Source organism: Gavia stellata, chromosome 8 (genome assembly GCF_030936135.1).
Source record: "Gavia stellata isolate bGavSte3 chromosome 8, bGavSte3.hap2, whole genome shotgun sequence".
In the NCBI taxonomy this organism is placed as follows: Eukaryota; Metazoa; Chordata; class Aves; order Gaviiformes; family Gaviidae; genus Gavia; species Gavia stellata.
Genome location: NC_082601.1, coordinates 43,972,978 through 44,040,747, shown reverse-complemented (window position 1 = coordinate 44,040,747; position 67,770 = coordinate 43,972,978). Strand labels below are relative to the sequence as shown.

At 59.3% G+C, this 67,770-nt stretch overlaps 2 protein-coding genes across 3 annotated transcripts; one reads left to right on the top strand and one right to left on the bottom strand.

The window, feature by feature from the left end:
- Positions 1 to 18,128: 18,128 nt before the first annotated feature.
- COL18A1 (collagen type XVIII alpha 1 chain) lies at positions 18,129 to 60,373 on the top strand. The gene is made up of 43 exons (XM_059820823.1): positions 18,129 to 18,145; positions 18,569 to 18,636; positions 47,469 to 48,013; positions 50,957 to 51,040; positions 51,133 to 51,192; positions 51,375 to 51,513; positions 51,625 to 51,728; positions 51,816 to 51,842; positions 51,934 to 52,104; positions 52,211 to 52,237; positions 52,312 to 52,374; positions 52,481 to 52,567; positions 52,723 to 52,776; positions 52,851 to 53,000; positions 53,150 to 53,212; positions 53,299 to 53,343; positions 54,349 to 54,489; positions 54,562 to 54,633; positions 54,749 to 54,775; positions 54,904 to 54,948; positions 55,094 to 55,156; positions 55,596 to 55,631; positions 55,703 to 55,792; positions 55,921 to 55,950; positions 56,051 to 56,077; positions 56,299 to 56,361; positions 56,514 to 56,588; positions 56,682 to 56,717; positions 56,840 to 56,893; positions 57,117 to 57,191; positions 57,409 to 57,480; positions 57,672 to 57,714; positions 57,860 to 57,922; positions 58,002 to 58,045; positions 58,132 to 58,254; positions 58,349 to 58,493; positions 58,591 to 58,664; positions 58,743 to 58,871; positions 59,063 to 59,098; positions 59,201 to 59,473; positions 59,556 to 59,753; positions 59,947 to 60,062; positions 60,157 to 60,373. The coding sequence occupies exons 1-43, from the start codon at positions 18,135 to 18,137 to the stop codon at positions 60,368 to 60,370; spliced, it is 4,062 nt and encodes a 1,353-aa protein (XP_059676806.1). The 5' UTR covers positions 18,129 to 18,134; the 3' UTR covers positions 60,371 to 60,373.
- Positions 60,374 to 61,821: 1,448 nt separating this feature from the next.
- SLC19A1 (solute carrier family 19 member 1) lies at positions 61,822 to 67,256 on the bottom strand. 2 transcript variants are annotated; one of them, XM_059820824.1, is made up of 6 exons: positions 67,210 to 67,256; positions 64,280 to 64,602; positions 62,759 to 63,506; positions 62,340 to 62,532; positions 62,115 to 62,256; positions 61,822 to 62,017 (listed from the first exon to the last, which is right to left on the bottom strand). In XM_059820824.1, the coding sequence occupies exons 2-6, from the start codon at positions 64,454 to 64,456 to the stop codon at positions 61,829 to 61,831; spliced, it is 1,449 nt and encodes a 482-aa protein (XP_059676807.1). In that variant the 5' UTR covers positions 64,457 to 64,602; positions 67,210 to 67,256; the 3' UTR covers positions 61,822 to 61,828. The 2 variants fall into 2 exon arrangements, with proteins under 2 accessions (XP_059676807.1, XP_059676808.1); XM_059820825.1 differs by having other exon boundaries at positions 64,280 to 64,590.
- Between the last annotated feature and the right edge of the window lie 514 nt (positions 67,257 to 67,770).

Genomic DNA, 67,770 nt, shown 5'->3' with positions numbered 1-67,770 from the left:
TTTGGCTGGCACCTGTGGAGCTCCTTCAGTGCTGTGCCGCTGCGGGGCAGCTTTGCCGGCCTGGGGGAAGACCCTGAGGGGATGGGGCGGTGGGAGGCCCTGAGGGGATGAACTGGTGAAAGACGCTGAGGGGCCAGGGCGTTGGGGTGCCTTCAGGTGTGTCAGGGCAGCTGGAGACCCTGCGAGGATGGGGTGCTGGGGAGGCCCTGAGGCAACAGGGTGGCAGGAGGCCCTGAGGAGACACGGTGGCAGGAAGCCCTGAGGGGATGGGTGGCAGGAGGAGATGAGGGGCAGGGTGGTGGTGGGAGGCCCTGAGGGGATGGGGGTGGTGGTACGTCTTCAGGTGCGTCAGGGCAGCAAAAGGCCCTGAGGAGCTGTGGTGGCGGGAGGCCATCGGAAGACCCCACGCAGCCACCTCCTTCCTTGGCACCCTGCGTCTGTGGTGCTTCCCCGAGGTGGCTCCCATCCCTGTGGCAGGAGCCCTCGAGGCCAGGCCTCAGCAGGCTGGTGAGGATGCCCCCCAACATGCCCAGGCTGGCCTGGCTGGGGGAGAAGGAGGAGAAGGGGGCCTCACGGGGGCACATCCTCTGGGTGCTGCCGACGAGGGACAGTGGGCAGAGGCAGGGCTGGCGACCAGCCTGGGGCCCCGGGCTTGCCCAGGCCACAGCGCTGTGGCCGAGACCCTGATGACACAGCGCTCTGGGCCCACAGAGCTGCCATGACCGTGTGGAGGCTGATGCTCTCCTAGCACGGGACTGCAGAGAAGGTGCTGCCTTCTGCATGTCTTTCCTTTGTGGAAAGAAAACAGTGGAAAACCCGGGCCCTGAAGCATCTGGGACTTGCAGGTGAGAGTGACCAGCCATGCCTGCTTTCCAGCAGCTCATGGCAGTACTGGATATACCCACAGACTGTGGCTCTGGCCTGCGAGAGCAAGAGGAAAGGAGAGGAAAAGCTTTTGCCTCCCGGGCACCCGCTCTGCGGCGCTCACGTCTCATGTGGCAGGGGGTGGATGTGGTATGGCCCTCAGTGCTAGACCATTTCTGTCCCCACGGCCTCTGGTGCACAGGCACTGGAGCTGCAGGATCAGCTGCAAGAGTCTTTGGACACAAGTGCTGAGGTGAACTGAGGGTAGGTCATGATAAAAGGTCCTCCAGTGGGGTAGGTCCCTGTTCTCAAGGTCCTGTCACCTTTGGCGACCCAAGAGGGTCTTTCTCCGTCTGTCCTGCGTCTCAACGCTGCAGAGGAATAGCTGGCAGCAGAAGTTAGGAGAATGACCCTCAGGCCAGCTCTGTTCTCCTTTGAGCACCCTGTGCAACTCTTTTCCCACCTTGCAGGACAGGAGCAGCTCTGCTCCCTGCCGTGGGAACATTTATCCCCCCACTTCCCTCCCTGCATGCTCACGCTCCCTCCATGTCGCTCCATCGTCACGCCCGCCTGACTCCCGCGCACATCTCCCACTGCCCATGGCGCGGCTCCAAGGAGGCATGTGCCAGCCCCGTGAGCCCCAGCACCCCACAAGATCAAAGCTCCTCTGAGCTCCTCAGGCTATCGCTGCCCTGTCCATCCATGGCTGATGCACTCCTCATGGGACTGCTTTCCCCAAAGAAGGGGCAACGTGTGCCTCTCCCACACACGGATGGCAAGCCGGCATAGTGAAGCATCCCCAGCAGCATGGCTGGAGCAGGCGGTGCTGGAAGGGGAAGGTGATGCCACGCAGGGGAGCAGGGCTCCTTGTCCATCCCTCTCAGACGCCGGTGCCGGGGCAGATGGAGGAGCTCAACCCTCACCGGGCAGGCGCCATGTCAGAAACGTTATGCACGACCTCAGGTGCTCAGGTCTGCGCGGCACAGTGGGGTGCACATCCCTGCATGGGGACGCTAGCTCTCAGGCCACGGCTTTCCTGGCTGGCCTCTCCACTCCTGGACAGCTGACCTGAGTGACTGCCGAAGCACTGCAGAAGCCCACAGCCTCACTGCACACCCAACAGGTGATGGTCCTATGGAGCCATTTTGCCCCAGGAGGTCTTGAGAAAACACTTCGCCATACTCAGAAGCTGGCAGAACCCAGACGTGCTGCCCTGCAGCCTGCATGATGCTACTGGGAGAGGTAATGACTCCAACCCAGGGCACTCCCAAAGCCTCCTGCACCTCCTGTGAGGCAGGTTCCCCCCCGGGCAGTCACTCCCAGCCCAGCTACAACACCAGCAGCCCATCTCCTTGGAGGAGCAGGAGAAGCATCTCTGTTGCTGGTCAGGGACTGTTGCTGTTTGCTTCCCTGAGATCAAAGCCATCTGATTTTCCAGCAAAGCAGCAAGCACCCAGGGAAAAGGGGTCCCTGGCTGCGGAGGCCTGCTTTTACACACGTCCGCCCTGCAGAGCGTGCGCAAGAGGGGTGAGCGGCTGAGCATGCATCTCGCTTGCGTGCTTCCAGAATATTTACCCGTCAGGCATCTGTAGAGCTGTAGAGCTTGTCTCCCCTGCATTCATTGCTGCTGCAATGATCAGCAGAGGGCAGGGCAATCCCACCAAAGGGTGACCGAGGACAATTCCCAGGAGCCAGGGCATTCCACTGCAGCGCCACAGAGGATGGCTGCTGATGAAGAGGAGGCCGGGGTGCCCAGCCCACCTCCTCTGCGAGGAGGGTGCATCCAGCCCAGCAGGGTCCCTGCCAGAAAATAGGCAGGGTGCCAAAATGAAATTGCTCTCGGTGGTGCCAGAGATCCAATTCTCGCCTTAAAACCTGCATCCTTTGGGGGCAGGGAATGGAGAACGAGCCCACCCTGGCAAGAATCAGGCAGCTCAGCCGTGCTCTGGCAGCTGGCCTGTCTTGTTTAGGGGCTCCCCAAAGCGAGTGCAGGAGACCCATCACCTCTTGTGCTCCAGCCCTCACCTGCTTTGCAGTAGCTCTCTCCCAACTATCCTATGTCCGGGTAACAGGGTCTGTCACCAGCCACAGCAAGAGGATGGACTGTGACAGAGGTCCAGAAAGGAGCAGCAGGAGAGGCGGCTGGAAGCAGCACTAGGAGGAAGGCTGCACTGCAGACCTGAGGGCTCCATCCAGGAGTTGGGATCAGACACAAAAAGCAACTACCTGCAACGTCTGTCCAAGGGCCATCCAGCAGATTGGCTCAACACTAGCTGCCTACCACACGAGTATGAGGTCCACAGAGGAAACAGCACCTGAGATAAGCTACCTGTTACACAGGTCCAAAGTCCGTCTGAAGAGAGACGCATCAAGAAACATGCTCTCAGAGAGCTCAGGCCAGGACTAGGATGTGTGGATGGGGTTCCCAGGTGATGCTGTTCAGGATCATCAAGACCCATTAGTTCTCTCAGGGGCCCGACACTCAGAGCAACCCAAAGTTTGAGCATGAGGCATGAGGCACCCAGTGCCTCAGGGTTTCAGCTCTGGTTGGGGATACTCCTCAAGATGGGGCTTGAGGGGTGCTGCATGGTGATGGTGCCCATCCCCACATGTGGTGATAGCTGAGTACCCGTGACCTGTTTCACAGAATCACTAAGGTTGGAAAAGACCTGCAAGATCATCAAGTCCAACCATCAACCCAACACCACCATGCCCACTAAACCATGTCCCATAGTGCCATGTCCACAAATTCCTTGAACACCTCCAGGGATGGTGACTCCACCACCTCCCTGGGCAGCCTGTTCCAATGCTTCACCACTCTCTTAGTAAAGACATTTTTTCCTAATATCCAGCCTAAACCTCCCCTGCCGCAACTTGAGGCCATTTCCTCAAGTTGTCACTTGGGAGAAGAGACCAACAACCACCTCTCTGCAACCCCCTCTCAGGTAATTGTAGAGAGCGAGAAGGTCTCCCCTCAGCCTCCTCTTCTCCAGACTCAACAACCCCAGTTCCCTCAGGCGCTCCTCATAAGGCCTGAGCTCCAGACCCCTCACCAGCTTCATTGCCCTTCTCTGGACACTCTCCAGCACCTCAATGTTCTTCTTGTAGTGAGGTGCCCAAAACTGAACACAGGATTCCAGGTGCGGCCTCACCAGCATCGAGTACAGGGGCACAATCACTTCCCTAGTTCCTGCTGGACACACTATTTCTGATACAAGCCAGGATGCCGTTGGCCTTCTTGGCTACCTGGGCACACTGCTGGCTCGTATTCAGCCAGCTGTTGACCAGCACCCCCAGGTCCTTTTCTGCAGGGGAGCTTTCCAGCCATTCTTCCCCAAGCCTGTAGCGTTGCATGGCGTTGTTGTGACCCAAGCGCAGGACCCGGCACTTGGCTTTGTTGAACCTCATACAATTGGCCTCAGCCCATCGATCCAGCCTGTCCAGATCCCTCTGCAGAGCCTTCCGACCCTCGAGCAGATCCACACTCCCGCCCACCTTGGTGTCGTCCGCAAACTTACTGAGGGAGCACTCAATCCCTTCATCTAGATCATCAATAAATATATTAAACAATACCGGCCCCAAACCTGAGCCCTGGGGGACACCGCTTGTGACCGGCCACCAACTGGATTTTGCTCCATTCACCACGACTCTCTGGGCTCAGCCGTCCAGCCAGTTTTTTACTCAGCAAAGGGTGCACCTGTCTAAGCCATGAGCCACCAGCTTCTCCAGGAGAACACTGTGGGAGACAGTATCAAAGGCTTTACTAAAATCCAGGTAGACAACATCCACAGCCTTTCCCTCATCCACTAGGCAGGTCACCTGGTCATAGAAGGAGATCAGGTTGGTCAAGCAGGACCTGCCTTTCATGAACCCGTGCTGGCTGGGCCTCATCCCCTGGTTGTCCTGCACATGACCTGTGAGCACCCTCAAGATGAACCTCTCTATAATCTTCCGCGGCACCGAGGTCAGGCTGACAGGCCTGTAGTTCCCAGGATCCTCCTTCCGACCCTTCTTGTAGATGGGGGTCATGTTGGCAAGCCTCCAGTCGTCCGGGACCTCCCCTGTTAACCTGGACTGTTGATAAATGATGGACAGCGGCTTGGCAAGCTCCTCCGCCAGCTCCCTCAGTACCCTTGGGTGGATGCCATCAGGCCCCATAGACTTGTGAGTGTCCAGGTGGCATAGCAGGTCATTAACTGCTTCCTCCTGGATCATGGGGAGTTGATTTTGCTCTCCATCCTTGTCTTCCAGCTCAGGGAGCTGAATACCCTGAGGATACCTGGTCTGGCTATTAAAGACTGAGGCAAAGAAGGCATTAAGCACCTCAGCCTTTTCCTCATCCTTGGTGACAATGTTCCCTCCCGCATCCAGTAAAGGATGGAGATTCTCATTGGCTTTCTTTTTGTTGTTAATATATTTGTAAAAACATTTCTTGTTATCCCTTACGACCGTGGCCAGATTGAGCTCTAGCCAGGCTTTTGCCTTTCTAATTCCCTCTCTGCATGACCTAACGAGATCTTTGTACTCTTCTTCAGTTGCCTGCCCCTTCTTCCAAAGGTGATAAACTCTCCTTTTTTTTCCTGAGTCCCAGCAAAAGCTCCCCATTCAGCCAGGCCAGTTGTCTTCCCCGCCGGCTCTTCTCATGGCACATGGGGACTGCCTGCTCCTGCACCTTTAAGATTTCCTTCTTGAAGAAGGTCCAGCCTTCCTGGACCCCTTTGCCCTTCAGGACCGTCTCCCAAGGGACCCTCTCAACCAGTGTCCTGAACAAGCCGAAGTCTGCCCTCCGGAAGTCCATGGTAGTGGTTTTGCTGCTCCCCCTCCTTACTTAGCTAAGAACTGAGAATTCAGTCATTTCATGGTCACTAAGCCCAAGACGACCTCTGACCATCAATTCTCCCACCAGTCCTTCTCTGTTTGTAAACAGCAGGTCAAGCAGGGCACCTCCCCTGGTAGGCTCGCTTATCTTCCACACATTCCAGGAACCTCCTAGACTGTTTCCTCTCTGCTGTGTTATATTTCCAGCAGACATCAGGTAAGTTGAAGTCCCCCACAAGAACAAGGGCTTGCGATTGTGAGACTTCTGCCAGATGCTTGTAGAATTCTTCATCTGCCTCTTCATCCTGTTTGGGTGGTCTATAACAGACACCCAGCAGGATATCTGCCTTGTTTGCCTTCCCCCTCATCCTTACCCATAAGCACTTGACCTCGTCATCACAATCATTGAGCTCTATACAGTCAAAACACTCCCTAACATACAGAGCCACCCCACAGCCTCTCCTTCCTTGCCTATCCCTCCTGAAGAGCTTACAGCCATCCATCACAGCACTCCAGTCACGCAAGTCGTCCCACCATGTTTCTGTGATGGCGACTACGTCATAGCTGTCCTGCTGCACAACGGCTTCCAGCTCCTCCTGTTTACTGCCCATGCTGCGTGCATTGGAGTAGATGCACTTGAGCTGGGCTATCGGTTTCGCCTCCAACATCAGCATGCCACCCCTAGGCTCATCTCTGGTGAGCACGGTTTCATCCCCTTCCCCCTTAGAATCTAGTTTAAAGCCCTTTCAATGAGGCCTGCCAACTCATAAGCGAGAATCCTTTTCCCCCTTGGGCATAGATGCTGTCAGCAGACCTGGTGCCGTGTAAACCGCCCCATGGTCAAAAACCCCAAAATTCTGCCAATGGCACCAGCCTCTGAGCCATGTGTTAACCAGGTGTGTTTTCCTGTTCCTTTAGCTGCCACTGACGGGATTGAGGAAAACACTACCTGTGCTCCTGATTCTTCAACCAGTCACTGAAGTCCCTTTTAATCGCTTTTAGACTTCTTTGCGCAACCTTGTCACTGCCAACCTGCATAACCAACAGCGGGTACTGTGGCTAATCAGTGGTTACTGATTACTACCAGACCAGGGAGTTTCCTAGCAACATCTCTCACCCGGGCCCCAGGGAGGCAGCAGACTTCCCTGTGGATTGGGTCTGGTCGGCATATTAGGCCCTCTGTTCCCCTCAGAAGGGAATCACCTACGACAATTACCCTCCTTTCTGTCTTAATAGAGGTAGTCGTAATCTGTGGGGCTGACTAACTCACCCTAGGCTGTTACCGGAAAAGTTGGTCATAAAAGAACTCTCTAACGCTTGTTCATATGTTAGAAAGCAGGCATTCTTTATTGCGGTCGCGCCGGATGCACGGGGTATAATTCCACCTACTACCTAGCATGCATACCTAAACAGTGTTAGTTTGCAGCTTATATTGGCCTATTACATACATATGCATTTGATTTCCTGGAATTGTTATACATATTCATTTTATTTCTGAGAACTTATTAACATACGCTAATGTCCTTCTCGCATGATTGTTGGTGCCTCCAGGTGGTCGTTGGGGGTCTTCAGATGAAGGCTCGTACTCTTCTTCAGTGTATTCACCAACTGACCTCTATTTCTGCGCAAGCTCAGTCCTGGGATCACGTATACCATGTCCTTCAAGGCTGGTTTTGTACTCACCTTCACAGAATCACAGAACCACTAAGGTTGGAAAAGACCTGCAAGATCATCAAGATCTTGCAACTTTCTTATTTTTATGGTTCCGTGCATCTGTTCTTCCAAGGCCGAGCTGTCTAAAGCGAGATTACTCTGGAGCTCCCTATCTTACAACTATTCTAACTATTTCTAAGTAACAAAGATTTCCCTTTTGTTTTGGTTACATCTGTTGAGTAATAGCTCTAACTGCCTGACTGCCTGAATTGGTACAGGTATCAAGGCAACCCCCTGGATGGACCTCCATCCATATCCTCATTAGCCTGGCCCTCAAGTTCCAGAGCCCCATATCTGTTGTGTAAGGGCAGCTGGGAAGGTGAGGGAGGCCGGGAAGGCATTCACCTGCTGCCCCGGGCAGGGGACCTGTTTCCATTCCCCTTCATATCTCAGGTCCCCTTCTTCTGCCCGGCGGCAAGAGGCTAGGGGGATCCTCTGCTTCTCATGGAGCCTCCATCTGCTGCCTTTGCCTCAGGGCTGGTAGGGTGTGGCTCCACCAGTCTATGCCCCTCTTGCACTCCCTGGTACTCCTCAGCCTCTCCACCTCCTCTTCAGCTCTGCCACCAGCACCGCACACAGGTGTTGTCTCTCCCAGCATCCGGCACGAGTGACAGGCTCAGGCACTCCCTGCAGCCAGAGACCTGGACAGCCATGTGCTTGAGTGGGAGCTCCGTCTGGGTCGCCACGTTCCTTCTGGCAATGGCTTTCGGCCGAGTAGAGACCATAGCTGGACCTTTTCTGGGAGGGCAATGACCACTCATCAAGAAAGCCTCTAGAGCCAGGAGGGAGGACTGCGCCCTGCCCACACACCTTCCCTGCACACCCGAACTGCCGCACAAACTGATGCGCCATGCCCTTCTGCTGTGCCACAGGTCGCTCGTGCTCCCTGGGGCTGCTCTTGTACATGAAGGGCTTAGGCCGCCGCTGCTCTTGTCCCTGCCCACGCTGAGTCAGGAGCTCGCTCGGGGGGAGGAGGCTGGGGCACCCTCTCTCTCCCTGCACTTTCACCTTTCACTGGCATGATCCTCCACTCCAGAGCTCTTCACCTCGGTGGCTTCGCTGATTTGGTGGGCACACTGGGTTTTAAACTGCCGCCACCACTCTTGTCCCTGCTCATGCTGAGTCCGAGCTGCTGCTCGTCAGGAGCTTGCTCCGCTGGCTCAGGGCAGGGTGGGGGGCGGGCTGGGGCACCCTCTCTTTCCCTGCGCTTTCGCCTTCATGGTTTGCCGCTTTAGGAAGGGTCCCCCAGCGCGATCCTTCACTCCAGATCTCTTCGCCTCAGTGGCTTTGAGGTTTCCCTGCACCTCTCTTCCAAAAGTGGAGTTTGTGGCTGTTTCCTGGAGGTGATTGCCTGCTCAGGGAAGGAGGAAGGACTGGGTACCATGTTCGTAGAGATGCTCCATCAGAGCCCAGAGTAGCTCCAACACTTGGTTTCTTTGTGCCTGTGAAATCCCAGGTGCATCTGGGTCACCAAGCTTTGGAAATGTCATTGGGTGGCCAAGGCTGACTGGCTCATTTGCTCTCCTAGGTGCTTGGCTTTCAAGGGTCCTTGGCACTCTCCTAGTGAATGCACAGAGGGGTCACATCCACTGGAGATGCTCTTTCGCCTTCCCAGCAGAAGGGCAGGAGAAAAAAGCCAACTTTCCTACCCATGAATTGTAGCCAGAGAAATGAAGCAGATGAGTGCCCAGCTGTGCCGCTGAGGCGATGTGCCGAAAAGCCAACTTCAGGGGCTGGGGGACGGGCAGGTGGGGCTGCACCTTCTCCAGGGGCCTCGGGGAGGCTGGAGGGACTGGAGAGCAGAGGAGTCAACAACCCACAGCACAACACAGATAAGCAGCCTTCTTTCTGCAGCCGGCAGCCATGCTCATAAATAGCAGGAGGTTTCAGATACCTGGATAAGCAATTTCAACTGCAGTTGGTTTTGCCACAGGCAGGGTCTGGTTCGGTATCCATGCCTGGAGGGCATGCTGCTTCTCCAGCTTGCCAAGCGCATCTGTCCTTCACGGGGCCAAGGTGTGCTCACCATGCTGCCTCGCCGGCAACAGCTCTGCAGGACCTGCTGAGGGAGGGCAGGTGCAAAGCATGTCTGTGAGGACACATCTGCAAGTGTCTCTCCGTGCCGGGAGGGCTGGGGATGGGCTTTCATGGGAAAGCCTAGTGTCTCGCCTGAGCATGTGAACCTAACAGCTGGAGCTTTGTGAAGCAATTTGAGATTAAGAACAGAATAAATCACAGGAGGCAACGGTACCAGCAAGTGCCCAAAGATCCCCCAACCCCATGCAGCCTACACATCAGGAGCATCCTCTTGCCCGCTACCCACCGCCGAGCGGTGCCAGTCACTGCTTGAGGGTGGAGAGGAGAGCACGGAGAGCTGCAAACGCACACCTGTGTCTTCTAGCTGCTGCATTTGGGGAGAGCTGTGACACCTAAAGGTCTCTCTGGGAGAAACGGGGCAGGACCAGTCCTTTCCCTGGTGCAGTCAACCCAGGCATGGGAGGGGATTGGAGAGGGCCCCTTCTTCCCCAGCTCCAGCGGACACAAGGGCAGAAGTGGAAGTACACAGCAAGCCTTCAGGGTCCAAATTTGCACCTTGTTTCTCTGCCGGGGGCTGGGGAGTGGGAATTTGGCAGCTCGCCCTCTTTGGAAAGGGTCCAGCTGCCTTAGGAGAAATTCCTCACATAGCTTTGCTGTGAAGAAAGTGCTGACCTGTTTGGGGGCGTTTGCTGAGCAAGTGAAGACGAGCCAAAGGCAGCTCCTAAGTGCTGGGAGAAAATGGCCCGTTTTCTCATCACCAGGGTTAGGCAGCGGGTCAGGCTCTTTGGGGAAAGTGGTGCATGGTGGCAGTTACTTTGTATGCCGTAAGCAACTCCACCAGGATGCCCTGATGCTCGCTGCCTTCACACGCTGCTGGGCTGTAATAAGGGGACACTTCAACTACCCACTTGCGGACTGGATCAAAGTCTCAGGGACAAAGTGTAAGGATAAAACCTTTGAATGCAGTACATGGTGCCATCCCCCCAGAAGTGGTCTGAGAACCACCAGGAGAAGATGCTTTTCTGGATCTGCTCTTGCACAGCACATGGGGCTTAGCCAGCTGTCTAGGCCAGCTGTGATACCACTTGGTTTTAATTTTATGGCAAGGAAGAGCAGGCTGAACAAATCCAGCACATGGTTATTCGATTTCAAGACAAGAGACTGTGTAAAAATGAGGAAATGTGTCAAAAAATAAAAAAAGAGGCCAATCCCAAACCTCTCTTCCGGTGGAAAGCCAGAAGCGTCCAAACTACCTGGAGGCTGTAGAAAAATACCGTATTAAGAGCCTCAGTAAAACATGGAGCAAAGAGCAAATAGGGCAATCCTGTAAAGTCCCCACACAGCTGATGGGAAAGAATGGGGAGCACAGGAAAAAAGTGGATGCTGAAGAGCAGAAGGTCCTCCAAAAGAACAGGAAAGCTGAAAAACGCAGAAAGTCGGATACAAACGGGGAAGCAAGAGGGCTAGGAGCAGACCTGAGGACTGTCCTGCCAAATGTGCTCAAACCAGTGGTGAACAGCTCAGCAAATCTACTGCAGGGACCAGGAGGTGAGCAGGGTGCACAGGGATGGGATGACCACAGTGGACAGGCCTTTGCCCTGGGGCCTTTCCCACCCCCACCCATCCCAGCTCATTTTTCTTCCCAGACAGGTGGGAAGAGCTCCTAAATTGGAATACAAATCCTGGCGGGGTTATCCTGGAGAGACAAGCTAAATGTCAGTCAGTCCTGGACAGCTGGGAGGTGGCCAGAACCCGCTGGGCCAGAAAGGGATGGGGCACATGGATTGTCAGCAGGCGCATGGTCAGGTCCGAGCGCTACCCTATGCACGGTGGGTATGAGGGATCCCCCTGAGTGCCGGGATCCGCACAGGAGCAATCCTTCCCAGGGGCCAAACCCCCTCCCAGGCTGTGGGAAGTCTGGCAGTTCAGTGCATCCTGGCATGGGGAACCAGGGCAGAAACTCAGGGCATCGAGCAGCTTGGGGCTGTCTGGTCCTGCAGAGCCAGCCAGCACGAGATCCTCCATGGGGAGCTGGGAATTTCCTCTTCCCAGGGAGGAAACAGCTCCTATTTTGAGTCTTGCTGGAGCAAAGGACTTTGATTTCTTTTTTTTTTCTTTTTCCCCAGCTGAGTCAAAGTTGACTGTTCCTCTCCAGGGGGGATGCCGAGTGCAGTCTGGGAGAGAGGAGGTGACAACCTCAGAGCTGCTGGGAGACTTCCCAGGGAAGCAGCACTGCCACATGCCAGGACCTTCAGTTTTGGAGCTGTTTGCTCTCAGCTTTACCTCCACACAGGGAAAACGCAGGCATGCTTCACCACCGGCACAGCATCGCCAGGGCCCCGCTGGTCCCTCCTCCAGCCACCACCCTGCACTGCAACCTGTGTCCTGCTGCCCACGTCCCGCTCCCCATGCCTGAGCCACAGCCAGTCATGACATATAGCTCATCAGTGTTGCGCCTGGCAAGCCGATGGTGATGCTTACAGGGCTTTCCCCCAAAGGGCAGCCTGGGCTCAGCCCCATTACTGTACCGGACCCGTCTCTCTCCTGGAGACCTCATCTTGCCTGGCCCAATTCCAAGGCTCTCCCTTGAGCAAGCACCTGTCTGTCAGTGCAGGAAGGAGGAGGAACATGCTCTTTTTCTCATGTTAAAAATAAACTGCTTTTCAAGAGGTATCTCTGAAAGGACTGGGGAAGGGAAGCAGGAATCCGAATGAGTTTGCTTGCTCTGTGACTGCCAGCTCCGGCTCACACCAAGCAGGGCAAGCGATCATTGATTTGAATTGAACTGCAGTTTCTGGGGGAAAATGGGGAGGGGGGGGGGGTATGTGAGCAGAGCTTGCTGGGGCACACTGCCCATGGGCAGGCCGTGCGAAGGGAGGTGACCCCTCCCAGCCAGGAGCTGGAGGCTGCGGGTGGCCCCCACCAGCCGTAGGAAGAACACGGAGGGGCTGGAGCTGGCAGCCAGGGTGTCCCAGTGTGGGAGGACTCCTCCCTTGCATGAGCAATTCAGGCATCACAGCTGATCAGGGCGTTTGGGGGAAGGCTTCGGGAGCTCTCCCAGCCTTGCTGGGTTTGGCAGAGCCGGGAACAGCCGGTGTTCCCAGCGAGCCACAGCCCTGCAGAGGGATGGGTGCTATGGGCAGGGTGTGCGGAGGGAAGGGGCAGAGGGAGACCCGGTGTCCTCCCCTGGGTGGGTGATGGGGGGCACAGGCTGGCACATGTCTCCAGAGGCAGCAAGAAGAGATGCTGCTGGGGGATGCCATGAGCCTGGCCGCTCTCCATGGGCTGCTCCCCTCATACTCCTGTAGTGTCTTTAGTCATCTCCTCAGGGATATTGGTGGGGATGTGCCTGTCCAGGCTCTTTAGGACCTGTTCACAACCATTAATTTCTCTCCTCCCTTTCTAGCTGGTCCTATCCACCTCCCCATCCTACCCTGGCAGCAAGTGCTGTGGCTAGGGACAGAAACACCTGCTGGGATCTGCTCTCAGCCTCTCTCTGCTGAGCCTCAGCAAGTGCCCCCGGTGCTGGCATTGCAGACTGTGGTAAGTAACAGCGCCGCATCCGCCTCTCCCACCAGCAATGTGAGTGCGTAGCCCCTCATTGTCCCCCCCTTCCACCCCTCCTCCCCTCTCAGAGCCCCCGCTGGGTGGTCTCGCCCCTCAGGCAGCTGCTTCATCCCCTCCATCGTTGCAGATGCTCCTCACCCCAGCTCCACCTGGTCCCTCTGAAGCTATGGGAGACCAGACCTGTACCTCATACCTGGGATGCGGATACACCAAGGTTTCAAGCAGCTCCAGAGCTCTACACTTCTTATCTTCCACTGGTGGTGTACGAGCATGACTGCGCAGCGGGAAGGGAGATAAGTGCCATTTCCCACAGCCAGCCAAGAGGCAGAGACCCAAGGGCGAGCTGCCGCAATGAGGCATGCGAGAAGCATCCGCCTCATCCCCTTTCCCATGAAATGCTTTTCTCGGTCCTTCGTCTGATGTGTGCTGAAGTATTGATTTTCCCCTGGAGTGGGTGAGTCACGGAGAAACTGGGAGGGAGCGGGGGCTGCCGGGACACCCCAGGTGCCCGTGTTTGGCAGGGAGGCTGTGCTGGAGGAAGCAGACACTGCCCAGGGGTGCAGGCAGGGAGCAGGAGGGATGCACACAGTCCGGAAGTTTGGTGCTGGCTGTCTCCCTGCTGACGCTGCACAGGGCTCCCCAGCCCTGCGATAGGAAGGGGGATCCCTGCTCTGATTCCCCTCCTCCTTCCCTGGGGAGGAGGTGACTGTGTGCAGGGGGGTGAGCTCTCAGCTGTGCCTCTGCTGAATTAGCGGCTGTGTATCTGCTGGCTCCGGAGCAAATGCTCTCGCTTGCCCTTCTCTCTCATGTGGTGCTCAGCTCTTTCATTGCCGATATCCAGCTTGGGAACGGGCCAGGCCATCTCCATCACGTCACGACTCTGCCAGACGAGAGCTCTCCACAGCACGTGGCCCAGGGAGAGAGGCAGCGGCTCCGGGACGTGGCCTGGGCTGAGGTCCCCTGCCCGTACAGCTCTGTGTGCGGGGCTCCAGGCTCTGTGGTGGTGGGGGGCTGTGCCACATGATGTGGGGGGCTGCAGACAGGAGTCTGTCCTGTCCCTGCCAAGGCAGCAGGTGATGGCGCAGTGGTCCCCTGGCCCCAGCTCACCTCCCTGCCGAGCCGCAGGAATCCACACTGTCCCATCCTCCTCGCATCCTCGGGAGGGATGCAGGTGGGCTCCAGATCCTGGAGCATTTCTGCTGCCGGCTAGGCCTCCGGCCATCCCCTTAACAACTCCTTCTGCCCTCTGCAGCCCCTCACTAATGCGTCTGCCAGATCCGGCTGCTGGGGCCAGGTGCGGTGCTGCTACGCTCCCAGCCTCCCGACATCCCAACCTGGTTTAGCTCATCCCCCGCCTACATGGGCGGGTAACATGCTCCCCACTCGGCCAAGCTCTTGTGCTTGCCAGCTTTCCTCATTGGGGGAATATCTGGATTTCCAATTATTCCCATTCCCTGCCTGAGCTCCTTGGGTCCTTCCCAAACGCCCACCTTTGTGGCTGTGCGTGCTTCACCTCCAGAAAGGGGGGATGGCTTTTGCAGACCAAGATGCTGTCGTGTCATCCCTTGCCAGATCCTCGCTCAAGATGTCAGCTGAAGGGAGGGCATGGTGCTGCCCTTTGCAGCAGACATCCCTCCTGGACCAGCTCCTCCACTGCTGTCCTGGCAGGTCTGGGCCATCAGCGGACACGGGCTTCTGAGCCAGGGCAATGGATGGGGCAGAGAGATGCAAAACTGTCTGGTGCCAGTGGTCCTGAGTGCTCACACCCACGGGCTGCAGCCGGGAGAAGATGGCTTTAACGCAGACAAATGGCACATCGAAGTGGCAGGACGGGCCACGGCCACTGCCTGAGGATTGGTGCAGATGGGACAGCCCTGCCCGTTGGTGGTTTTCTGCTCCCCGTGCTTGCTGCAGCCTTTGTTTTTCTGCACAGACGCTTGCCAAATATTGTCCTTTGCCTTCTTGTCCCTTATTGCCCCCTTGGCCCCAGTCCTATGGCTCCCGCTGCTCCCCAGACTTCTCAGTAAGGCCCCCATGGAAAAGCACGGTGGCAGCAGGACTAAGCCCCCTGCCCGCATCCCAGCTGCAAGTCACAGGAGCATCTCAAGGCAACTGTGTACAAACAACTGTTTTTTAGCAGTGGAGACAGTTCACAGTGTCCGCTGGCACCCGTGCTGCTCCCACGGCACATGGATCATGGCTCCTTGGGCCTCCTGGCAGCCTGGGGACATGCTGTCCTTCACAGCACAGGGGCAGCCGTCGCGCCGACGCGTCTTCAGGAAGCAGACATGGACGCAGACCATGTGTGCCAGCCCCAGAGCCACTGCCAGGGAAGCAACTCGGCCGCGGTGGCTGGCGTTTCCAACCCCTCCCCTCTGCCCAAAGGAGGGAAAAACAGGCCAGTCATCCCACAGGGTTTCCAGGGTGACATTTTTTTGGCTGCCTCGCTGTCCCAGCCACTGAGCTGACAGGGGCTGTGTGCTGGGAGCTGGGGCAGCCCCTCTGTCCCTGCACCGGGGTGCCCCTGCCCAGGGGCCACCCAGCAGCACAGGGCCACCAGCTACGGGATGCAGCCGGAAGGGAACGGGTGGGAGCCAGGTGCAGGGGTGGGGGGGTGGGGGGACCCTGAAGGAACCATGCAGAAAAGAAATATGCCAAAGCTTTGCTGGAGCTTGAAGCCTGCGGGGCAGGAGGGCCTTTTTGGCTGGGGTTTGGGAAGTCGTGGCTGCGAGCGGCCGAGCCACCATCGTAGCACCGCTGGTTTCCATTTGGTCTGCTTTCGAAAAAGCTGCCTCCCTGGCAGCATGTCCACCCCCCCCCAACCCCCCCCCCCCCCACCCCCCCCCATAGCAGGCAGTGTTTGTTTGCTTGGGAAAAGATGAACCTCATTATCTGTCCTCCGTGGGTCTCGAACTTTAAAGCGCAGCGGGAGGAAATTTTACGATGGGAAACTGCCCTAGTGTCAGCCAGGCGCTGTGCACGGAGGACTGCTGGGGGGAGATGGAGGTCTGCTGGGGGGAGATGGAGGTCTGCTGGGGGGAGACGGCCCCGCGGCGGCAGGGCCAGCACTGGGGCAGAGACCCACTGGCAGGCACAGGAAAGGCGGGAGGTGATGCCCTTGAACCTGCCCCGTGTCTCTCCCCAGCGAACAAGCACAGCTGGTGCTGGGGGAGCACAGCCAGGCCAGGCAGAGCCCGGAGGTGCAGCGAGGAGGAAGTCGGGGCTGTAAAGCAGCTCCACATTCAGCGCTTGCAGCACCCAGCGATAACATCTCTGCTCTCGGTGAAGTGCCGTCCATGTCAGTGTGTGGGAAGGTCCGGGCAGGCGGTCAGGGTAGTGCCGACCAGGTTTGCACCTCCTGGCCCATGCGGTGCTGATAACGAAAGGAAGGGCCAGTGCCGCATCTCCCTGCTGAGCTAGAGCAATGCCTGGAGCCGGCTCCCTAGAGCTGCCCACCCACGGCCTCCCCCACCCTGCAGGAGCATTTACCCACCAGTTCCCATCAAGCCCATTAAAAGCCGTCTTGCTTTGAAGAGACCACAGCTATCAGGGAGGATCATTTTCTGTTTTCAAGGAGATTTTTCCAAGGACCATCCTTGCCCCAGGACTCTCCTCCCACTTGCTCCCCGCTCTCCAGGCCCAGCGCCATCGCAACTCCTCCTGCAGCCCATCCAGCTCTCCAAAAACCCTGCACGAAATGGCAGCTCGGTGACTCAGGGCTGCCACGTGTTGCCTTTTGTGCAGCTCAGGTACTCCAGCAACGCACATCAGCATCTACCTGGAGGAAAGGAATCCAGCTGTAGGAGAAGAAAGGGGCGGTAAATCACTCAGCACCCAGCCAGGAAAGCATACGTTTAACAGTCCCGACCACCACGTGAAATCATTCTGCACCCAAACAAAAGGCAGCTTCGGTGTCTATTCATCACCCCCAGACTGGGGTTGTGCGGGGGGGCTGCCTGCCTTTGGCTCTGTGGTGCAAGGTGCAGTTAGAAGATTTATAGCTAAAAAACGAATAGTGATAGCATGCACCTCTGCAAGCATGGAGCGAGGCAGCTGGATGTCATGGTTTATTCTGCTAGATCCAAACCGTGGCTTAGACTAAACACCGCCTCTGCCATTACTGAATCACTTCTAGATCCCCTGGAAGTTTCCAGGGCTTGGATTTCAGAAGCTTGCTGCCGCGGGGCACTAAAATGCTGCGGAAGACAAAGCAAGGTGTGGCAGGTTTCATGGGAATTATCCTGCCCTCCACGGGGCTGGGGCTGGGGCTGGAGGGAGATGAAAGCTGGGGTAAGGGGAGGAGGTGGAAGTGGGCGGCAGCACCAGCTTTAACTCCTTTCCCTGCACGGGAAAGGTGAGGTGAGGTGCGCTGCCGCCTGGGCTCTGGCACTCCAGCCCCCCAGCAAGGGCTGTCCCGGGAGGGTGCCCACGGACACCCAGGCCCCCCGTCCTGCCAGGCTGGGCCAGGTTCATCGCATCAACAGCCAGAGTGGCAAGGGAGGTTTGTGGACATCCCAAGCCCCCCACACGCAGTCGGGAAGAGCAAGGGGCTGCTGGGGTAGAGAAGGGCTGGGAGAGGAGGGCATGGGGTGCCTGGATGGGAGCACCCTTCCCTGCCTGGTGCCCCCCGGGCTTGGGTAGGGGAGAGGAGGGGGAATGAGCTCATCTCGCTGATTCACTCCCTCCTTCAAGACCAGGCCTGGCCTGCGAGCAGAAACCCATGGGCTTTGTGGAGCAGGCGATGCCGGAGCAGGTCCGGGCTGGCGGTGCCCTTTGGGGGCGAGGGCGCTCGCCGGTGCCCCGCGGAGAGGATGCTCGGCGGGGAGGGATGCTCGGCGGGGAGCCGGGCAGTGCCCCCCGCACACCGGCTGCGCTGGGGCTGGCGCAGAGTCCGGACGCCCCGGGGGGGTGTCCCGGCCCCCCTCCCGGCTGCAGGAGCCCAGCGGCCCTGCAAGCCCCGGGACGGGGGCGGGGGGGGGGGGGGGCCCGGCGCGCCCGCTCCGCCGCCAGCCCGGGTCGGGCCGCCCCTCCCCGCCCCGTCCCTCCCCTCCCCGCCCCCCGGGCCGTGCCGAGCCGCGCCGAGCCGAGCCGAGCCGCGCCACGCCGAGCCGAGCCGCCGGCACCGAGCGGGCACCATGCGCCCAGGGTGAGCGCCGGGGCCGGGGGGCTGCGGGGAGCCGGGACCCCAGAGCCGCCGGGGCTGGGTACTGTGGGGGGAACCTGGGGACACCGGTACCGTGGGGACACGGGAGCTGGCGGGGCTGGGGGGCACCGGTATGTCGTGGGGACCCCGGGAGCACCGGCACCGGTACTGCGGGGATCCCGGAGCCACCGGGGCTGGCGTTCACCGGGACTCCGGTGCAACGGTGCCGCCGAGGCTGGGGGGGCACCGATAGACTGTGGGGGGACCCCGAGTGTACCAGTACCCTGGGGACCCCCGAGCTGCCGGGGCGCCCCGGGACTGCGGGAGTGGGGGGCGCACCGGTCCGGCCGGGGGCTGCCGGGCGGGGGCACCCCGGAGCCGGCGGGAGGGTGGGTAACCCCTTGCTCTCTCCTTCCCTTCCCGCAGGTGCCTCCCGCGGCGGCTGCTGCTCGGGCTCTTTGTCCTGCTGGTCCCCGCCGCTTCCCAGGAACCGGGTAACGTGCGCGGGATGCTGCGGGACATGGGGGGGGGGGGCTTGTCCCAGTCGCCGTGCCCGGGGTCCCAGATCCCCTCCCCATCCTGAACCGCCCTGTCCCCTGGGATGCGCTGCCAACGCAGCCCTGCTCCCCAGCAGGCATGGGATTGTGGCTCCCCTCGGGCCAAATGCTGCGGCCAGTCCGCGGTCCCCAAAGAGAAGGGAGATGGGGGGAGTTTCCCCCCACGCACCCCTTCAACAGCCACATCCCTCGTGGCCGCTGAGGGTGGCAGGGCTGGGGTCCCGTGAGCCCCATCTCATCAATGGGGCACGGGGAAGGATGCTGGGGAAGCGCTGTGCCGGGCAACACTTGAGAGAGATGCCTGGCTGCCGTGCGCGCGGAGGCTTTACTGGGGTGAGAATGGTTTGTCTGGTCCACTCTGGCTGTGGGACAGATGGCGTGGCGTTGCCCCAAAGTGGCCGTGCTCCATGTGTTAGCGGTTTCTGCCGCGCCTGCAGAAGTCCTCCCCGTGACTGCGTGTCCTTGGAACCGTTGCAAGTGGTAGGAAGCCTTGAGTGTGTGCCCCGGGGATGCAACACCTCCCACGCCGCTCGCTGGCTTTCCCCTGGCTTTGGGGCTCGGCAAAAAAACCCTCTCAGCTCATCTTGCTCAGCTCATCTTGCTCTCAAGCTGCTTGTGCCCTGGGAGAGGGGAATCCTCTCTACAGTTACCTGAAAGGAGGTTGTGGTGAGGTGGGTGTTTGTCTCTTCTTCCAAGTGACAAGTGATAGGACAAGAGGAAATGGCCTCAAGTTGCGCCAGGGGAGGTTCAGGCTGGATATTAGGACAAATTTCTTTACTGAGAGAGTGCTGAAGCATTGGAAGAGGCTGCCCAGGGAGGTGGTGGAGTCACCATCCCTGGAGGTGTTCAAGGAACGTGTAGACGTGGCATTTTGGGACATGGTTTAGTGGGCATGGTGGTGTTGGGTTGATGGTTGGACTTGATGATCTTGCAGGTCTTTTCCAACCTTAATGATTCTGTGATTCGGCACTGACTCAGCTTTCCAGCCCTTCTTTCCCCATGGGGCACGTGAGCCGGTTCTCCCACTGCCTGAGTGCATGAGCTGCCTATTTTCCTGGTGAACTTTACCTCCCTGCCGGGGAAGCTTCCTCCCGGCTGCCAGGCCGGTTGAAAGCCCTCCTCCCCTTGCAGCCGGTCTCTGGATGCGTGCCCAGTGCGAGGCAGCAGAGCGAACCACAGCTGACACAGGGAGTCCCCGACCCCGCTTGCAGCCCAGGAACCCCATTTGCAAAAGTAGCTGAGCTGCAAGTGGTGATCCAAAACCAGGCAAGGGTGGCTTTTCTCCAGGGTGATGTTCTGGTTGTCTTCTGCTTGTGCTGAGCATTGTCAGCTTGCCAACACATTATGAGCCATGGCTTGTGCCCCTCTCTGTCATCGTAGGCTGGACAAAACGTGGTAAGTGGCTGCCCCAGGTACAAGCGAGCTGGAAGTCAGACGGGCACTGAGCCGTGAAATCAGTGGATTATTTACTGGAGCAAGGCTTCGTGTCATCTAGGAACAGCTCAGGCATGGCTACACGGAGTCTGGCTCCGCTGGCGGCTGGGTCACCTCGTGGAGAGGAAGAGAGCAGCCTGAGCAGCTCCCAGAGCTTGTCTGGGAGCACTTGGAGAAGTTCTTGAAGTGCCTCAGGCTGGGTTTGTGAGGTTGCTTTCCATGTCGTGGGTGCCTCCCCAGGGACTGCGAGAACAAAGCTCCCCTTGGAGGTCTTCAGAGATGGGAACATCATTCCCATGTGAAATCCTGAATTGACTATTTTAGGTCCCTGGAGACCGTCCAGCACGACGGAGCTGAGCTGGAGGGCCGGGAGCTGGTTTAACAGCGGTTACTCAGAGCTATTCGTGCCCTTCCCACCCCCTCTCTGCTGGCGTCCCAGCTCCTGGCTCGGCATTGGGCATGCGGGGCTGGCCGGGACCCTTTGCCAAGCTGAAGCTGCATCCCCCCACCTTTGAGCAGCCACACAGGGGGACCCCAAGGAGATTTCACGTGGTGCGCAGAGGGGTTAAACACCAGGGGAGCACCCCCGGCGCCCAGTCACTGCTGGCAGGGAGGTGCCCGTTTCACCCAGCTGACTTGGCCGTCTCCCAAAGGCAGGCTGCGAATCGGGTTTTAAAAGAATTTGCAAGAGGGTTGGTGTGGCTTTTTTTCTTTCTTTCTTTTTTTTTTTTCCTTCTCTTGGTTCAATGTCCAAGGACTCCAGGGCCTGTTCTGCCAGCCCTCCTTTGTGATGGCTTCTGGGGAATGTTTGCTCTGAAGGCCGTCCTGGCATGGAGATAACCTTTCTGTTTATCTGCCTGCTTTGCAAATTTGGGGGCTTAGCTGCCCAGAGCTCGTCTTGCCTCTTATCGCTGGATCTCTGGGATTCCTCAGCAAGAGCACGTAGCTGTACAGGGGATGGGGATGCTGCAGAGATGCTGTGGTGGGACCTGTCCTGAGAGCATGGGGGAATCGGGGCATGTGTAGGGCTGTGGTGTCCCCTGTGCACAGGGCAGCAGCCCAGGCTGTGTCGGATGCTGGGGAAATCCCCGTTCCAGGACGGGGGGCAACCCTGGGACCCCCACCATTGGGGGTTTACAAAGCTGGCCAGGGTCGCCCTGATCTGGTCTGACTTCATTCATCTTCTCTCATGCTGAGTTTCTCTGCATCAGTTTGGGGCTGGGATGGGCTGGTACATCAAGGTCTTGGCTGGTGATGAGGAGGATGCAGGCAGCACCTGAGAAGCTGAGCTGCCTCCTCCTCCTGTTAAATATAGCAGGTGCTGGAGCTGCTTGCTGCCAGCATAGAGGCTCCTGCGTGATTTTATTTCCATCTTCAATGGCTCGTCGGTCTCCGTGGCTGGGATTCCTTGCAAGCACGTGCCTTCAAAGATGAAACAGGTGCCGTGCAAAGTGATTTACAGCCTGTGACATAACTGCTTTGGCATCGACGCCTGGGGATTTTTGACAGGTGGATTGGAGCTTTCGCAAACATTATTTTCAGAATTTCTCCTGATGCTTAGGAGAAGGACTGTGGGGAATCAGCCACGGGCAGCACACACCGGCATGGGTTTGGCTTGGGGCGAGTTGGCACCTCTCAGCTCCGACAGCATCGCTTGGCTGCTGAGGCCCCTGGGATGGGCTGGAGTAACTGGGGAGGATGCTGTGCTCGGGACGCTCCGCAAGCTCTTCATCTCCTTATCAGCTGGCAGGACTTCTGTTTGCAAAGCCTTATCTGGGCCGCCGCTCTCTGCTGTGGGAGCTGGTGGGGAGGGAGAGCCACCTCGGGCTGCCGGCAGCTTGAAGGAGCCAAGCCTGTGAAAATCTCCCTGCAGCACTGCTGGATGCTCCTGGGGCTCCCAATCCACCCCCTGGCAGATGGATCCCGTCCCTCCTGCCCGGCCTGGGAAGGAGGCGGCAGAGATGAAGCGGCCCTACTCAGATGGCACTTTGGGTCTGGAAACTCAGTTTAAAAAGAGACCGAGCAGTCCTGCAGAGCAGCTGCAGTCCTAGGCAGGAGTTTTCTTCGCTTCCCTTGACGAAAGCACCTTTTTCAAGCCCTGCTCCTAATTTTCTCAGTGGTTTTGCAGCTCCGTACCTGGACGCGGTCCATCCACAGCATCCTTTGCCCAGAGCTCTGACTCGATTTCGGGTTTCCACGTGGGGAAAGGGAGCTCAGCCTGGGTCTCTCCTGGCCCTGTGTGGCCATGGGTGCCTGGGAGCTCCCTGCTGACGTGTGTCCCATGGGAGGACGGAGAGCCAAGCTGCTTTTCCCTGTGGCTGCTGGAAGATCCTGCACACGAACTACCAAATACTGGAGAAGTGGGGTTTCTGCTTTCGATAGGAGGCTCGTTGTGGCATTGTTTCTTATTTATTTTGGCCTGCAGCTGGAATAACCTCTTCTTACAGTGTTTATGTTGATACAGTTTGGGTGCTGTTAAATACCAAACCTTGAGCACTTGGAGAAGACAGAGGAACACGTTTTGCAATCCCGTTTCAAGCGTTACTGCATGGCTTAAAAAATCCCCAAGCAGATAACTGTGCTGCTGGGAAAGAGTCTTTTCTTTAGTGGGGGGATGTCACCGCTTCTTTTTAAGGAGGCAGGAGCGTGTGGAGCAGGGAGAGAGCACGGAGGGGGAGGACTGATCCAAAGCCGCATCCTCCTGTGAGTGTGGAGCCTGCAGAAGATGCTGAGGACCCGGGTTTGCAGGTGACACAGCCGCCCCTGTTTGCAAACCAGCCTCCTGGGCAGCCCAAGGGGTGTCTGAGGTCTGTCCTCAGTCCTTCGGGATAGTGAGGGAGGGCTGTTATCACCCCAGCTTGTGCCATGGGATGCCACTGTTGTGTCCTCTGGCACATCTGGGGCTTGTTGCATCAGCTCTGGGAGGAAGCTCCCAGGCATGTGGAATGACTTGCTCTTCTACGCAAGCCTGAGGCGTCTCACCCTTTTGCATCTGCAGTCTTACTAATTTACCCGCTCTTGCTTTATCATAGAATAACAGAATGGTTTGGATTGGAAGTGACCTTTGAAGAACACCTAGTCCAACCCCCCTGCCGTGGGCAGGGACACCTTTCACTAGGTCAGGTTGCTCAAAGCCCCGTCCAACCTGGCCTTGAACACTTTCAGTGATGGGGCATCCACAGCTTCTCTGGGCAAACTGCTCCTGTGTCTCACCACCCTCATTGTAAAAAAATTTCTTCCTTGGGTTCAATTTAAACCTACCACCTTTGTTTAAAACCATTGCCCCTTGTCCTGTCACTAGCGGCCTTGCTAAAAAGTCTCTCTCCGTCTTTCTTATAAGCTCCCTTTACATATTGAAAGGCCACAGTAAGGTCTCCCTGGAGCCTTCTCTTCTCCAGGCTGAACAACCCCAACTCGCTCAGCCTTTCTTCACAGGAGAGGTGTTCCAGCCCTCAGATCATTTTTGTGGCCTCCTCTGGACCCGCTCCAACAGGTCCATGTCTTTCTTGTGCTGGGGACCCCAGAGCAGTGCTCCAGGTGGGGTCTCAGGAGAGCGGAGCAGAGGGGGAGAATCACCTCCCTTGACCTGCTGGCCATGCTTTCTACCTGCTCCCACTCTGGTTTGCAGTCTTGGTTTAGGTTACCCTGCTGTGGACATACCCCCTTCCTTCTGAGCACTGTCTAGAGGATGGGGATTTGGGGTTCTCATTGCCCAGCTGTGTGGGAAGCCTCATGGTCCATGCTGGTGTGCGACTCAACAGCGCGTCCTTCCTGAGCTGCAGTCCTCATGTTTCTCATCTGGGCTCCCTTCCGCTGCCTGGGGGCTCACTGGTCTCCCATGGCTGTGACGGACCAGCATCCAACATAACCAGCTCAGTAGGGCCCAAGCAACTCTCCAGTTCAGTAAGGCCCATGCAGAGCCCTGTTCAGCCAAGAGAGATGTACCAGGGAGGTGGGTTCAAGGAGGGTTACTTGCCCCATGTCCAGAGAACAGATGAAGAAGATCCTCCATCTGCAGGCAACCTTCCCATGTTACTCCAGCTAATGCTCCCCTGGGGCTGCTTTGCAGATGGCAACATCTCTGGGAGGATGCGTGGAGAGAGGGAGCTGGAGGAGCTGGAGGCGGGATGGAGCTGTGAGAGCTGCTTACGTCGGGCTGGCAGGGGCTGCCGCGCAGCTTTGCTAGCAAGGGCTTGTCTGCACCTCGCTGCTCCTGCTGTAGTCGGACGCCCACGGTGCCGGCTTCTCTCTTGCATGGGTCTGGTCTGGGGCAACTGTTAGGGATGATGCTCTAAGCCCTGAAATAACAATCCCAGCAAGTGCACTGTGTCTCTTCCAAACTCTGATAGTTTACCAAGAAAAGAATTAATTCTGGCATTTCAGTAGAGAGTTCAAAGCACTGAAGGAGACATCTGGGATTAAGTATCGGATGTATATCAGCAGCCCAGAGGTATGGGATTAATAAAGCATTTTAACGCTCTTCTAGCTTATCTGATGACATTTCAGAAAGTGCTGGAGATGAGTCCTTTCCAAGAGTGTCCTGCGCGTCTCTCTGGCTGGGTGTGCAGCCTGGAGCCAGCATCTTCTGAGATGGGTGGGGGGCCGGTGCTGGGTTCCACCTCACCCCATCGCTCCACCTCTTCTCTGCTCTCTGTGGGGTGCTCTCACTGTCTCTCCTGCCCTCTAGCCTCATTCCTCATCCCTTGGGTACCAATGTGTGTGGAGCAGCGGTGCTGCTGCCCTTGGGGAAGATGTGCCCCATCTTGCTGAGAGCCAGTGACCAGAGGAGCACTGATGGGTAGGAGGTGGTGGAGAGGAAACCTGCAATGATTTTGGCTGGTACTAAATCCCCTTGAATATCGGGGAGTGGGAGAAAGTCCCTGACTTTGTGGATGGAGGAAAGTATGTGGTAGCAGCATGTGTATGCATTTTGGCTTTAATGTAGGACTTGATTAGCCTAGAGAGCTTGTTGCCAAAGATATAATTGAAGCAAGGAGCTGAACGGGATTAGAAAATGGTTTGGACATTTGTACAGCTAACTGGGGCTTCCGGCATTGCCTTAATGTGGATTTGGAGTCACTGGGGGAAGCGTGAGAGCGGAGGCTGTGGGTGTGAGGAGAGCTGGAGCAGGCTCGAGGGCAAAAATGGGTCATGTTGGGTGGGAGCGAGCAAAGAGCAGAGAGGGAAGGGTGCATTTGGGGGGGAACCAGCAGAACCTGGGAAACTCATGGCTGATGCAGTCTGGGTGCCGTTCGTCTGGATTTGGGCTAATACAGAGCTGCTCAGACATTTGCAAGGCCATGTCCTGCGCTTGGAAAGCTTGGCTCCTCTATTAACAAGCGAGAAGCCTTTGTTAAAGAGAAAGCCATTGGGTATCTTGCTGCAGTGTTGCAGCCTGATGTCTCTCATCCCTCTTGGTCACCGGGAGCAGGGTTGCCTGTGGGGTGGGTGGCAGGCTCAGTGGCACAGCCGGTCGGTTGCCTCAGCGGTGCTGAACGCGTTTGCCAGTTCTACCGGCGTAATTGCACATCTCGGCGTCGTTCAGCATGTTCTCTGTTTCTCTGCTCAATTCCCTTCCCTGCCGGCGTGTGCGAGAGCAGACCTTGGGCCAAAAAACCTCAACAGCCTTGAGGCATGAGCACAGTTACTAAACCCTTGGGGGGTGAAGGGATGGTTCCCGCAAGCCAAAGATGGGGTGGCTTTTGCCTCCCAGCAAGTGTGGGGGGTTGGAAGGGAGCAGGAACCCCCCCTGGGGCTGGGGGATGGGGCTGCTCCGGGGACAAGGCTCCAGAGACTTGCTGTGCTCCTGGCTCTCACCTGCAGCACTGTTTGGCAGGAGCATCCCTGGTGCTGGGGGCTTTCTCAGTGAGCAACATCTGGTCCGGAACATCCCGTGTCTGCTGGTTTTCAGTTGAAAAGGTTGCTTTTGTGGAATTTTTATTGCCTTTTTTGGCATCGTCTCCCAACCCTTTTCTAAGATGGAAATTGGTCATTAGTGGATTTTATTGTATTTTTGTTTTATTCCCAAGCTTGATCTGCTGGTTTCCTCCTCCTGGGGGACTGGAAGATCTGGCTGTTCCTCTGACACTGTCCCCAGGTTGTGGGAGGCTGTTCGAACAGCCTGGGGTGGGAACAGCAGCCAGGGCACTTGGATTCTGCAGCTCACCAGCCCAGCATCACCATCCCCATGCTCTTCCCACCATCACTGCTGGTATAAATTTCTGTCAGCCCGACAGCCCTTGAAGCTATCTCTGATTTTATAATTCATAAGTAAGCCACCTGCCTCCCCTCCGGTAAACGCTGTAGTCAAACAAATTATTTTTTTTCCATCCTCTTCATTAGTCTGTAACTTAATTGAGTCAGGGATTGTTGACTTTTGGGTAAATGGCACCTTTTCGATAACCCCAGATAAGCCAGCTGCGCACGTGCCGTGGATGGTGGCCTGGATCCCGTCCGCTTTTCCCTCCAGCCCGGCGACATTCCCAGCCAAGGCAGCACTGCGCCGGGGTACATCTCCCGGGGAGGCAGGTCATGGAGGTCCACGTTTGATGGGTGCACAAGGCTTTGGCCATCGTTCCTGCTGGCGGGTCCCAGGCTTCTGCTGCCGGGTCAGGGGCTCCGTGTTTGTCCTGGTTTACAATGGGCTGTAATTTGTTAAATGGGCAGCGATGCAGGATGGGGGAAGGCAAGGGGTTGCTGAAAGCCAGGGGCTTCCCCCTCCGATGCCAATGTGGGACCTGTGCCTCTGATGAGATGGGTGGTGCTGGGATGTTGCATGTTCTGCTGTGCCTGCCAGCAATGGGATTAGCAGAGTCCCCAGGGAAGGGGTGACGTGGACCCCTCTCCTAAGCACCTATGGTCCAGGTTTGGGGGGGTGATGCATGCAAGTCAGGGTAGCACGGAACCCACCAGTGTGTTAGGGTGAAGGTAAAACGATGTCTTGTCTTGCTCCAAACCAGCTCCCCAGGGTGGAAAGGCATCTTTTTGGCTCGGTCCTTCCCCTCTGGCCCTGAACTGCTCTCCGGAGGGGCCAGGACCCTCGTCCTGGGGAAACCTCAGCAGGGGCTGGGTGCGGATGGAGACCCTGGGCTCAGCGTCAGTGGTGAGTGCTTACATGGCCAGCCTGGTCTGGGGACGGCAGCCATTCCTGAGGTTCCTCGGCAAGCCCCAGCATGGGGTCGTCTCCCTGCTCCCTCCTGGGGAGCCCCTCTAGGACACCCGACCACTCTCAACATCATCCCTAGGAATGGGGTACCTATAGCCTCTGTCCCTCCCTTCTTTCAGACAAGGGGCTGTGCTGCGGCAAGGGGAGTGGGCTTGCCCACTCATGGGACCCACGGGTGACAGGACACTTCACGTTACAGGACACTTCGTGTTACCCTCTCCCTGACGCCAGCATCTCCCCAGCCAGGTCCTGAAACAGGCTAAGGGCTTTTAGTGGCTACTCTCCCACGTGCCAGGACTGTAAGCCTTCAATCCAGCATTCTTTAGCACGTGCTTGTGATTAATAACCGCTTGCCTCACTAAATGAATTTGCAATCCGCTATTGAGTGCCGGGTCATTTACCCTGGGGAGGGGATGGGCGCTCTCGGAGCCAGGAGTCACCGTGTTTTGTAAGATTACCTCCCGGTGCGTCATGAGTGGAGTTTCCCTCCCCAGAGCCCTGGTGTGGAGTGCACAGCATGGCATCACCCTCCCGGGAGATGCCAGCACCAGCAAGCCTGCTGGAGAGGCCCGATCCGGTGCAGGCATGGACCCTATGGCTCAGCTCCCCACAGTCTTATTGAGGGAGATGGGCCCTTTCCAAGAGCATCCTGTGCATCTCTCTGTACGCAGCCTGCAGGCAGCATCTTCTGTGATGAATGGGGGGCTGGTGCTGGGCTCTGCTTCACCCCATCACTCCATCTGTTCTCTGCCCTCTGTGGGGTGCTCTCAACGGCTCTCCTGTCCTCCAGCCACGTTCCCCGTCCCCTGGGTACCAACGTGCATGGGGCAACAGTGCAGCTACCCTCCAGGAAGATGTGCCTCGTCTTGCTGAGAACTGATGCTCAAAGGGGGCACTGATGCATGGGAGAGGGCATGGAAGAGATCTGCAATGATTTTGGCTGGTACTAAATCCCCTTGGATATTGGGGAGTGGGAGAAAGTCCCTGACGTTGTGGATGGAGGAGGGTGTGTGGCAGCAGCACGTGTCGGTTTTTGGCTTTTAACATAGGACTTGATTAACCAGTTGTAATTTCTGCATCTGCTTCCGGGGCGTCTGTGGCTGAAGCTTGCTGTTAAATCTCTGTGCAGGGACAAGGCCAACACTCCAGCCCCCCAGAGCATCCTTGGGGTGCAGGGAAGCCGGGGCTGGCTCCTCAGGAGTGCGTGAGCCTGGAAAGCGATGGTCACAGGGCCACTCCTGGTAGACGGGCAAGCTGTCCCTGCATGTCCCCATCCTGTGAGTGCACTCAGGCTGGCATCTTGCCTGCCAAAGCCGCTGGAGGCCAGGTTGGGGATTTGCTCTCCGGATGGCTTTTTGCAGGGACAACTTGCATCAGGTGATGCCCCTGGGGTAGGGGACAGTGGCATGGTTAGGCGGAGCTGCTCTCTTCTGGGTGACCCGTCCTGGATTTCCTCATGGTGGGTGGCAAAAGGGAAAGCTGTGGGGTTTTTGGCATCAGGAAAAGATGCCCAGAGGGAGGTTTTTAACCTCTTCCCACCAGGTAACCAGGGTGCCATCTGATTAAAAACCTGTGTTTTTTTATTTTAACAAGCTATTTGCATCTTTTTGGTGGAGAGATGGAGACATCAGGCCGTGAAGGTGGAGGGTGTGGGGGTGTCCCGGCATCCCCCCTGGTGCGTGGTACCCAGTGGGCTGGGATGGGCTCTCCGTTCCATTACTTAGCAAGGCAGGAGGTCGAAGAGGTTCGGTACGTGGCATACCCTGTGGCCACTTGATGGCTTGAGCAAGAATGCCGCTTGCCGATGTCAGCATCTGATCTTGCAGGGACTCTCACAGGGCTGGGCTGGAGATAGTGTGGTTTCCCCCCAGTCAGGACGCAGGAGGGAGGTGGTCCTGGTTCCCTCTGTGTCCGATCCAGCATTGGAGCTCAGGGGCAGAGATATTGCTCGCTGCCAGCCTGCCCCAACAGCACCGAAGGGGACAGGTCTCCTCGTGGCACCCTGCAAGGCTGGGATGCCACCCTGGGTCCAGCCGGCCACTGGCTGCTGCTGACATTGGTGGCTCCTTCCCCACCCTCTCCTCCTTGGGCTCAGTCGAAAGAGTTAACAAAACCATGTGAGAGGGGCCCCCAGAGGCAACTGCTGGAGGTAATAATCTTCTTTCGGCTCTTTTTTCTTTTCCCCTGCTAATTGCGGAGTTGACATCGTCCTCTCTCATGAAAGGCTCTTTTGTCAGCTGGGCTGCTGGGCAAAGCCCAGGCTTGGCAGCAGGTTGCAAGACCCGGGTCTGTCTCCTGCACATCCCTCTCCGGCGGCAGGTAGTGAAGAAATGGCTCTTTCAGTGACAGTGGTGTCCCTCCCTCCCTGGCTCCCATCTGAAGAAAAAAACACCTCCTTTTAGCCAACGGTGCCCGATTTTCGCCCCAGTTCCACCTCGCGAGCAGAGGGAAAGGTCAACCAGTCTAGACGCTAATCCGTCAAGTGTTGTATTTCTTCACCCGCGGGTGTCCTAGCAACAGGATTAATGCAGCGGTGTAAGGCAGACATTGGCTGGGTCCTGCTCCATCCTGGGCCGGTGGTCCGGATGCGTGCCGCTCCGCATGGCTGGGCAGGAGGGAGAGGTGGGATGGGCTCTGGGGGCAGCCCCGACACCACTCCCTGCGCCTGCCCCAGGCTCTGCTGGCAGCTCCCGCTGGCTAGCTTTGGTCCAGCAGCAGGGAAATTTGGGAGATGGGTGATAAAACAGGCTTATGGATGTTTTGACTTGCCCACATCCATCCAGGGATGGGTGTGTCGGTGGTGAAGCATCTGTGCCCCCAGACCGACATGAAGCCTGCTTTGGGGAGCACACTGGAGTGGGATGCTCCATGGCCAAGTACAGCCCACCTGGTTGCACCAGCTCCACTGTGACCGCTCTGGGACCTGGGATGGCCCGTGTCACTGTAAATCTGACTCTCTCAGCGGAAATGGGTCTCCCAGTACATCCCCTGCATCCCAACGCTCGGGTCTCCTGGTACACCCCCAATGCTCTGGCCGTGCGAACAGTCGCTGTGCAAGGGTTGCTGTTAAGCTGCCGGCATCCCTCTGGCCTTGGGGTGCTGTTGATGTGGTTTGGACTGATGAACTGCAGTTGTGCAAACACCAGTAAAAACAAGTTTGCTTGGGTAGGGAGTAAAAATGTTCCCTATTTCTTTTGTTTTGCTGTTTAATCTTTTATCGCACTGTTGCTCTTCAATCTCTTGATGACCCCAGTTTGCTTCCGAGTGTTGCTGGCGATGCTTCACCGCCCGTGTCTGGGTTCAGGGGTGCAGCCGGTGCCAGCGTTTGGCAGCCGAACATCTGATGGGTGGTACCCCAGTGGGTACCACAGGGTGTTGGTGGGCGCCACACAGTCAGAGCCGGCAGTCGGACCCCCCCGCCTATGCGGCACAGGGCAGCTGCCCACTGATAACATTGTCCCATTTTAATCTTTTAAGCCTTTCCTCTGCTTTCCCTGTGGCCCCTTCCGGGCTTTCTCCTGCCCTCCCTTCCTTGCAGAGGGGCCGGTGAGCATTTCCCCCATGAGCCGTGCAAGCCTTCGTCCCTTCCTTGCTACTCCCCCCATCCCGTTGTGCTCCAATATCCCCGAAAAGGAGGGTACAAAGCAACCTCCTCTGGCCAAAAGCGGTTTAAAGAGCAAAATCTGGGTTTAATCTTTGCTCTGCAGCCCTGTCGCCGCTCCAGCCAAGCGAGCGATGGAGAGGAGCCGGGGCCGGCTGGTTCCCGGTGCAACCCTGGGAGCTCCTCCAGGCTTCAGCATCATTAAAAGCGGGGTGCTGATCCGGTGGCGGGGCTCACCCCCAGAGGTGCTGCAGCCTCCATGCTCCAGCTGCCAGCTTTCCGCCCTGCAAGCGGCCACACGCTTTAATTAGGTGAGGGGCTGGCGGGGCTCCAGGGTTGGGAGAAGGGGGGTGTCATTCGCCGCAGAGCCCGACTGGGTGCTGCGGAGACAGGCTAAAGCTTGCCCGGAGTCCCATAGCGTAGTTCCTCCTGCCTACGTGGGGTTTTTTTCTGCAGCTGGGATAGGTTAAGTGGGGTTTTAGGAGCGGTTTCTTTTCTCTTGGGTGCTTAAAACAACAACAAATAAAAACCCACCCCAGTGAAACAGGCCAGTGACGCTGCAAGGAAGGAAAGATGTTGCGCTGCTGATTTATAGGACTTTTTTTATCTTTACAGGTCACTGCTAGCATTTGTGGAATTGGCCTTGCTGCAGGAAAAACTGGTTTCCAGCTTTCCCTTTAGGAAGAAACTTCTGCGATCGTGTAATTAAAACGCAGAAGAAAAAAAAAAAAAACAATAAATCCCAGAGCAGCTGGTTGTGGTGCTCGTAGCCGGGTCCTTTGGTGGCTGTGTGTGTCCTCTGCCTTGCTCTGTCCTTGGCTGTGCTGCCTGCAGCCTGTGGCAGAAAAAAAAACGCATTTTTTTTGCCCTTTTTCTGGTCTTTCTGCCTCAGGCACCACCCTGTAAAAGCAGAAAAAAAATCCACATTTTGACCGTGGGAGTGTTTCAGTCCATCTTGAGGCAGTTTCCAGCGTTTTTTATCACCTTAACTGAGCTGGTGCCATCACTGGGCTGGAATTCTGGTGGGCTGGGGAGATTGGGACCGGGACTCCCCCATCCCGTACATGAGAAGTGATGGCTCCGACTCATCCCCATTACAGCCCCCTTGCAGCGGGCAGCAGGGCAGCAGCTGCCTGCAGGGGCTCATCCCAGGGGTCCAGGGTCCCCGGGGATGCCTGAGCTTTTTAGGAGGGAAGGAAAACCGTGCCTCCATGGGATTATTTCTTTTTCTGCAGTTTCCTCTTTGCTGCCAGGCTGAGAAAGGATGCGCCGCGTTGACTTGGATATGTGGGAGGTGAATATTTTGACATCCATGGTGGTGATGGGTACTGCTCACTCTGGATGGGGGAAAAGACCCCCTGTTGTTTGGGGCACCTTGAACCCCAAGCATGGCCGTCAGCAAAACCATCCTTAAAAGCATTGCTTTTTATGGATGACTAAAAGGAGGTCCCCGAATGACGTACCCGGTGCAGCTCGCCCAGCCTTTCCAGCCTACCCCCCGCTTTGAACCCTGTGGTATGTGAATTTTTGCTGGTGTCAGAGGGTCGGCGGCAGCAAAATCCCTCCTGGTTAAAGGGTGGGAATACCAGTGTGTGCGGCTTGGGATAATTACTAGTTGTCAGCAAAACAATAGTGGCATTGTAGGGCAGGAGGGAAGCAAAAGGGCCCTGTCTTGAGCATAATGTTACTTTTCTATTTACGTTGCCATAGTCTTTGCTGAGAAATGGCCCTATTCTTTCTAATCCTCCTCTTCAGGCATGCCTGCTGGCTTTTTTGTGTGGTTTGGGGTTTTTTTTTTTTAACCCTTAGCATCCTGGAAAACAGCTTGCATCGACCCATCTCCATGGCACTGTGCTGCGTGGCTGTCCTTGGCCAGTGGCAGCGTGCCCGTGGGCTGGCCGGCTTTGCTTTGGGATGCTGATGCCAGGGACAGTGCCCCCCCATGGCACCGTCTCCCTGCTCAGGAAGGGGCAAACCTGCTCCTGAATCCCCATCGGCATGCAAGCAGGAACCCAATTTACCCCTATGCTTCTTCTTGACATCTGTCATATTGTATGCGGTCAACTCCAGGGAATTAAAGATATTTATTGATGTCATATTTTATCTTTAAAACCAAGTGATTTGCTGAAGAAGGGAATAATTGGTCAACCGATGGCTTTTGGTCCCCATCTCCTGCTTATACCGAGGACTAGTAGATCTCTCACCCGGCATGTTTGGTTGTTGGCTAGAAAGGGATGACATGCTTTCGGGCCTCATCCAGGTCCTGTTGCCTTTTCCCAGCGCCAAAGAAAGCTGAGATACCTGCTCTCCACTTGCATGGAGCAGCAAAAGTAGGCACGGACAACATCGACCTGTTTGACCCCTTTAATGTCCGTCGCCAGTGGTGCTTGGACTTTCTCAAAAGATCTAAATTTTGCTGCTTAAATACTTTCTGTGCCAGTGGAGACACAGCCTGTCATCCTGGTAGGGAGCAGGGGATTTCAGCCTTGGCTGACATCAAGCTGTCATCGCTCAACTTAATTTCAAGGTGTTCAACTGATTTGTTTTTTCTTTAGCGCTGGGACATGTGCAGCTGGGTAGGTTCAAGGGCCGGACAACACTTTCCCTGTTTAACTGGCCCCTCATCCAGGCTGCTGACGAAGGCATTAAATAGCTTTGATCCACCCCCAAAAGGGTCTGCTGGACATCTCACCCCCACGTATTCCGCCACCTTGGGTGGCAGAAAGCCATGGCGAGGTCTGGCATGAAGCACAGTGCCCAGCAGACAACCCTGGGATGGGATGGGGTGCCAAAGCAGGATAGCCAAGCTCGGCTGCCTGGTGCAGAGGAAACTTTGGAAAGAGCAGGGAAATGATGCCAAAGTCAGCAGCACAGGTGAACTATTGTCTAAGGAGTGCAGAGAGGTGGAAGGACCACAGAGTGGACAAGGAGTCTTATTACAAGCACAGCCGGGGGCTTTGAGAGGCTCCAACCTAAACAAAGTCCCCTGCGCTGCAGGGGGGTAGCGTTGACAAGACTGAGGCTGGTTGGATGAGCGGGAGGTTGCAGCTGAAGTCCAAAACCAAAAACCCCTCCCAGATCCCTCTTTTCTTTTCCATTCCCTAGCAAAATAGTGGTGCTCACCACCTGGCCCCGCAGCAACTGCATGAGCTTGGATTTTTGTTTGCTGCAAGCTGCACTGAGGATGAGGTTAATGAACTGCTGGGTGGGTTTCCCTCACCGTAAAGCTGCGGAGAGGCTCCATAAAGCACCCACAAGCTGCGGCAGTTGCGTCTTGCAGCAGCACGGAGCAGCTAGCACCCGGCATCCCCAGCTTGCGGCGGATGCAGGACGGATGCTGTACCGCGGGATGGATGCTGTATTGCTCCATCATAGCTTCAGGTACTACTTTGTTTGGCAGCTCTTCTGTGTTTTGTATGGTGAATTGGGTTTTTTTTTAATCTGTGCTGGTATTTTCCTCTGCACTAAAGTCCTGAAAAACAGCTGGGAATGGGCAACTCCCAGCTTTTGTCATGCAGCCTTCAAAGCTGGTGCAGGGTTACTCTCCGGCAGCGCTCCTTGACATCGGTGGCAACATCCTGGCATGGTGCAGCGTGCAAGCAGGGTTGAGGGGTGGGCAGGGTGTCCCGTGGGCCCTTTCCCAGTCCCTCTTGGTGCCCAGCCCTCTCTATGGCTGGGAATATGCTTGTGGGAGTCGTGTCCTGACGTTTTGGGCTTCGTTGGCTTCTCTGCTGTGTGATGCTGGAAGACTTCCTTTGTGCTCCAGGGAAGCGTACCCTGCCTGGGTAGCTTGTCCTCCTCTTCTCCGCTTTGCTTTGTGCAAATGAGCAGGTTGCAATGGCATTGAGTCAGCTCGCAAACCCTCCATCCCAGCCCTGATCTTCCCTCATCCTGTGGTACAGCATCCATCCCATAGGACAGCATCCATCCGTGAGCCGGGATGCCGGGTGCATTGGTCTCCCTGTATTTCTAGATAAATAGGTGCCTACGAATAGGGATGAGCTCCCCAGCATGGACCCGCTCAGTCCCTCACAGAGATGGGGACCGACCCCCCTCTCCGATAACCGGAATAGCCTCCCTGTGCCTGCCCGAATGGTGGTCGCGGGTGCTGATGGAGCCCCCTCGGTGCGGAGCCCCCTCGGCTGCGTGCTGGGGCAGGAATGCCAGGAATGCGATTGAAATTTGTAGGGCAGGAATGCCAGGAACGCGATTGAAATTCGGGGCTTCCTGGGAGTGTGGCTCCCAGGCTGAACCGGGACCTTGGTGGGGGTGAGACGGGGAGTGCGTCTTCCCCCTCCAAGGAGCAATTAGTCTGCAAGGTGATTTATTAACACCAAGGAGCGTGAGTGAGGGGGTCGCATTCCATCCCTCGCCTCCCCTCGCTTTATCTCCGGGCTGTCGGTCAGCACCGGAGGGAGACGAGTGATAGGAAGCAGAGCCGGTGGCCCCTGCGGAGGGAGGGCTTGGGGGGACACACCGGTGGTGGGGCTGGGGGCTACAGGTCACACCAAGCTCACCTTGCATTTTAAAGACCTTCTTGCATTTTTGAAGACCTCCCTTGGGTTCGGCTGTGCCTGGAGGTTGATGGCCACTCTCTACCATCTGGGGTGGCCAGAACACCTCACAGGGTGTCCAAAGTCATCCCAGCCCCAATTCCTTGCCCCCGCTGCCTTGTCCTCCTGCCCATGTGGATGGGGAAAAGGGGGACACCAGCATCTCTTGGCCATGCTTTCTCTGGCTTGCGGCTCCTGGTCTTCGCTGGAGGGTAACGAGTTACAAGGCAAACTCAAGATGCCTTCGGTGAGACCTGCCCCTTGGCGCACTGTTCCCCGGGGGCTTGACCCCCATGGGTATTTTTAGCCACACTTGGAAGGAAGGCTGTTTGCTTTGCTCGCCCTGCCCGCTGCCTTTGCCCACATCATTTCCCATGAGGGCTGACAAAAATACTCCTTAGATGAGTAGGATGGACGCCCCAGCACAGCGGGTGCCTCCGTCTCTGCTCAGTTTGAGAGTGGGAGAAGGATGCAGGTGACGGCGGGGGTCTGGGTATGGCTGCCCTTCTTCCCCCCTGGGGTTGTTTGATGGCTCCCTGAGGCAGTCGTGACATTTTCACGGTTTATCTTATCAAGGAATTTGCTGGGAGGATGTTTCTGGCTCTCCATGAGTAAACGTTTAGGAATGCTGTGGTCCCAGGGGCTCGGCGGTGTTGCGCAGCCAGAGGCAGGGGGGAAACACTGGCCCACAGGCAGGTCTCGGCAAACTGGCACCTGAATCATTTTTGGGGCTGTGACGGGTGCCATCACTAATGCTGGCTCGGCCCCTGTGCATCCTCATCCCCAGCCACTGCCTTCCCGTCTCCCTGGCTGAGCTCCCGTCCATGGGCTGGGTCCCACTGTCTCTTCCCGGGGGCTGTCTCCGCATGGGAGGTCAGCAGCTCGAAATGTGGCAATATCCTCTGCGTGTGTCTCGATGAGGGTTTTTTAACTGTTGTTTGGGCTTTTAGATGAAGAATGGATTAAAACCCCAAACATCGATAGCATTTACAGATACCATCTGCCGCTGACAGTTGCTGAATTTTTCTGCTCAGTGCATGAGTACTCCCGCCTCCAGCATTTTGGCTGTGCCAGTGTCAAAGTTTTCTTCCTTCCCCAGCGGCATCCATGGAAGGGGAGATGTATGGATGGGGAATCAGCGGCGGTCCCAAACGCTTGCTCTCCTGCGGTTTTGTGCCCTTTGGAGGTGGATGCTTTCTGGAGCACTCAATGGCAATGTTGCCATTGCTGGTGGTAACCTGGCAAGCTTTCGGCCAGCTGCTGAAGTGCCGGTGGGCTCTGGAAAGATTGTGGGGCTGTAGTGTGTTTGCATTCTGGGACTGATCCCAGACATCCTTCCTGCTGGTCTTTGGGGGGGCATTTCATGGAGCACCCCCCCAACACAATGCTGTGCGTGGGTCAGCGCAGCTGCTCCGAAGGGACTGGGGGCATTTGTAGTGGTGCCTAAAAACAAAAGGCAATTTGCAGCCATCCTGCCTGCGGGCTGGCGGGGAGTCGGGACTGGACTCAGGCAAACAGAAAATGGATAAAAATAGCCCAGTAATGGGCAAATTTGTTAATTAAAGCCCCTGATTTCTAAGGAAGGCTCCTTGGGAGCTCTGCCATGGGATGCTGTGAGCTCCATCACTCCCCAGCTCCAGGGGCACATGGCTGAGTGGGGGGTGCCCTGGGGGGGCTCTTTCCCTCTGTGACTCAATCTCTTGGCAGCGGGATCCGCTGTCAGCATTAAAGCCCTTCCTGCAGCCGCGCTTAAGCTTTTTGAGCTCAAGGCTTCTCACTCGGGACATCTCGGACCTGGGGTCCCCCACCGGTTTGCAGAGACCTTCCCTCAAGATGCGAGCAGGGGGAGGAAAGAAGCCGCAGGTCACAGCTCCTGGCCTGCACTCTGTCCGACTGCACCCTGCAAAACCCGCTGCCGGTTCCTGCCCGGACCTGGGTGACCTCTGGGCTCGTGGCCGAGATAGACCACCAGGATGGGTCGTCACCCCTGATGGGGTGCAAGAAAATGGGTGTCCTGAGGATGCTCCCGCGCTCTGCTCGGCTTGAGGCTCCCTCTGCTGTCCATCTGCCTGTCCGTCTGTCCCTCCATCTCTGCCTGTCCATCTGTCCCTCCATCTCTGCCTGTCCGTCTGTCCCTCCATCTCTGCCTGTCCATCTGTCCCTCCATCTCTGCCTGTCCGTCTGTCCCTCCATCTCTGCCTGTCCATCTGTCCCTCCATTTCTGCCTGTCCGTCTGTCCCTCCATCTCTGCCTGTCTGTCTGTCCCTCCATTTCTGCCTGCCCAGCTCTTGCTGGGGCATCCGGCCTTGTTCTATGGAGGGGGGGGGTTTGCTGAGCTGGGCTGGGGCAGGGTCCCTGTCCCCTCCTAAAATGTTGTGGGGAGAGCAACCCAGCGCTGCCCCGGCGAGAGCTCCAGACGCGGGTTGGGGACGCAGCCGAGCCCGGTGTGTTCGTGGCCAGGTTTGCCCTCCCCGGCCACCGCCACGGGCTGCTCCACCGGCACGGGGTCACGCGTGGCCGGGTCGCTTGAAAACTGCTCACTCGACCCCAGTTTGACCCCTAAAGAATAACATCGTTATTCTTTAACCACTGATGGGATGCTGCAGGTCTGAAACCTGCGTGACAGGCTCTTTTTCCCATCTTTTTCCCTCTTTCTTTTTCCCTCTTTCTTTTTCCCTCTTTCTTTTTCCCTCTTTCTTTTTCCCCTCTTTTTCCCCTCTTTTTCTTTTTTCCCTCTCTTTTTTCCCCTTCCCTCCCCTTTTCCCCCCTTTTTCTCCCATTCCCTCCCTTTTTCCTCCCCTTCCCCCCTTCCCCCCTTCCCCCTTTCCCCCCCTTTCCCCCCCTTTCCCCCCCTTTCCCCCCCTTTCCCCTCCCTTTCCCTCCCCTTCCCCCCCTTCCCCCCCTTTCCCCCCCTTCCACCCCCTCTTCCCCCCCTTTTCCCTCCTCTCCCCCCCTTCCCCCCCCTTCCCCCCCTTCCTCCCCCCTTCCTCCCCCCTTCCTCCCCTCTTCCCCCCTCTTCCCCCCTCTTCCCCCCCTCTTCCCCCCCTCTTTCCCTTCCCCCCCTTCCCCCCCCTTTCCCCCCCCCTTCCCCCCCCTTTCCCCCCCCCTTTCCCCCCCCTCTTTCCCCCCCCTCTTTCCCCCCCCTCTTTCCCCCCCTCTTTCCCCCCCCTCTTTCCCCCCCCTCTTTCCCCCCCCTCTTTCCCCCCCTCTTCCCCCCCCCTTTCCCCCCCCCTCTTTCCCCCCCTCTTTCCCCCCCTCTTTCCCCCCCCCTTCCCCCCTCTTTTCCCCCCCTCTTTTCCCCCCCTCTTTTCCCCCCCTCTTTTCCCCCCCTCTTTTCCCCCCCTTCTTTTCCCCCCCTTCTTTTCCCCCCCTTCCCCCCTTCCCCCCCTTCCCCCCCTTCCCCCCCCTTCCCCCCCCTTTCCCCCCCTCCCCCCCTTCCCCCCCCTTCCCCCCCTTTTCCCCCCTTCCCCCCCTTCCCCCCCCTTCCCCCCTTCCCCCGCCTTCCCCCCTTCCCCCGCCTTCCCCCCCTTCCCCCCTTCCCCCCCCTCTTCCCCCCTTCCCCCCCTTCCCCCCCTCTTCCCCTCCCCTTCCCCCCCTCTTCCCCTCCCCCCCTCTTTCCCCCCTCTTTCCCCCCTCTTTCCCCCCTCTTTCCCCCCTCTTTCCCCCCCTCTTTCCCCCCTCTTTCCCCCCTCTTTCCCCCCCCTTCCCCCCCTTCCCCCCCCTCTTCCCCCCCCCTCTTCCCCCCCCTTCCCCCCCCTTCCCCCCCTCTTCCCCCCCCTCTTCCCCCCCCTCTTCCCCCCCCTTCCCCCCCCCTTCCCCCCCCCTTTCCCCCCCCCCTTTCCCCCCCCCTCTTCCCCCCCCCTCTTTCCCCCCCCTTCCCCCCCTTCCCCCCCCCTCTTCCCCCCCCCCTTCCCCCCCCCTCTTTCCCCCCCCCTCTTTCCCCCCCCTCTTTCCCCCCCTCTTTCCCCCCCCTCTTTTCCCCCCCCTCTTCCCCCCTCCCCCTTTCTCCCTGCCTCCCCCTTTTTTTCCCTCTCTCTTCTCCTTCCCCCCCCTCTTTTTCCCCTCTCTTTTCTTCTCTTTCCTTCTGGGAGAGGACTGAGCCCGCAGTGAGCAGGACAGCTTCATCCCCATTTTCCAGAGGGACCAGGCTGTACTGGCGGATGCTGGACAGCAGTGGGACGATGCAGCCAGCCTGTTCAGGAGGGAATTGGGACCAGACTGGGTCCAATTTTGCTTTTAAAGAAGTGGAAGGTCATAATGAGCTTCCGGCAGCATCCCCTGGAGCGTGCAAAGTGCTTTTTGGGAACCTTTAGCCTAGAGGAGGCTAGCACAAGGGGTTTCCTCTGCTCTGCCAGCAAGCCAGCTGCTGGGGCTTCCCTTTGGGTTAATACTTCTCCAAAATATTGCACCGGCTGGTACGTTCCCTGTCCCTGCCTGGCCGCTTGGTAAGTGGCAGAGCTGAGCACGCTGGGTTGGGATGCTCTAGTACCACCCGTGCCACCAGGCCACCCTCCGAGCCCTTATTTTGGAAATCCCAGGTCCCTTATTTTGGGATGCCCCAGCCCTGGCTCCTTCCCCCGGAGCTGCCGGTGTGGAGGTGTGCAGTGAAATGAAGATCATTGACTTAACGAGGGCTGGCGGTGGCAGCCCCACACGTGGGGAGGTCCCAGGGGATTGCTGCTTTGCTCTGCTCCACTATCATGAGCTGCCTAATCCCAGCAGAAGGGAGAAATGGGATTTTTTCCAGCTGGGCATGTGTCTGCACATGCTTGGGGCACCCCAGCATGGTGCCACCACCGAAACCCTCCCAGCTGAGAGAAGGCGGCTCATCGGGGCTCGTGATGCTCCCCGCTGGCTCTGGGAGCTGCCTTAGGGATGCTGCGCAGCTCTGGGGGGCTTGTATCGCATCCCCGCTGCAGGCTGGCATCCACCCCACTTATCTCCCCCAAATTTGGGGGAGAGGCTGTGGGAACACCAAGCTTGTCCTTCCCACTGGTGGGAGAGGAGCAGCAGGCACCGGCATCCCTCTCAGATGCACCAAGGACGCAGGAGCGTCCCGCACCCTGCCGGGACGCCGCACCCTCGCCCCAGGGGAGCAGAGCCGGGCGCAGCGGGGTCCCGTCCAAACACGCCGGGGCGGGTTGGCAGGCTGGCTCCTTTCATCAGGTTGATGGGAGCACATGAGCTTTGGGCGGGCCGTATGGAAACTCTGATATACGGACAAAAATGCGTCCCGCGCTCGATTAGTCGTGGGCTGTTCCGCAACACGCGCCCCTAACAGCATCAGTCGTGGGGCAAGCCTATTAGCAACAGCTACAGCATCCTTGCCATGCCAGCTGCCATTTTTAAGGGGAAAACTGACCCGATTCACTTAAAAAGTAGCATGGGAAATGTTGCGCAGACTGCAGCTTTCCCAGCTGCACAGCATCCGGCTAGGGGGAGCCAAAATTGTCACCTCACCTCCAATGTCCCTTCTTGGGGACATTTTTTGAGCCACAAAGGTGACTCGCCCCACGTCATGGCAAGAGCAGCATGGCAGTGTGGTCCATGGGTGTGCTGCATCCTGGCAGGGGACCGGGGACTTGGTGGTCCTCAGGGATGAGGGCTCATTGTCTCCAGAGCTGGGCATTGTTGAGGTGAGGAAACAGGCCAGATAAGTGGATTTTTGGTGATTTTTTAAGCTGGGGTGAAGAGCAACTGAATTTTTTGGGCGTGGGAGAGCGCCAGCGTTCCCCAGGGGAGGTTTTCATCCAGGCTTCAGGAAAACTCGAGTGTTCGAGGCTGTGGTGGCTCAGAGCTCCTGGCTTCCAGGCACCACTGGTACATGATGCTCATGGCAGGGGGGGGGTCGCAAACACTCCCCTCGCTGTCCTGCAGCAGCATCTGGGGAGGTCCTGGCCCTGGAACTGAGCTGGGAAAGCGGCTCAAAAGCACTTGACTTTTGGGACTTGTTGTGTTTCCGGACAGTGGAAATCTTGGAAATGTTTTCTGGGATTTTTTTTCCTTCCTCATTCGGTTTTGCTCTGAGGTTATAACCTTTCCCAAGACCTGGAGGGGGTGAACCACGCATCCGCTGAAGCTGGGCATCCGTGGGGACTGTGTCCAAGTGTGATCCCTCCGCATACAGCTCTCCATGACAGTAATTTAACCAGAGCCACTGAGCAGGGAGAGAGGATTTGGGATTTTCTGGGCAGGAAGGAGTTAAAAAGCTGGCAGCAGCAGCTGGGACAGGGAACAGGGTGCGTCTGAAGGCTGGCTCGGCTCCCAGAGGTTTTGGGGGGCTCAGGTGGGTTTCCCAGCCAGGCAGCAGGGTCCCTGGGGGGCCGTGCCGGGTGCGGGGAGGCTGGCGCTCGGGAGAGGAGGGTTTGGCAGGGCCGGCGGCGCGGCCACTCCTCCCGCTCTGCTCTGGTTTGAAGGGTCGTGCGCCGGAGCCGGGGAGAAGAGAGCGATGTGAGCGCTCTGTGAGTCTGGACGGGGCAAAAGTCCTGCCTCTTCCCTCCTTTTCCTCCTCTGGCCTCTTGGTTTCATCCTCCGAATCAACTGGGCTCGTTTTCCCTTCCTAATGGCCCCAGCCCCACCTTTCTTGGGGTTTCTGCTCCTCTTGGCTTGCTGCTTCTCCTCCTCTGAAACGCAGCTCCTGGACGGGATTTGGGGCAGCACGAAGACCACAGGAAGCCCAGCAGCACCCGGCGAGGGAACTGCGACGCTGGAGCCACTCACCTCTGAAGCAGCTCCCACCCCCAGCACGTCCCTGGGGACGTGGGGTGGCCAGGCGGTGGGGGACGTCACCACCCCACAGTGCCAGGAGCAGGATCCCGGCACAGCAGCACCTGCGAGCGAGGGGCCCGCGACCGAAAACACCGAGCAGTGGGACGGGAATGCCACGGGGCTAGTGGAGAGCACGGCATGGCCAAACATCACTCCTTCCCACAGCACGTCACCTTCCCCTGGCCAGGATACGGCCAGCAGCTCCACTGAGGACCCACAGCTCCTGGGGACAGGGACCACCAAGGAGGACCTGCAGCTCCTGGGGATGGGGATCACCGAGGACGTGCAGCTGCTGGAGACGGGGACCACCAAGGACCCGCAGCTCCTGGGGACGGGGACCACCGAGGATGTGCAGCTCCTGGGGACGGGGACCACTGAGGACCCACAGCTGCTGGAGACGGGGACCACCGAGGATGCGCAGCTCCTGGGGACAGGGACCACTGAGGACCCACAGCTGCTGGAGACGGGGACCACCGAGGACCTGCAGCTCCTGGGGACAGGGACCACCGAGGACCTGCAGCTCCTCAGGATGGGGACCACTGAGGACCCGCAGCTCCTCGGGATGGGGACCACTGAGGACCCGCAGCTCCTGGGGACGGGGACCACTGAGGACCCACAGCTCCTTGGGACGGGGATGCCCGCAGCGATGGGAACACAGGTGTTCTTGCAGAGACCGGCAGGTCCCCGGCCAGGTAGTGCCCCTTTCCCTTTCTCACCAGGTGATGGTACCCATGAGCAGGCGGTGCTCCCCCAAGACCCCACAGCACAACTGCCCCGACACCGCCACGGAGCATCGCTTGCCCCACCGAACCTGCGGCACAGCACTGGCTACTGGGGGCTGGCGCTGGCCGGCACAAATGGGAGCCAGAGTCCTCCTTTGCCTAACAGGAGGGTGGCTAATGGTGTGGATCCTCCTCTTGTCAATAACTCCGGTCCTCTCAAGTTTGATTTACTAACCGCCGCTACTCAACTCTACAGTAGTAGTGGCACAGGGCTCGCATCCTTCTTACCCAGACTGATGCCGCCAGCTGGCCATTGCCTGCCCGTCCCGACCCGCCTGCCCTTCTGCAGCGTGCTGGGCACCGACCATTTCAGATTACCGAATTACCTCCGCCACGGCAGCGAGGCGGAAATTCGGGCGGCTTTGCATGAGTGGGAGGGGCTGCTTGAATCGCGGTGCCATCGCTACGTGGAGTGGTTTCTCTGCTTGCTCCTGCTCCCCGGGTGTAGTGCCTCAGTCCCCATAACCCCCCCGCCGTGCCAGGGCTTCTGCGAGGCTGTCAGAGACCTGTGTTGGATGCACTTGGCCGGTGGGCGTCTGCCTCTGCCTTGTGATTCTCTCCCCGAGGAGGACGAAGGGTATTCTTGTGTCTTTATTAATGCTTCTGCAGGTAATGTGGCTGGGTGATGTCCACGTGTTTGTGTGTGTGTCTCCCCTCCCCAGACTCCTCCAGGTTTTTATGTGTGGAGGGATGCTTCTGCCTTGTCCCCATGGGATGCTGCTGAGTCCAAGATCACTTTCCATCCGGCCTCAGCTTCTTCAAACAGGGACTGCCAGCGGGTTTTAGCTCTCTCCGCAAGGCTGAGCATCACCATCCCATCCTCGAGCCATTTCACCCCCAGTGAAATACAGTGGCCAGGTTAAAAGACAACGTCCTGGTGGCCAGGACAAGAGATGCTCCCCAAGTGCATCGTGCTGGCATTGGGGGCTGGTTTGCAGGTGCCATAGCGCACAGCGAAGGGCTTTGAGGTGTCTATCCTGGGAGCGGGGCTCTTGCAGAGCTGGCAGCTCCCCGCAAGGACAGGGGAAGGACCAGGACCCTGTGACCACCCAACCGCAGCAGCATCTGGGGCCATGGCAGTGAGGAGGCTTCAAGGTGACCCGTGGCCGTGCCTGCACGCTCCCCTCTCCCAGAGCGGCCCTTTGCCTTGGGGTCAATGATTTACCCAACGGCTAATGTTTGATCCCCCCCGCTTGGCAGGCGGGAGAGGTTACTTCACCTCCAGCTTCATCATTAGGTGGCTGTGACCCTTCTGTATGTCAGCCAGGGACTGAGACATGCCTTTTCGGCAGCGGGGTGAAAGAAAGGGAGTGGGGGGGGACTGGCGCTCGGAGAAATGCACATCAGGGTGTAAGAGCAAGAACACAGTTTGGGATGAAAGCAGGAGCGGGACCTCGCCACTTCCCCCGCTGAGCTCTCTGAATGGGGCTGTGTTCCCACGCGGCTCCCCCGTGCCCTCGGGTGATGGCCTGGGGCTGCCGACCAGGAGCAGCGAGACACCCGCTGTCATCAGAGGGGTGATTTAGCTGGGGGCCAGCAGACAAGGGTCGCACATGTGGTCCCCTCAGCGTCAAAGCAGCTCTGTTCTCCGGCTGACCCCGGGGGGATGCGGCGGGATCATGGGGATGCTGGGGGGGGACGGGGGGAGGCCTGTGCACTCCTGGATGGGCAGCCTTGGGAAGGGGTGGGGGACGTGGGGACTGTGGTGCACCCCATGGAGTGACTTGAGATGCTCCTGCATGCTGGGGGTCCCCTGCACCCCAGCCAGGATGGGATGCACGGGGCCACACTTGCAGCCCCGGCTCGGGTCAGCCAGGAAAGTCATGGCAGAGCGGGAAGGTGGCTTGGAGCACCCCTGGGTCCTGTCCAATGGCAACAGGAGCAAATGGCTGGGTCGCTAGAGACATCCCCACAGCCATCCCGTGCCAGCACCCATCCCGAAACCGCTGCAGCGTCAGCTGTCTCTGGCTATCCGTGCTCTGGGGTGGGTGGTGCCGGTTTGCCGCAGGGAGGAGGGGGTGTGATTTTTGGGCTCTGGGTGCCCTTTGGAAAAAGCAGGTATGGCCTGAAAGGTTTTGGATTGAGAAGGGATACTTGACTTTTGCAGGGGAGCAGCCATTTGAAGGGGTCTCCCCTTACCCCCCTTCCCCGCTCCCCAGCCTCGCAGCCCTGGCCTCTGCCTGCTTTGCGTGTTGGGCAGGGGAAAGATGTGTCCCCGTTTGCTTTGGGAAGCGCCAGCACCCAGCTCCCACCCCGGGCTCGGGGGCGAGTGGCATGTTTGGAGAGGAGGGAGGATCCCAGAGCCGGCTGAAACGCCAAGGGGAGCATGGCTGAAAATTTCATTGCTAACAAAAGCCTCTTTCAGCCTGTCCCCCATCATCCCAAGCCCCGGGTGCAGAGGATGGCTTGTCTGGCTGCAGAAATTGCAGCGCTGGGTCTTACACCCATGTGGACCCCCGGGAGGAAGCTCTGGTTTCCTCTTCCCTTAAAGCTGCTGTGAATTTGGCTTCCTCCAGCCCAAGATAGGCTCCATCCCCGCATCCTGGTGTTTGCGATCGGCTTGGCCGCAGCCGCCTGCTGCAGGGTGGCTGATGCGGCTGGGGACGGCACAGCTGGGGACGGGTCAGTGGGAGCGAGCTTGTGGGGTGCCTGAGCATGGGGTGCCTGAGCATGGGGTGTCTCAAGGGTGGGTGCCAGGCTGGGGCTCGCTGCGGGCCTGGGGGAGCCTCACTCACTCGCCCCATCATTTTTGGTGTAGGGCTGCGCACATTTGGGGATGAAAGGATGCTGGGCTCCAAAGGATGCTGGGATCCAGGATCCAGAGGTCCTTGCAGCTGGCGAGGCAGAGGGCCTGCGCTGAGCCCTTCCCCTCCGAGCGAGCTGGAGATGCCCCATGGGGAAGCCCGATCCCAGTGGTGGCAAATGAGGGGGTTAGGGCTGGTGCAAGAATGTGAGGGAGATTTCCTCCCAGTTGGGGGCTTAGTTTTGGGGTGCCAATCTTGGGAGGGACTGGGAGCTTGGGGGAGCAGCGTGGGCACAGAGTAGTTTCAGAGCAGCAGGCTGAGGAGAGGATCAGTGGGTCTGGGGTCTGGCAGAGAGAAAACTTGCCCCCACCTCTAATCGGTGGCATTTCTAACGTCTCTGCTGCCTGGGTCCCGGTCACGGGGCTGGTGCTGGCATTGCAGCTCAGCAGCGAGGGGAGGCTGGGCATGCTCTGTGTGCGCAGGTACCCCCAGGCTTTGGAAGAAGCACCCAGATTTTCATCTCCTCCCACCATCCCAAGAGACATGTTTTCCTTCCAGGCTGGGCAAGGCTGGGCTGATTTCTTCTTTATTTTTTTTTTTTCCCCCTCTTTTTATTTTTTTTTAAGAGCTCTGGAGGGCAATGCCTGGCTCCGGAGGGTGGAGGTTCCTCGCTGGTCCTCCTGGGCTCAGCACACCTCTGATACCCCCCCATTGCTCACGTGAAACGCCAGGGATAGAGTTGGGGACGTTGAATTGTCTCAGCTCCTGCTCCTGACTCAGGATGGGGCCAAAATCGGCACTGAACATCCGTTCCTAGTATGGAGCCCTCAGCCGTTTTAGAGCCGAGGTGGTTGGGTTTCCTCGCTCCCGGGAAACGCGGAGTTAAAAAGCACACGGCATGCTCGCTCCCATCGAGTTGGCACCCACCCCGAGCAGTTGACATAGGAGAGGAGGAATCCAGCGCCCGGTGTGTGGGCGATGAGGATGTGCCTGCTGCCAAAACACAAAACAACAGGAGCTGGCGTACAGAGGGCCGGCTCACCCCGGCCAGATGTTCAGCTGCGTCGGGTAGGAGAGACCGTCCCGAGCAGAACTTCCCTAAGCGCCTTGAGAAACAGGAGTCGGGAAAGGAGGCGAGCTCCAAATTGAGATCATCTGGGAAGCTGACGGGGCGCGCCGGCTCGAGCCCCGTTCCCAGGGTGTTGCAAGGGGATGGCTCTGATTTATTTCCAGCTGGGGTGACCCTGTGAGCTTGTCCTGGGATGACGTGGTGGGGGTCACCGTGACCCCGGAGCGGGTACGGATGCAACACACTTCCTCATGGCTCCATGGTTGTTCAGCATCCTGGTTCTCCAGCAGCATCCCCCACTGCCTGCATGTGCATGTTGCTACTATGGGCAAAACCCCTTTGGTTTTATCCCATCTCAGGAATGTTCTGGCTGTGGTTGGAGGGCCAGCAGCAGGGAATGGGCATGGGAACGGGTGGCATTTTAGGAGCCGCACCCCACATGTGCAGTGGGAGCAGCTCAAGAAGCGTTGCTGCCTTAGCCAACCTGCGGCCTGAAGGAAAATCCCAGGCCCTGGGGAGAGCGAGCAGAGGGAGCTGCTGAAGAGTGGCATTTGGGGGAGGGATGGCTAGTGGTGTCCCCCCAGGGTGCCTTGCTGGGGGTGACCATCCTCGCCAGGCCGGTTGTGATCGTCCCCTTTCCCTTCCTCTTGCAGAGAACCTGAGCGCTGAGGTCAGCCTCCTGGCGCTGATCGGAGACCCCCCGCCGGAGGAGATCCTCAAAATTTATGGTCCCGACAACAACCCCGGCTACGTCTTCGGCCCCAATGCCAACACAGGCCAGGTGGCCCGGTACCACCTGCCAAGCCCGTTCTACCGGGACTTTTCCCTCCTATTCCACATCCAGCCCACCACCCCCCGGGCCGGTGTGCTCTTTGCTGTCACGGACTCCTCACAGAGCATCATCTATGTGGGCGTCAAGCTCTCGGAGCTGCGGGCGGGCAAGCAGCAGATCATCTTCTACTACACAGAGCCGGGCTCACCAAGCTCATATGCAGCAGCGACCTTCACTGTGCCCACCTTGCTCAACCAGTGGACGCGTTTCGCCATCAGCGTGGAGGAGGACGAAGTTGTTCTCTACCTGGACTGTGAGGAGCACGAGCGGGTCCGCTTTGAGCGTTCCCCGGATGAAATGGAGCTGGAAGATGGCTCCGGGCTCTTTGTTGCTCAGGCTGGAGGAGCTGACCCAGATAAATACCAGGTAAGGCCTTGGGTCACTCTAAGGAGCATCTCCAAGGAGAAGCCTGGGTGAGGCTGGAGGAACGTGACACCAGCCTGTGCCTGTTGCACCAACCTCTTTGCCCAGAAGACAGACCAGCAGCCATGCTCCACATGTGTCCTTGGGGAAGGAGACGCTTGAGATGGGGGGAGAGGTGACTGGAGACACCACCAACTTTATTGTCTTGGGTCACATCAAGACAAAGCTCTCAAGGTGGGCTGGCAGGAGGAGATGGGGCTGCGCTACAGCAGCCACCGTTGCCCATACCTTTTCCAGCAAATGCATGGAGCCTCTTCAAATCTCCTCATTGCTAAAAATACCCAACTCCTTTGGTGGAGGAGCTGGTTTGGCTGGTAAAATGTCTCTCTTAGCTGGAAAAAATGCTTGGGCCAGAGCATATCTTTGTTGGCTGACATCGGGCAGTATCTGCAGGAAGACTTTGGAGAGCAAGGAGAGAAGGTGATAGCTCAGCCTGTGATTTGAGCATGACTTATGTTCTAGATAAGGTTTATGGGAAGTGTGGGGAAAATGCCCAGCTGACGTGGAAATCCTCCACAGTGCTTGAGGAGAGGAAAGTTCAGGATTGCACCGCCGGGTTTCTCCTGGCTTGAGCATGGTTTTCCCAGTCACTGAGGCTCTGCTGAGTGGAGCGATGCTTTTTCTGGGGAGCTTTGCAAAGCCCATTTCTGAGCTTAAACATCATCTTGACTAACGAGTGGCACTGCCACAGTCCCAGTTAAATGACTTTGGGCAGGGAAAGCTCCCCCAGGAAGGAGTTAATGATTGATGGGCTAGAGCCTGGTTTGCACTGGGATTCGGGTTGGTCCTTTGAGGTCTCAAGAGCAACTTTTTGCTCTTGAAGAGCAGTTTTTTGCTCTTGAACATGCTGGGAGGGCCAGGTCATGGCCGTGGAGGAACGCCTCTCCCCAGATAGAGAGGGTTTGGTACCATTTGGAAGGCAAAGCAACAGCCCGAAGCAGAGCGAAGCGCTCCTGCCTTTCTAGCAGGTGATGTTCCCGAGCTTGCCAAACACCCGATCCCACTGCCCGCCCCCGATTTTCCCGCGGGGAATAGCTGGCCATTGAGGGAAGGAGGCTGACTGCCTTGGCTGGCCGAGAAGGCAGCGGGGAGCGCGGGCTTGGATGTCTCCTTGGCATCTGACTGCCTCGTGGTATTTCCATAGCTGACTAGCCCCAACTCGTGTTATCTGGAACTAACGGGGCATCAAGCTGATTAAAACCTGGCCCTCGGTCAAGCCACAAGATGAGCTGCTCGTGGGCAGCTGGAGGGCTGCTGGTGGGGTCTCAGCTGGCATCTGTGCTTCTTCCCGAGTTGCCTTTGTGCCAATGGCATGAAACCTGGAGGGACAAAGCCTGCGGGTAGTGCAGAAGCCCCTGGGACAGCAGATATCAAGGGGGTTACCGTAAATGGGGTCTCAGCTGGTGTCTGGTGGGAGGGTTTGTTTGCAGCTGTATGCATGGTAAGATCTACAGTGCTGCTGCCCCCTTTATTGGGGCAAAGAGGCTGCAAAGGGTCTTTATAGCCATCCCTTATGGGGATGCCTCGGTTCAGGGCTGGAAGCGTATTGTTTCCAATGCCCCTGGCAAGCCCCAGGACCGGGAAGGCCACACTGGAGTGTTGCATTTATCAAAGCCTGGGCTTGCTGCTGGTGCTCAGTGGGGAGGAGAGGGATGGATTAGAGCTGGCTGTCACTAGGTCAAGCAGCTGGAGGAAGTCACAACCCACCTGGGGGGCATTTGCTTGTGGGAGGGATTTATATATACATTTTTATTATCCATCTATATATATAAATGTAATACATTTATGATCTATTGTAATTATTATATATATTTATGATATATTATAATTATTATATATCTATAATATATTTATAATATATTCATATTATAATGTCATAGCCAGCCTGGCTGAACTGCAGCTGCCCCTAATTCTTGTTTTCTTAAACCCATCATGTTTCCTGAGCACAGCTCTCTTTCCCGGACATGGTGTGCTGTGCTTTCAAGTGAGCCCAAATATTATTTTAGGTGTCTCGCACGGAGAAGAGTCACTGAGCGGGAGGTGTCTGCCCTGTCCGAGCTTGCTTCCCAGCGTGGTCCCCAGCACCTCCCTGCTGGGATCAGAGGGATGGGCAGCACCCCGTCCCGGCAGCATCCCTGTGTCCTGTCCCAGCAGCAAGGACCTGGGCTGGGCTATGAGATGTGCTGGGTGACCCCTATTACCATGGGAGCCGCAGGGTTCAGGCTGGTACCCACACACCCTCCCTGGCTGATATGGGGATGCTGCCCTCCTAGGTAGCGCATATAGCTCTGCTATGGGGCTTCTTCTGGAGGCAGCATCCTGAGGAAGGAATTTGTGGTGGTTTCTTGTACAAACAAGCGGCTTGGGTGTGTGCGGTGCTTGCAAAACCCAAATAAATGGTAAGGAAGTGCAGATTAACCTAAGAAACACAAAACCAGGACTGCGGTGGAGGGACCAGCCAGCGGCCCTTGCTTGGGGTGGAGAGGCCATCTGTGGCTGGGGAGCCCTCGGGAGAGGGGGGATGAGGAGCATGGCCAAAATGTTGCTGTCTGGCTGGATGGATCCTGGCCACCACCTCCACTCGGCCCACCCAGTGCTGCAGCCAGCACAGGGCTTTTTCCCATGGCTCACCGAGCCATGCCAGCAGCTGCAAGGTTGAAACCTCGCTGTGCCGGGACACAGATGCTCAGATGGAGAGTGCTCTCCACACCAGGCAAATAAGCCTGATATACGTGGGGCACCTGGGGACATGGTGGCTGGGTGGTCATGTCATGCCATGGGGTGGCTTGCGGCACAGGTCTGCCCGTGGCACATGTCCATCCATGACACATATCTGCCCGTGGCATGCGTTTGTCCGTGGCGGCCCTCAGCATGTTTTCCTTCCAGGGGGTGATTGCTGACTTGAAGCTGCAAGGGGACCCACGGGCAGCCGAGCGCCAGTGTGAGGAAGAGGAGGACGACACTGAAGGGGTGAGTGCTGGCAGCACGGCTGGGGCAGGCTGCAGGGCTGCCACACCGTGCTCCCGGCTGACCCCTCGCCCCTTCTTCCCCGGCAAACACAGGTCTCTGGTGATTTTGGCAGCGGGGCAGAAGGTGGACACCAACCCTCAGGGAAAGACAGGGTGAGTTGGTGCCTGCGGGTGTTGCAGTCAGTAACAGGACCTCAAGATTTTAGGGACGAGGAGGGCTGGGTGCCCTCCATGGTCGAGGTCCTGGGGTGCTCGATGGGGTCCCGGTGCCTGTCCCTTTGGAGAGGGCACTGGGAGATGAATGGCACTGTGGTGTCCCCTTATTGTTGGCACAGGGTGTCCCGGGGCTGGTGGATGCTGTCCCTGTCACCTCTCCCCCGGTGGCAGCGGGCAGCGGGCCGAGGAGCAGCGGGGGCTCCTCGCAGCACGCTGAGAGGACCAGAGCAGAGGAGACACTGCGGCTCTCTGCCGGAGGTAATGCCACCGGCAGCTTTCCTTTTCCCGGCCGGCCCCTGGGCACACCAGCGGGGACATGGTGGGGTGGCCGTCCCTGAGCACGACCAGGTCCCTTTTCCCTTCCCACAGGCACTGGCCCCAAAGGTGAAAAAGGGGAAAAGGGCGAACGGGGCCTGAAAGGGGACTCGGGGACCGGCAGCATCATGGGGACGGGCAGTGTCAAGGGTGAAAAGGTAGGTGAGAGCATGGGGACCAGGGGGCTCAAGGATGCCAGTAACGTGTCTGTTTGATACCTGCTCCTCTTTGTTTGTGTCCCACAGGGGGAGAAAGGAGAACTGGGCGTTAAGGTGAGCATTGCTGGGGGAGCCAGGGCAAAGCCATGCCTGCTTGGGCTGCCACCCCTGCGGACGTGCCACCCATCCCTGTTTCCCTCCCCAGGGCAGTGCCGGATTTGGCTACCCCGGCTCCAAGGGCCAGAAAGGGGAACCCGGCGACCCCGGTCCTCCTGGGACCCTCTCACGGCACGCTGATGGTTCGGTGGTGGAGCAGGTTACTGGTCCCCCGGGGCTGCCGGGGAAGGATGGACCCCCTGGCAGGGACGGCGAGCCCGTGAGTTGAGCCCCCTACCCCTTGGGTATCCCCTCTCCCCCCACCCCTGCCTGCTCGCCTGCCTGCCTGCCTGCACACTGACCTCTCCTCTCTCTGCCGTCCCTAGGGAGATCCTGGCGAGGACGGCAAACCTGTAAGTGGGGTGGGGGGGTGCCTGCCACCCCCTTGCCTCGCTGCCCACTGACCCCTCACCGCTCCCCTTCGCAGGGCGATATGGGGCCCCAAGGGTTCCCTGGGATGCCGGGGGAGCCTGGTCTGAAGGGGGAGAAGGTGAGTGCTGGTGCCGGTGTGGGGGGACAGCACACACCGCTGCTTCCCCTTCCTCTCGCTGGCAGCTGGGCTACGCTCGCAAACCGCGCTCTCTCCTCTATGCCAGGGTGACCCAGGCATGGGGCCGAGGGGACCTCCTGGACCACCCGGTCCCCCGGGACCACCAGGACCCTCCTCCAGGCATGACAAACTGGTGGGTGCCCCTCGGGATACAAGAATTTTGCGGGGGGGGACGGGGCCATGTAGGAGCAGGATGCTGCCACCAGCCCCTGGGCAGCATCCCTGCACCGCTGGGCACCCCAGCCCTGGCCGTCAGTGCCTGACATCACCCTTGTGCTTCTCCCCCAGACCTTCATCGACATGGAGGGCTCCGGCTTTGGTGGTGACTTAGAGAGCCTGCGGGTGAGTGCGGGTCCCCTTGTGCCGGCAGGCAGCGGGGGGACACGCTCAGCCATCGTCCCCTCCCTCTCTTCTAGGGTCCGCGAGGGCCACCTGGTCCCCCAGGGCCACCCGGCGTGCCCGGTTTGCCAGGGGAGCCGGGACGGTTTGGGATGAACCGCACGGACCTGCCAGGACCGCCGGGGCTGCCGGGCAGAGATGGGACCCCCGGGCCCCCAGGGCCAGCGGTAGGTGTATGGGGTGGCCGAGGGGACCCATCCTAGGGCCACCCAGTGGCGGTGGGGCTGTAACTGCCCCCTGTGGTGGTGGGGGGCTCAGTGCCCCCCAGCCCCACGGGGTTTCCCCGCACTGGAGCCAGCTCTTGGGCATCTTGCAGGGTCCTCAGGGTCCTCCTGGAAGTGACGGGGCAGCTGGGCAGCCGGGGCCCAAAGGAGAGCAGGTGAGTGTCCCCTGGGCTGGGGAGCATCAAACTGCTCCTGGAGCAAGGCAGCTTCTTCACATCCTGTTCTCCCTCCTCCTCTCCAGGGTGACGTGGGTGACCTCGGCCTTCCCGGCGCACCAGGACCCAAGGTATGATACCTGGGGCAGGTTTCTTGGGTGAGGGGAGAGGGGTTCCATTTGCAATGCAGCCTGGAGGCAGGGATGCTGCTTGGGGGTCTGCCTTATGCTGGAGCTGGGAGGGGGGATGCTGGCATTTGGGTTCCTCCTGGAGTAGAGCTGTGCAGCTGCTTAAGGGTGCATGGAGCTGCCAGCCACCCCTGGGATGCTCACCAGGCTCCCGCCACCCTCACTTGGCTTTCCTCCAGGCGCTGCCACCTTGGAATGCAGGCAGGCAAGCCGAGTGGGGTGTTTCAAGGCACAGAAAAGGGTTTGCTTGGGGGGTTTTGGGTGCCCACACCTCGCTGGGCAACACCCCGTCTTCTGTGCACCACTCTCCGCCCTGCCTTCTCAAGCTTCTTTCCACCCCGCATCCCTGAGGGTGGAGGTAAAGGCTTGGTGGGATGCGCAGGATCACCCTCCCTCCCTCGGGGGCCAGGGTGCCCCTTGGGATGACCCATCCACCACAGCCTGAGCTGAGGGCAAGAGCCTCAAGAGTTAAGGTTTCTTAATGCTGCCAACATCAAGAGGGTAGATGGGGTGACATTGAGAGGGTAGATGGGGCGGCAGCAGGCATAAGGACTGATCCTGCTGCTCAGAGACCTGTAGCAAAGCACAAGGGTGCCTACGAGCATCCCACTCGGTGCTGAGCTCTGCCACCGCATTGGAGCCAGCGACGCGTGTGAAAAAAAATCGCATTTATGATTATAGATGAGCCTCTGGTGGCCACCATGCACATTGCATGGGGAGCTAGGGCCATGCGAGGACAGCCGGGACAAGGGGTGCCGGAGCTGTGCAGTCCCCCATCCCGCAAAGCCCCCTCTGCCCTGGAGACAGAGGAGCATCCGTGCCCTGTCCCAAAGGGTGGTTTGGGGATGCAGGAGGGGATGCGCTGCCTCCCACTTGCACACTCCAGGCAGGGAATGTTGCCACCTCATCCAATCTGTTTCCTTGGTTTTTTTCTTGTCACCTTTGCAGGGCAGCAAGGGAGAAACAGGACCAGCAGGAGCCCCGGGAGAAATGGGCTTAGCTGGCCTTCCCGGGCCCATTGGACCCCGAGGGCAGCCAGGACCCCCCGGTCCCCCAGGACCACCGGGGCCGGGCTACGAGGCTGGATTTGTAAGTGATGGGGGAGTGGGATGAGCTGGAGTGGGGTGCAGACGTGGCTCAGCCCCTTCTCCCCCTGCCTAGAGCGACATGGAGGGCTCGGGGCTGCCGTTCGCTGCTGGCTCCCCTGGACCACCCGGACCCGAAGGACCACAGGTAGCTCCACTCTTGCTGCTTCCCTCCCCTCCATTCTGGGCTCCCCAGGGCATCCCCCGCCATCGTGTCCCCTGCCATCACCCCATGTTCACGGCCTGCTTCTTGTTGCTTGCAGGGGGTGCCAGGAGTGCCAGGGGTGAAGGTGAGGAGCCCTTCAAATGCCTTCCCACCCTTCGCTGGAATCAGCTGCAGGAGCCTGGCTCCATCCTTGCAGGATGCCCATGGGCAGCCCTTGGGGATGCTCCTGCTCTGACACCTCTTTCTTTGCAGGGGGAGGTTGGCAGCCCTGGGCAGCCCGGCTTGCCGGGACCAAAGGTAAGAGTGCCGGGAGGTTGGGACAGGCTGTGTGTGAGCCTCTGGGGTTGGTGGGGTCCTGGGGAGGACCCCTGTGCTCCCCAACCTGGGGCTGTCGGGAGGATGCTCTGTACTGCATCTCGCCCTTTCCCGTGCCTCGTTGCAGGGAGATGCTGGTGTGCCTGGTGTGGATGGCCGCCCTGGCCTGGAGGGCTTCCCTGGACCGCAGGTAGGAGCATCAGTCCCCCCCTTTCCAGAAGTTCCCCTCGCTCCAGGCAGGGCACCCTTGCTCTCTGCAGGGCCACTTGGCAGCAGCTCCATCCCCAGCAGCCACAATCCATCCCCAGCAACCAAAATCTGCCCCCAGCAGCCAAAATCCTCTCCCACAGTGCCTTCGGCTGTTGCCCTGCTCTGGGACTGGGCTCACTGTGTGCCGGGGTGCCCACGCTACTTGGGACCCTGTCCCCATCAGCTTGCCACCCTGCTTGCCACCACCTCCACCCAAGAGCATCCCACTCGGGCTTGCTGCCTGGACCTTGCAGGCAGGGGAGGGTGACCTGAAAGATTTTGATGAGCCACAGGCAGGAGGGGGTCTCCACTTGTGAGCCAGGGTCTGGCCACACATGCTGCCAAGGGGGAAGCTCACCCCTGCCTGCTCCTCCTTCCAGGGACCCAAAGGCGACAGAGGCAGCCCTGGCGAGAAGGTAGGTGCCACTGCGCTGGGGACAGGGACCAGCTGGTGGTGGCCCTGGGGCTGATGGCTTGTGTCTTCCAGGGTGAGCGAGGCCAAGACGGTGTGGGGCTGCCCGGCCCCCCCGGTCCACCTGGTCCCCCTGGACAGGTCATCGCTGTCTCGAACGAAGATGTAAGTGATGGCTCCTGGCTTCAATGCAGCTGGGGGGAGATAAAATTGGGGGGAGGGGAAGGGGCCCAGCACCCATCGTGCGGGGGTACTGAGAGAGACCTCAAACCCTGTTTTGTCTCTTTTTCCAGAAGTCTTTGGCGGCTTTGCCTGGTCCAGAGGTAGGTGCCCCCCTGCCACCCGCACCACCCCCAGCAGTGCCAGGAGGTTTCTTGGAAAGAGGGTGTTTGCTCATACAAGCATCTCTGCTTCTCTCCGCAGGGCAGACAGGGTCACGCCGGCTTCCCGGTGAGTTGGTGGTGGCGCTGGGGACTGCAGGGATGGCACTGGTGCCCGCAGTGAGGCATGGGGCAGTGCCTGGGCACCGAGGGGGGAGTCAGAGTGAAAGCTCTGGGCATGCTTTGGTGAAACCTCTGGTTGCTGGTCCTGCCGCAGCGATGCCGGGGTGGTCATCGGGGTCTGCCTTTGGTGGGCTGGGGCTGATGCGGGCTCTGTGCTCCTCTCTGCAGGGCCCGGTGGGACCGAAAGGAGATCGGGGGTCATCTGGTCCCCAGGGCTCCCCGGGGTTGAAGGTAACTGCTTTGGGCCACCTCCGCCCCGTGGGGTGGTCACACTCCAGGTCCCCCTTCCAGCCTGGTCACTGGGTCCTGGTGGCGATGCCAGCCCCACTGTGGGAGGGAGCCTGGTCTCTCCACCTGCCCTCATGCCTCCTCCTCTCTTGCAGGGGGAGAAGGGGGAGCCCGGTGTCATCATCAGCCCTGATGGGACCGTGGTTACTGCGAAGGCGAAAGGAGAAAAGGTGGGTGTGCTGTGGGAACGGGGGGCATGTCCCTGTGTGACGGGTGATGGGTGGTCCCAGTGGTGATGCCCTTTCCCTCTCCACTGTCCGCAGGGGGAGCCAGGGCTGCGGGGACCAACGGGACCCTCGGTAAGTCACCATCGCCGTCCTCCTTGTATACCACAGGGAGGGACGGGGCTGATCCACGGCAGAGGCGGATGGGGGGTGCCCCCGCTCTGAGCACCCCCATCCTTGTCTTCTCTCCCTTCCAGGGTCCCCAGGGCCGAGCAGGGATGAAGGGAGAGATCGGCTTTCCGGGCAGACCTGTAAGACCTGCTCCCGGTTTGTTTGTCCCCTTGGCCGTCGCCTCCTCCACTGCATCCCCCCACCCTGTTTGCACATCTTGCACCCACCAAACCACAAACCCCATCATGTCCCTGTGGTGCTGAGGGGTGGGGTGATGCTGGGGTGCCAGCGGTGATGCCAGGGTGACACCCTGGAGCTGGTGGGGGGATGAGGACAAGGCTCATCTGTGCTGCTCATCCACAGGGACGTCCCGGCATGAATGGGCTGAAGGGCGAGAAGGGTGACCCTGCGGATGTCAGTAGCGTGCTGGGCTTGCGGGTGAGCGCTGCCACGAGCCCCCCAGGCTGCTGACCCAGCAGATGGGGACACACACGCCGACGGTCTCCCTGGGGACTCGAATCCCTTTGGCAAAGGGCACATCCCTCCCTCTCTCAGGGACTGGCTGCCCCTCTGGGGCAGGGCATGGCCCTGGTGTGTGTCCCCATGAGGACTCTCCACTTTGCAGGACCCTGATGAATCTTCTTTCCCTCCGCAGGGTCCCCCGGGACCCCCAGGTCCCCCAGGGCCCCCTGGGCCTCCTGGCAGCATAGTCTATGACAGCAGCAATGTGAGTAACAACACTGTCACCGTGATGGGGGAAGCTGAGGGCTGGTGACCTGCTTGGCTGGAGGGGACAGGGGACACTCCGGTGGCATCCCAGCCAGGGCTGGCACACGGGGCTGCCGTCAGCATCACATCAAGGTGGGGGTCCCCAAGGATGCTGCTGTCTCTGCATCCACTTCCTTTGCATCCCCGCAGGCCTTCAGCGATTCTGGCCATCCTGCCCTGCCAGCCTTCCCTGGTAAGGGGGTGTCCCTCTCCCTGCCTCCTTGGGGCGGTTTGGGGACTCCCAGAAAGGCCAGTGGGGGGGGACGGGAGCCCCTCCGTTATTGCTGGGGCTGGGATGCTGCAGCACTGAGATGGCATCTCTCTGCTGCTCCCCACAGGCTTCCACCAGTTTCCAGGACAAAAGGGAGAGAAAGGCGATGCTGGAGCCCCGGGACCCCCAGGTGGGTGACCCATCCCCATGGGCAAAGGGTGGCTCGTGCCCACCCCGGCTCTCCTCTCCCCTCCTCTCCCTCTCTGCAGGCCACTTCCCCTACGACCCGAGTCACTTTGGTGCCAACCTGCGGGTAAGCCCTTTGCCTGCCGGCGGCGGCACGATGTGGGGTACCGGGGTGCGCCCTGGCCGCTCACCTTAAACCGTGCCATCCCACAGGGTGACAAGGGAGATGCAGGTCCCAAGGGTGAGAAGGGCGAGCCGGGCAGCACCCCGCTCTACGGTCCCAGTGTCTCCGGGCTGCCAGGGCCTCCGGGACCCCAGGGCTACCCCGGGCTGCCAGTGAGTACTCCATGGTGCGAGGGCAAGGGGGGCATGGGGTGGGGGCGGCATCCCCAGGTGCTTTGCTCCAGGGATGCTCTCTCACACTGCCTAGGGTCCCAAAGGGGACAGTATCACTGGGCCACCAGGGCCTCCCGGACCTCAGGGCCCCCCTGGTATCGGATACGAGGGGCGGCAAGGCCCCCCTGGCCCTCCCGGCCCCCCTGGTCCACCGTCCTTCCCAGGTCCCCACAGACAAGGTGAGTACTTGTGCCCCCGCATCCCTCCCTGCACCCACAGCATCCTTCCCCATGCCCCATGTTGCAGCCCTCTCCATCTCACCCTTCTTCCTCCCAGCTATCAGCATCCCTGGCCCCCCCGGACCACCGGGACCCCCCGGACCACCAGGCACCAGTGGGATATCTTTGGGGGTGAGTTGGGGCTCTGGGGACGGTTGCCCGCGGGCTGGCCAGCTGAGCCCTGAGCCGCCTGCCGGGCTGTGCCCGCAGCTGCGTGCCCTGCCGACCTACCAGGCGATGCTGAGCACCGCGCACGAGCTGCCCGAGGGCGGCCTCGTCTTCTTAACCGACCGGCAAGAGCTCTACGTCCGCCTGCGTGGGGGCTTCCGCCGGGTGCTGGTGAGTGGGGGGCGTGGCGGAGGGGGCACCCCATCTTGGGTTGCACTGCTCGGCTCTGAGGGGATGCAGGCAGCATCACCCTGGGGTTTCAGTGGCATCTTTTGGGGATGCTCGGGCGTCCCCCCCCCCCCTCCATTGCACAAGGAAGAGGAGAGGGGGTGGCTGGGATCTGATGTGCCATGTACTTGCAGCTGGAGGAGCACACCCTGATCCCCAGCTCAGCTCTGGTGAGTCCCCTGTCCCCCATCCTAATCTCCATCATCTCCACCCCAACCCCGACTGCCATCGGGCAGCACCAACCCTCAGCCTGTCTCTCCCTCCCTCCCCAGGACAACGAGGTGTACGACAAGCCCCCCAGTGTCCACTATGCTGGCCCCCAGTCCCCCCTCCAGCCCCATGGACCCCTGCACCCCCTCCGCAACCAGGGCCCCCCTCCCACCGCCCGATCCTGGCGCGGGGACGAGGTGGTGGCCAACCAGCACCGCCTGCCCGAGCAACCCCTGCTCCACCACCAGCACGAACTCCTCAACAGCTACTACATCCACCGCCGGCCGGATCCGGCCCCTGTGGCTGCCCACGTGCACCAGGACTTCCAGCCTGCCGTGAGTGCCACGTGCCGGCGAGGGGAGGTGATGATGGTGGCCAAAGCCGTGTACCTCAAGCCCTGTTGTCCCCTCTTGGCAGCTTCACCTGGTGGCCCTGAACACCCCGCTGAGCGGCGGCATGCGCGGCATCCGGGGCGCTGACTTCCAGTGCTTCCAGCAAGCCCGGCAGGTCGGGCTGGCTGGCACCTTCCGTGCCTTCCTCTCCTCCCGCCTGCAGGACCTCTACAGCATCGTGCGCCGGGCCGACCGCACGGCCGTGCCCATCGTCAACCTCCGGGTATGTGTGTCCCCTTCCCGACACCCCGCGAGCTCCGAGGGATGCAGAGCATCCCAAAGCCCCCATCCATTTGCACAGCAGTGACCGTGGAGCATCCCCTTGCCGGGGGCTGCCGGGGCTCAGAGCTCCTGTGATGCTCTCGGGGTGCAGGCAGGGCTGACTCCCCCCCCGCCTTTTTCCACCCCTGCACCAGGATGAAGTGCTTTTCAGTAACTGGGAAGCCCTTTTCACGGGCAGTGGGGCCCCGCTGCGAGCTGGCGCCCGCATCCTCTCCTTCGATGGCCGGGATGTTCTGCAGGATGCGGGATGGTGAGTGTGGGATCGAGTGATGGGGAAGCAGGGGAGACGGGGGTCTGGACTGCGGTGGGGACAGCGGCAGCCCCCCCACCTTTCTCCTTTCTAGGCCACAGAAGAGCATCTGGCACGGCTCAGATGCCAAGGGCCGGCGCTTGCCTGAGAGCTACTGCGAGACGTGGCGGACGGAGGAGCGCGCTGCCACCGGCCAGGCTTCCTCGCTGGGCTCCGGCAAGCTGCTGGAGCAGGTGGCCAGCAGCTGCCAGCACACCTTCGTTGTCCTCTGCATCGAGAACAGCTTCATGACCGCCGCCAAAAAGTGACACCCCCCCCCCCCGCCTCATCCCTTGGGTACCCCATGCCTCCCCGGGCGGGGTTGGACCAGCCTGCACCCCAGCACCCCCGTGGTCCTCAGCCCTTCCAGCTCCTGCCCTTGCCCCACAGGGTTTTCTTCTCCTCCCGCAGATCTGAAGCCAAAGAGTATCGCCATCGCCCCTGCCCTGGGTTGGCAGGGGCTCACGTCCCACCCGGGGCAGGGCAGCCGTGGGCTGGCTGCCTTCCTCCTCCTCTCGCTCCACTTCTCTTCTAACCCCTAATATTTAACCACTTCAGCTTGCGTCCACCACCCGCTCGGGTGCTCTTTTTGGGGTGGCTGGGCGGGAGGATGCTCGGCAGGGAGATTTCAGCGCTGCCGTGCGGTGTGCCCTCCCGGAAAGCCTGCGGGGCTTTCTCTGACACCCCCTCCCCAACCCCACACTGTCCTCACCAAGAGCTTGGGGCCAGACCCAAATCCATGCTGCCAGGCCCACAGGGTCTTCTCCAGCCAAAAGCCCAGCATCCCACCCAAGCGAGGGACCGTCCTGTGGCGGTGCTGGGGCTCCCCCAAGATGGTCTCCGTCCTCCCCAGGTAAGGACCATCCCACCCAGCCCCACATCATCATCCTCACCCCCCCCGGCCAGCAGCTCATGAGCCCCAGGAGGGTGTCTGGTCCCCCCCACCCCTGCTGTGCCCCCCACCCCAGGCACAGCCACAGCCAGGCCAGGGCGGGGACCGGGGCGATGGGGTGGCCCCAACGTGGGGACAGGTGTGCCCTTGACGTGTGTTTACATGCGCGTGCGTGTTGAGCACGCGTGGTATCGAGGGCAGGCACCGCTGTTAACCCCCCTCCCCATGCCACCTTTGCTGCGCTCTAAGGGCCAAGGCGCAGCAAAGCTGGGTTGAATTGGTGTGGGCAAATCCAAGGTGCTAAAAAAAAAAACGAAAGAAAAAAAGATAAATCTGTTTAACTAGCTTTTTATTATTGTATGGAAATTATTACCATAAAAGCTGTGCGAGTCACACGGTCTCTATTTCTTACAGTCTACTGTATTTTGTGTAATTAATGCAATTTGAAGCCTGTGGATCTTTATATTTTTTTTGTCGGTTGTGTCCTATAAACCATTTTCTAAAGGCACTGAATAAAGAAACGTTATTCTCTTGTAGCCTGGCTCCGCGTGATGATGGGGGGGCTGGTGGCCGGGAGGCCACCCGGACCCCATCCGTATCCCTGCATGGTACCCAGCGGTGGCAGACATGGGCATCCTGCCTCTGCTCTGGTTGTGTTTGTGGCTGGGGAGGGGCATAGCCCCTGCCCCCATGGAGCAGAAAAAGGGTCCCAAGAGGTATGTCCTCAACGGACTGGCACCAAGGACTGCCGGCGGGACAGGAAACGAAGCACAGGGTGACGGTGACGCTCACTTATGGAACAGAGATCCAGCCGCAGTGGTCGCAGAGCTGGTGCTCAAGCTCGCACGGCGCCTGCCTCTGGGCTCTTCTCCTGCATCGACACCTCAGCGGGGAGCTGGCAAGGCTCCTTGGCCAAGGCCAGCTCCACCGGCTGCTTGCGGCAGCTGTGCTGGATGCCCACACCGACGGCCGCCAGCAGGTAGACCACTGCCAACAGCGTGAAGTAGCCGAAATACACGTAAAACTGCAAGAGAGGTGGGGAGAGTGATGCTTGCAGCCCCCCCCCCCCCATCCTACACCATTAGGGGACCACCTCCATCCTAGATGCCCCCCATCCCTACCTGGGGATGCACAGACAAGCCCAAGCCCCTCTTGTCGGCCACAATGATGGTGATGATGGTCTTCAGCACGGTGGCAAAGAAGGTGTTGACCCCGAAAACGAGAGCGCAGAGCTCTTTGGAGAGGGAGGTAGCAATCTGGAAACTGGGAAAGAGAGGAGGACCGGTGAGCCCCTGGTGCCAGCCCGGCTGCTGGGGTGGGAGCGGGTCCCCAGGGGTACCACGCACATGGCGATGGGCACCAGGAACTGGTAGGAGCCGCGGAAGAGGACGTAGGCAGTGTAGCACAGCCAGATGTTGCTGGTGGTGTTCATGAGCAGGAGCAGCCCCGCCTGGAAAGCTGTCACCACCCCGATCACCAGCTCCGACCACAGCGTCCAGCGGATCTTCACGTAGCCGGCGGTGAAGGATGCGATGGCCCCTGGGGAGGGGATGAAGGATGCTGTGAACACCTCATCAGCATGGGACCACCTTGCGTCTGCCAGCCTAGTGACGCTCATCTCATCTACAGACGCTCAGCTCATCACCACTGCCAAACCACCCCCTGCATCCTCAAAAACGCCGTAAGGACCACCATTCCCAAGGGACGCAGTGGGATGGAAGTGTCCCCCCCACATCCCCGGTGTCCCCAGCCCAGGTGACCATACCCAGCAGCGTGGAGGCGGCGTCCACCCCTCCGTTGTACACCCGGCCGTTGTCCGTGGGGGGGTAGATCTCATTCCAGAGGATCTGCACGTAGTACAGCATCAGGTAGTAACCGGCCGAGTTGAAGACCCACCACAAGGACCAGAGCCGGAGCTGGGGTTGCCCAGCCAACGCTCCCACCTCCCGCAGCATACGGCACAGCACCGCCTCCCGCCAGCCCGGCGTCCCCCCACCACTGTCCCCCCCGGCCATCTTGTCCAGCTCAGTGGGTGCAGCCCCGTCGCCAGCCCCCTTGGGCCGGTTGAAGAAGAGGCTGCGCCGGGGTCGCTCGAGGAAGAGGGTGAGGACGAGGCCAAAGCTGACGAAGCCCAATGAGACGTAGTTGAGGGTGAGGAAGGAGACGCCACCCAAGGTGACACAGAGCTGGCCCAGCACTGAGCTGGTGAAGACACCCAGGAGGACAGCGGAGCGGGAGTAGCTGGCTATACGCTGGTAGCGTGATGGGGTGACAAGGGAGAAGATGTAGGAGGAGTAGGCGATGCGGGCAGCCATGGTGATGCCGTAGAAGAACTCCATCAGCTGCATGGCCAGGATGGAGGTGCCCAACACCAGCAGCAGCCAGATGGAGATGTGGCTCAGGCTCTGCAGCACCAGCACCGGCTTGTAGCACAGGTAGTCCGTCAGCAGGAAGACGGGCACCAGCACAGCCATGTAGGAGTACGTCAGTACCGGTGTGATCACGTTGGTCACCTGCCGTGCATGCAAGGAGGGGCTGAGCATGGGGCGCAGCACTGCCAACACCCAGGGGACACATTCCTGATGCCCCCAGCCCGGAGGAGTGTGGTTTGGGTGGGCATCAGCCACTGACCCCCATGGCGGCACACCCTTGGGGAGGAATGTGGTCCACGGCGCGCTCAGCCAGGGGCCTGGCTGAGCCTCGGCCCCCTCCCGTGCCGGGAACGCGGCGTTCCCACGGACACAGCAGCCTACTGGGACCGGGGCCAGCATCCCTTGATTGGGGGATGATGACATGTGGCCCCTCCTCGTCTAACCCCATCATTGCCAGCAGCCCAGTGGTGCCCAGCCCTGTGCCTCCCACTGCGCACCGTGCCAGCATGGGAGGGTCTCCCCGGCGGGATGGGACAGGGCTTCTCCCAGCCTGGCACCCGCTTGCCATCCCACTGGCTGCCCAAGCAGGCAGGAGTCAGGCATTGCCCCCTAAAATCAGTTGCCAGCCTAGGCACAAGATCTTATGCCGGGAAAGTTGAGCCTGGGACTTAGGGGACAGGGTGACCTCGCAGCCGGGTGAGACAGGGACATGCTGCCAGCTGGACCCATACCACACCACCTTCTCCCCCCGAAAAAGCACTGCCATGCGTCACCGCACGCCGCCTTGCCCGGGATGTGGCACACCTGCACCCATCCACGCCTCAGGACTGCAGGAGGATGCTCTGGCCAGCCCCAGGGTGGTCATCGTGTCCGGAAAGGGGGACACCAGGGGGGACAGGCTGCCCGTGGCTCACCTCTGCCTGTGTGAAGTTCTTGTCAGCCCCCAGGAGATACGGGGTGATGAAGCTCTCCCCGGGCCGAATCTGAGTCATGAAGCCGTAGAAGCAGAGGTAGAACACTTGTAGTTTCCAGCGCTCGTCCGGCACCGTCTCTGATGCCGGCTTTTTGGCGTCGTCATCCTTCTTGGGCATGGCTCCGCCGGCTCTGCAGCGGGACGGCGGTGTTATCCCAGGGACCGTCAGCTAGACAGGCTTTGCTGGGCCAGGCAGCCCCTCGCTGGCCGCAGGCGCTCTCCGATGCATCGAAAGCCACGTCGCTGCAGTTTCTGGGGAGAAAGCTGCATTTGGCACAGGCTCAAATTCCTCCATAATCTCAAGGCAAATAAATACCACTACCTTCTCCCCAGGAGATGTTCTTGCAAGAAGAAAAGCAGCCGTGCGTCTCGCTGTGCAAAAGCCGGGGGGGGCCATTTCGAGCAGCATTTGTAAATCCCGTATTAAAGAGCCTGGATGCACGAAGTGCCCGGCTCTGCAGCGAGGCATCCTCGGCTCCCATCACCTCCTTTTTCTCCCTTTTAAGAGTCAGTGGGGTTTTACCCCCTCCCTGAAGCAACGCTTCCCTCTGAGCCCAGTCGCTCCAGTCGCTCCGCTGAAGACTCGGAGGCAGAGGGATGCAGACGCCCTGCGCCAGGGATGCTCCGGAGGGAGACAGCAGCGGCCGCAGGGACCGTGCCAGTTGTGAAAGCGAGTTAATGTGCACACCGGGTGCGGGGGCCGCCCGTGTTATACATTAGCTGGGCGGTCGGTGGGACTTTAGCCGAGCCGTAGGCAAGCGGCTGTCCCTCAGCTCTCCCCCGGCAGGACGCAATGCTTGGGTGGCATCGGCCAGCCTGGGGAGAACGCAAAATGCCACGAGGTTCACGGTCCAGAGGAGGATTAAATGCTCATATCCTGAGGTTTGGCCGCAGGAAAGCTGGCAGCACTGGGGAGGCCCGATCAGCAGTCACGGGATGAAGGCAGGGGAAGGAGAAGGCCTGGCCCAGGCGTCCTCCCAGTGCTCCCCACTCCCACGAGAAGTCACTGACAGTGCTTTTTGAGCCATAAAAATCCACGTGTGCCAATCCACGCTGCGGGAGCAAGGTCTAGAAAGCTGATTACCCAGCTAATTGCAGAATGACTAATCACAGTCATTAAAAATTAAGTCCATGGTCCCAGACCGTGCCCCCCCTGCTGCCATCCTGTGCGGCAAGACTGGGAGGCTCACCTCTGAAGAGCCCCCTCCGGATAACGCACGCGGCTAATGGGGAAACGGGCTGGCACCGGTGCCGGCCTGGGAAAGCTGGTTGTGATCGAAACCAAAAGGGGCAGGGGGAAGCGGGGTGCCTATTTGCCCCAGTGAGGAGTCACTGGTCCAGCGGCATTCCCATCGGGATTTCAGCACCGGTGCCTGAGCATCGCCAAGATGCTCGTGTCCCGGAGTTCACAGCTGGACAAACAGCCTCTCCCTCTTAAATAGGTCCCTGGGGAGCGGAGCAGGGATTCGGTGCTTGCTTACAGCTATCACCCTGAGCCGGTGCCAGCTTGGGTGCCGGATGGAGCACTGCAGCCCCCCCGCCGTGCCGGGAAGGGCAAGGAGTAAGGAGTGGGGGCTAAACTCCCCCCGGATGCCTGCCCCAGCACTGTGCTATGCTGTGCCGTGCCCGCCCAGGGCCCCTGCCAGCCGCGACGGCCTGGACTATGCCCCATCTCCTGCTCGTCCCCGAGCCACTGTCACCTCCAGCAGCCACTCTCTGCGGGGCAGCGCCCTGCCATGTGCTCCAGGACCCCGATGGGCTGTTTTCCACCCTCTGTCCACCCTCCACTCCACGCCCATTTGGGAAGCAGATGCTCCCCATTTCCTTTCGTGCCCATCTGAGATGACTACAACTGCTCATCCCTGGCCCAAAGGAAACCATCCACATTAAACCTGGGATACAGTTCCGTGCCGCTATCCCAGTGCCACCATCCCCGGGAGCACTGGCTCCGAACTCCTGGCATGTGTGTCCCCACACATCCAGAGCCCCCAGTTCCGAACCCATCTGGCCAGACCCAGCTCCACCTCTCCAGACCACACATGGAGCTGCCACTGCTCGAGGTGAGCGGGCGCAAGTCCCAAGGGATGCTCCCAGCTCGGTGCTGTCATCCCCCTGCCCTGGTGCAAGCCAGGCAGAGGAGCGGGAGCACAGCACGGGCCGTTATCACCGTGTGAACCTGGTTATCACCAGGTTATCATGGTGTGACCTTGACAGGGGATCGCCATCACACCACATGCTTGTCAACCTGCGGCCAGGGGCAATGAGGTCGCCCGAGCTTGGGCATAGCTCCCCGGGGAGCCACGGCCGCCGCAGATGAGCCACGGCCACCACAGATCGGAGGGGACAGCCCCGGGAGGGGGAATGCTCTCTTCTGCAGCCGCATGTTGGTGGCACAGAAGTGACGCTGCCAAGGCACGACATGTTTTGCAGCGAGCCGCCGGGCGGGCAGGCGATGGAGGCGCAGGAGTCCCTGGGGCACCTTCCCCAAAACAGGGGGGGAAGCTCCCCAAAATACACCCTCGCCCACCTGTTACCGAAAATATCGGTGACATAGGCACCTATCTGCCTCCCCCCCCCCCCCCCCAGCACCCAAGGGATGGGTGGCTCCTTCAGGTGCTGGGGGGTGGTTTGGGGTGCACGTGGTAGAGGAGGGTGTTGGGGGGGGGGCGGTTGTGCGGCACCAGCTCACCCTGTGACAGGGCACCCTGCGTACCCTGGGGGCACCCCACATCCCCCGAATCCCGGGCACCCGGGGGGCACCCGGGGGGCACCCGGGGGGCACCCTAGGTACCCCGGGGAGACCCCACATGCCCGGTACCCCGGCTACCCCGGGCCCCCCAGCATCCCGTACCCCCCTAGCCTGGGCCGTACCTGGGGGGCGGTGGGCATGGGGGCTGCGGGCCGTATTGCCCAGGCGTAGTGGGGGGGTCCCAGGGCTCCCCGCGGCCCCGCTGCCGCCGGATCCGCAGCAAGCCCAGGAGGAGGAGGAGGAGGAGGAGGAGGAGGAGGAGGAGGAGGAGGAGGAGGAGAGTGTGGGGAGCCCTCGGGAAATGTAGTCGTGCCCCATATGCGGGGCGGCGGGGGGACTACAAGCCCCACAGTGCAGCGGGCAGGAGGAAGGGGAGGAGGAGGCAGAGGAAGAGGAGGAGGAGCCCGGTCACCCCCGGCGGCAGAGCCCCGCTGGCAGCACGTGGTTGTGTGTCCGCGGTGGGGTGAAATCCACACACCCCCCCCCCCCAAAAGTGTCGCTTCTGCATCCTGCCCGCGCAGCCCCCGGCGTGGGGGGGACGGACGGGACGGACACCCTTCTCCGGCTCCTTCTCGCCGGGGTCAGCTCCCCGCCCATCTACCGTCGCCTCTGGGCTGCGGGGCCCTCCCCCCCCCCAAAGATGTGCTTATGGGGTGAGACCTGGCCATCAGGACAACAGGGGC

Bases quoted from the DNA above. Each gene is read 5' to 3' on its own strand.
- COL18A1 (XM_059820823.1), top strand. The intron at 52,568-52,722 runs GTGGGTGCCCCT...CTTCTCCCCCAG, and splicing joins CCTCCAGGCATGACAAACTG to ACCTTCATCGACATGGAGGG. The intron at 55,793-55,920 runs GTAAGTGATGGC...CTCTTTTTCCAG, and splicing joins TCGCTGTCTCGAACGAAGAT to AAGTCTTTGGCGGCTTTGCC.
- SLC19A1 (XM_059820824.1), bottom strand. From the start codon at position 64,456: ATGCCCAAGAAGGATGACGACGCCAAAAAGCCGGCATCAGAGACGGTG. The intron at 63,507-64,279 runs GTGAGCCACGGG...CATGCACGGCAG, and splicing joins AGAACTTCACACAGGCAGAG to GTGACCAACGTGATCACACC. The intron at 62,257-62,339 runs GTGCGTGGTACC...TCTCTTTCCCAG, and splicing joins TTCCTGGTGCCCATCGCCAT to TTTCCAGATTGCTACCTCCC.